Source organism: Pelophylax lessonae (assembly GCF_965119305.1).
Source record: "Pelophylax lessonae genome assembly, chromosome: 6".
Taxonomy (NCBI): Eukaryota; Metazoa; Chordata; class Amphibia; order Anura; family Ranidae; genus Pelophylax; species Pelophylax lessonae.
In genome coordinates, this window is record NC_138773.1 from 30,194,174 (window position 1) to 30,266,262 (window position 72,089).

Consider the following 72,089-nt stretch of genomic DNA (forward strand, 5'->3'; position numbering starts at 1 on the left):
TTAATGATTGTGCCCCCAACCCTCAGACACACACACACATTAGAACCTGGTCACAGCAATATCATTCTGCCAGCTGCGTATGCTGGGAGCATTGCAACACTTTCAAATCATATTAATCTGCAATCGTTAAACCTGATCCCTGGTTTCATGGTTTCATCAAAGTAACTAAAATGCTATTATTTCTTTAAAATCTTTGCAGGCACCTACGTGTCATGCATTAGGGTAAAATAAAAAACCTTCTGTGCTGCACATGTCCCCCCTCTACCCCCCCCCCCCTCCTTATACTTACCTAAACCTGATCCCAATCCAGCGATGTGCACAGGAGCAGCTGCTCTCTAGCTTTGTCTCTCCTCACTGCACAGATTGATAGCAGTGGGAATTTAGGAACCATTGGCTCCCGCTGCTGTTAATCAAATTCTGTGAGGAGTGATCAGGGGCGGGACCAATCCACCTCTCTGTGTCAATGGACGCAGACAAAGCAGCTCGGGAGCGAGCCTGCATGAGTGCCCCCACAGGAAGCCACTTCCTATGGGGGCATTCACTGAAGAGAAAGAGCAACAATCGTTAAACATGAGCCCAGGTTTTTTCATTAAAGTAAATCAAATTTTAGTCTATATACTGTATTTTATTATTATTTTAAAACCAATGCAGGCACAGCTGTCATAGTGTAGATCATTTACTATGAAAAAAAGTGCTTTTTCTGTACCTATTCAACCGGTATCTCTCTTTCCAGAAAATCCCTTCCAATAAAAATGGCACGAGAATTCAGCACCTTTCTCTAAAAGCTAGTTTAATTTTAGGGCTTACATATTAATTGTGTATAGTTACATACAAGTGAGTGCATACTACCTTGCCCCCCCCCCCCCCCCCCCAAAAAAAAAAAAAATACAGTCCCCTTGTGCTGATGTGATTAGGGAAGATAATTTGGGGTCTTTTAATATTTACCCTCTAAAATTTAATTAAAGGTTCACCTATTTTTAGAGTCAACTAAAAAGGTGGGTGCTGTATGAATCTCTTGGGTGGGTAAGTAAATACCCATATACACTTTTGAGAACACAAGAGATGTAGACTATACAATGTAGCATTACATTAGTGGCTTGTTTGGATGTGCAGCTAGGGGGCAGTAAAATCAGGTGGTCAAGCCGTGGTTTTACCACTCAACCTCCCCAATCATCCATCAACACAAGGTCATGCAGTCATTCGGGGCTATACACATGTCACACCCGCAATGCATGGCAATAATAAAATCCCTGTTGCATTATGCCCTATGGTGCTGTGGTTCAGCCTGTTTAGGGTTAAAACAGGCAGTGTAGAAGCAACGTATTACCTTCAAGCTGCTTGTCAATCACATGCTTAAATTCGGTCAACCATGGACCATTTTTCGCATGAGCGGCAAGGGTTGCTGCGTGTATGAATGAGCCCTGATACCCTTACTTTATGGACGGTGCCAACATCCCTTAAAGCTGAGAGTTTTTTGGGGGCACATACAGTATATATACTGTTTTACCAATGTCATCAGTGAAGGTTGTGATAAGAATGGTCAAGGTCAATGCTTATATGCACAGAGGTGTATGCCTGTTAACAGTAAGAATGTTGGGTTCAGCAGCCCAAGTCAGTGCTGTATTTAGGCCTAGGCCAACAAGGCCAAGGCCTAGGGCGGCACTTTGCAGGGGGGCAGCAAAAAAGCTGCCCCCCCTTCCACCTGAGACTATATTGGCCACTGGTTGCTAGAGCCGCCTCTCTCACCCCCCCTCTCTCTCTCTCTCTCTCTCTCTCACTCACCCCCCCTCCCTCTCTCTCCCTTTCTCTCTCGCCTCTCTCTTTCTCTCTCAGCCCCCTCTCTTATCCCCCCTCTCTCTCTTATCTCCCCTCTCTCTCTCTCATCCCCCTCTCTTATCCCCCCTTCTCTCTCTTATCTCCCCTCTCTCTCTCTAATCCCCCTTTCTCATCCCCTCTCTCTCTTTCTCTCTTATCCCCCTCTCTCTCGAATACAAACGTTTTATTGAGCTTTGTAAACAGAAAAAAGCCAACAAACAACAAAACCAAAGTACAACATATCGGAGCTGTGCAAATACATGTCATCACGAACAAGTGTCTTACATATCACATAGTAATAAAAGGGGGGGGGAAAAAAAAAAAAAATAATATAACATATAAAGATATGTAAAGTGGCGGTAAGTTACGCTTTATAAACAGTGACGTAGACATGTGTTCGCAGAAAACATAGAAGATGGAAGGACAAGCTATAGTCTCTATTAATGGTATGGGCATAGAGAACATTTTTGCACTGAACACTTCATAGTATATCAGATACCAAAGTCCAACCATACCGATTTCCATGTATGCATACTTCAGAAAAAAGAACAATAATAACAGCAACAAAATGTTCCTGACATAAAAAAAGAGCATTGATAGGGGTATGGCCCCCACGTAGACCACTGGGCGCTGATTCAAGGCAATCCTATAAGGTCTATAACACATCAGACTGTGGACCAGTTCTCCCATTTTTTATGGAATATATGCATAGTGTCGTATAAGGTGTGGTGAACCCTCTCCATGCTCCTAATCGCCTCCATTCTTGATAATACCTGAGTCCAAGGGACCGTCTCCGACCGCCAGTTAAGGGCCACCGCCCACAGCACCGAGCAACATAGTGTATGGGCCAATCTTTGGGTTGGTGCCGGGGCACTAGGAATTTTAGCAAACAAAAGTCCCATCTGAGGGGTAATGGATATTCTAGAGTTCAACATTTGTGAGATTACTTCTGATACCCTATTCCACACAGCCGTCAATCTACCGCACTCCCAAAAGGTGTGAAGTATGGTGCCTGGGGCACCACAGCCTCGAAAGCAACGGTCGGAGACCCCCTGGTAAAATCTATGGACTCTGTCTGGAGTAAAATACCACCTAGTGTGGAGCTTTACTACTGTGTCCTTTACTGACATAGACTTAGTGCATTTATGCATATTCTGTAACATGGAGGACCATGATTCAACTGATAGTTCCACCCCGAGATCAGCCTCCCACGCCAGCATGGCCCGAGATTTGACCGGGAGGTGAAGTCCATTAAGGTGACTGTATAATCTCGAGACCACTCCTCTATCTCTAGATGAGGTACGGCTGATAAGTTCAAATAAAGAGGATTCAAGGTTGCCCGTCAGAAGGCCCTGAGAGCCATAAAAGTCTCTAATTTGAAGGAATCTATGGGATTCAGAATCTGGAATTTGATAATTGTTTTTAAGGCCTTCAAATGAATAGAAGGAGTTGTCTCGGAACAGGGCGTGGAAGGTGACCAAGGAGTGTTGCACCCACCAGCTATAGTCATCAGGAGACCCGAATGCTGGTGTAAAACTTTTATTACCCATAAAGGACATTAATGGAGGTCTAGAGGAGCGTAGCTGGTACCTGTCATGACAGGTAGACCAAAGTTTTAGGGTATGCCACACTATGCCATTAAGCTGCTTGACGTCCCTAGGATGCGACACGGAGGACCAAAGCAGACCCTGAAGGTTGAAGGGGCAAACAGATTCATTTTCGAACCTCAGCCAAGGTGGCTGTGGGGCACCTGCATGCCATTGTGCGGTCTGTGCCGGTCTAGCCGATAGGTAATAGTGCCACAGGCTAGGGACCCCCAGCCCTCCCTGAGAGAGAGGCCTATACACTGTGGGTTTCCCACACCTGGGCCTCCTACCTTTCCATATGAACCTGTTCACTTCCCTTTGTATGTCTTCCACATCCCCTCTCCGGAGCGCTATCGGCAGGGCACGGAAGAGATATAACAATTTCGGCAATATAGACATTTTAATTGCTACTATCCTGCCCATAAACGGGATCGGGAAAGAATGCCAGAGGGACAACCACTGTCTTACTTTAGTGAAAGCCTGAGGGTAGTTATTGCTATAAATGGCTGATAGGGATGGAGCCAATCGCACTCCAAGATACTGTAGGGACTGTCTTGAGACTGGGAAACCAAATCTGGCAGTTACAGCATCTATCATTTCCTGAGGTAAGTTCACTGATAGGGCTGAACACTTAGAGAGGTTGACGCTTAATCCTGAGATTCCCTCAAATTCCCTCAGTACCTGTACCAGTCTAGGGAGGGAGTCCAGAGGATCCGGTAGGAAAACCAGTACATCGTCAGCGTACAAGCTAATTTTATGTTCCTCTAGGCCCTTCTTATATCCCTTTATCGCTGCATCCTCACAGATAGCCCTGGCCAGGGGCTCTATGGCCAGTGCAAAAATTAGTGGTGATAGGGGGCATCCCTGCCTGGTGCCCCTACCCAGTGTGAAGAGGTCCGAGGAGCAGCCTGGCAGCTTTATTCTAGTCTGAGGATCCCTGTATAACGCCCTAAAGCCATGCAAAAAAGCCCCACGGAAACCAAACTTCGCCAGAATGACATCTAGATAGGGCCAAAGCACACTATCAAATGCTTTATTGATATCAAGTCCCAATATCAAGGCCTTACATTGGAATAGATCTGCATCCTGAATGATATTAGAGGCTAATCGGATATTATCCGTTATTTGTCTGGAGGGAATAAAACCAGTCTGTTCTGGAGCAACCAGAGATGAAATAATGGGGGCTAAGCGAGCCGCCAACAGTCTTCCAAAGATCTTGAGATCATTATTAAGGACAGAGATCGGCCTATAATTTTGGGGGAAAGAGTGATCCTTATTGGGTTTGGGAATTAAAGTCATGTTGGCATGCAGCATATCTGGGGGAAGAGAGTTGCCCTGTAGAATAAAATTAAAAACCTGTGCCAATTTAGGGGATAAAAAGTCTACAAATTTCTTATAATATGTAGACGTAAAGCCATCAGGGCCTGGGGCTTTGGAAGTTTTAAGGGACTTGATCACGGTCGCAACTTCTGCTTCTGTGCATGGGGCATTCAAACTACCAAGCTGCTCCTCAGTTAGGACAGGTAACTTCAGGCTGTTTAACCATGAGTAAGATATATCCGGATTGTTGATCCCTGGGGGAGAGAGCAACTTCTTATAAAATCGTGAGAAGACATCAAGTACCTCCTTAGGATGTGAGACCAAGTTGTCTCCTTCATCCCTTACCTTATATACATGTGCCGGCTGGAGAGACTGGTGGAGCTTCCTGGTGAACATGGCCGAGGCAGTATTACTGTGCAGAAGGAACCTAGCTTTTGCCCACTTAAGAGATTTTTCCGTGGCCGAGGACAATATGGAGTCTAGAGCAACCCTCTTCTGTGAAATTTGGTGTAGTACATCTGGTGAGTGATTCTGGCTATGCGTATGATATAATTTATGCAGGTCAGATGTCAGCGAGCGGATATATGCCAGTCGTTTGCGTTTGGCTTGAGTAGCTAGTTCTTTTAATTTACCTCTCATCACTGCCTTATGGGCAGCCCAGAGCATAGGGGGTGATACTTCACCATTATCATTAAGGTCGAAGTACTCACTCAGATGGTCAGCTACTGTGGTGAATGTCTCTAAATTAGAGAAGACAGAGTCGTTCATTCTCCAGTTCGACGCAGAATACGGAAGGCCAACATGATCCGTATTAAAGGATACTACATGATGGTCAGACCATGGACATACATGAATATCTGCCGATGAAGAATTTGCCAATAAAACTGGTGTACTAAATATATAGTCTAACCTAGCATAACTATCATGCGGGTGCGAGTAATGGGTATATTCTCTCACACCAACATTCAATGCCCTCCATGTATCTAATAATTGACAGTTGGTTAATGATTTATGTAAAGTTCGTGGAAAGGCGTTGGCCGTGCTCACCGATCGGCTCTTGTCAAGCATGGGGTGTGCCACCAGATTGAAATCACCTCCAACCAGGACATGTGCAGAGGAATATCGTTCCAGGATCTGGAAAAAATGTTGAAAAAAAGAACCCTGTGAGACATTTGGGGCATAAAGATTTGCAATTGTTATAGATTTACCCTGAATAGTACCCTGTACTATAATGAACCTGCTATCTGGGTCTCTATATACCTTTTGCACATCAAAGAACAGATGACCACGTACCAGAATCATAACACCTCTTGTCTTTGAGGTATATGTGGTGAAATAGACTTGTTTATAAGCCTTATCGAAGAATTTGGGGTGGTTTTGGGTAGCAAAATGAGTCTCCTGTAGCATAATAATATCTGCGCCTAAATGCTTATAAAAGCGGAATGCTTTACGTCTCTTTTGAGGGGAATTAAAACCCCTCACATTATGTGAGATTACCCGCAGCCCCATATCTGGGTATACAAGTGGGGTCTATAACCCTCTTGTCCACAAGGCACTAACATATCCAGCGAGTCATAATAAGGCACTTGATAATTCTTATAAGTAAGGCGTGTATCAACCAGGGGTTTCTGTGGCAACTCCCTGTTTGCGCCCAGTGGTCTACGCATAGTCAGGAACATAGCAAACAAAAATGAGAAACTTATTTTCATATAAAAAACAATGAACAACAAAAAATAAAAATTAACAAAACTTAGGGTTCTTGTCATTGGGGAACTTCGGGGGACAGAACCCCGGTTCCAAGAGAAGAATAACCAAGGACTAAATCGTCCTACACTCTTTGGAATAGGTATCAAACCTACAGCATCAAGCAGTGTACCTTAGCTTTTCCTGCTGCAAATATCGTGCAGGGAATCCTCGGCAACTACAGCAAGTGCTGAAGAGTGGGGGGAGTAAGAGAGTGAGCACCTAGAGCCTTCAGTGTGGCCCCAAGAAATTGCAAGGGGAGAAAAAGAAAAATAACCAACATGAAAAAGGTCCAGCAGTAACTAAAAATAAAAAAAAAAAACTGTCAGTGGTGGAAAAGACCAACATCCCCTTAAGGGCGCAAAAATATGACCAAAAAAAAATAGGAAAAGAAGTCGCTGAGCCTCACAGAGACCCACATCCTCTCCCCATGCCCGATGATATAGGACTCAAATACTCATATCTTAGTAGGATAGAGAATATGGCATGGGAGGGGTGGGGGCCAATCAGTCTGGGTAAGTTCCACTCCTGGAAATTTCCTCGTTAGGGATGGTCAAGGAACACGATCCCTAGACCGGGATCCTCCATTATTTGCTCTCTGTGGTGATGGTGTCGCCCAAATGGCAGATGGGTGTGGGGTAGACGGGAGTCTTGGATTATTTTGGGGTGCCAAGAGACCCAGTTTAACCAGGAGCTCCTTACCCTCCATGACATTAAATACAGTATAAGTGGAGCCATTGTGGGGTACTGTGAGTTTAAATGGGAATCCCCATCGATATCTGATCCTGGCCGACTGGAGTACTGATGTGACCTCCTTCATCCTTCTTCTTTTATCTAGTGTCGTTGGGGAGATGTCTGGATAGATTTGAATGGTAACCCCCTCTAGTTGAATATGTTGTGTGGTACGTGCAGCTCTGAGGATATCCTCCTTCACAACATAGTCCTTGAAGCACATTATTATATCCCGAGGGGGTTTATCTGGGGTAGGTTTAGGCCTGAGGGCTCTGTGGAGCCTGTCGCAAGCAAAGGCCGAAGCAGGGTGTTCAGGGAGGAGGGAGCCAAAAAGCTTCTTCATTGCAGCCGCAAGGTCTGTGGTGGTCTCCGGCACCCCCCGCACCCGGAGGTTATTTCTACGATTGCGGTTGTCCAGATCTTCCAGGTGTGATTAAAGCTGGACAACCGTATCAGAGAGAGTCTCATGATCCTTCCTTAGGTCTGTGTGCGCCAGGGCTAGCTCATCATGCCTGGTCTCCAACATGTCCATCCTGCCTCCCAAAGCCGCTATCTCCGCGGTGAGGGTGTTCGTGGACTTGTGGAGTTCGGCCTGAAATTTTTGAGCAATGCGATCATACATGATGGCAAGACTGTCCTCCAGATCCGCTTTCGTGAGTTGTGGAGTGTACTCACTGCGATCCACGGAGACAGGAGCAGGGGCGGCCTGGTTTGTAGTCTCCGCCGGAGCCTGCGGGCTGCGGGCGCCATCTTGGGACATGGTCTTCTCCCTGACTCGGAGAAGATAGGTCGTCAGGGACCGCTGGACGGGCTTCTTCTTGCGTCTCTTGGGGGTAGGCATACACTAGAAGTCCCACGGGGGTGATCGGGTAGGAAAGGAATAGAATCTTCCAGCAGGAAAGCCCCGGGGAGTGATAAAAGGCTCAATCTAGCTCAGAGCGTCTCCTACATGCGACCGTCTGGATCCGCGGCTTGGACACGCCATCTCCCTCTCTCTCATCCCTCTCTCTCTCTCACCCCCCTCTCTCTCATCCCCCTCTCTCATCCCCCTCTCTCATCCTCCCTCTCTCTCTATTCCAGCCTCTCTCTCGCTCTCTCTCTCTCTCTCTCATCCCCCTCTTTCTCATCCCCACACTCTCTCCCCCTCTTTCTCTCAGCCCCCTCTCTCTTTCACCCCCCTCTCTCTCTCTCTCTCTCATTCCCCCCTCTCTCTCTCACCCCCGTCTCTCTTTCATCCCCCCTCTCTCTCTCCCTCACCCCCTCTCACCCCCCCTCTTGTGAGATCTCAGGGGTTCATGCTGGGACTTGTAGTCCTTCAATTTTGGAGGGAGTCACATCTGTTAAACAAGTAGTGGGGCAAATTTACATGAGGGGGGCGCCCAATTTTAGTCTTGCCTAGGGCAGCACAAAACCAAAATACACCACTGGCCCAAGTAATACTCTTCATAACACTCATACATACCAAGTGAAGAGCATAGATATAGTTTAATATAACATCTCTCCATGACTAAGCTCCACGTGCAGAGCAAAATGCATTGGGAGCATGGCCTGGTTGGAGCCTGGGCTGAGGCTGTTACATACTTAAACACAGGGTCTTCCAGAGATGTGCTGCTTACAGGACTTCCCCATTTTCCGATATTGACATTTGGAGCTGGGACAAGCCCTGTCCTTGTCTGCACTTCCTAGCAGTTTGTTATAGAAGTGGACCAGTAGGTCCAATTTTGGTATTGGTTCATAGTCTCCTTTTACTGTTTAAAGGTCTGGGCCACTTTATAGACAGACACTGCTTGGATCTGATCAAAGAAATACTTATGGTGGATCCAGTGTTGGATGATCTTCTGGATGACAAGCTGCTGACTCAAGATCAATACAATAAAATAATGAAAATGACATCAGCTCGAACAAAGATGGTGGAATTGTCAAAAATTATTAACATGTGGAAACCCAAACCAAAGGACAAAGTCTATCTTGCTCTGAGACAACACAACTACCATTACATAAGACAGCTGGAAATTTTGGAGGGAAAACCAGCAGCCAGTCTCTTCAGTAAGTACTAAACTGTTAACGTGTAAATGTCAGCTCTTCAGTTCACTTCATTAGTGAATCATCCGTGTCTACAGTGCCAAACTCCAACTGGAGCAGAACCACAGAGGTACAGAGGCTACACTGCTGATGCCCCAAGAGGGTCTACCGGCAGTTACAGCCAACCAGCAGAAATGTATGGGAAATTTTTGGCATATTTGGATTTCACATTAGGCTGATGATAGGCGGAGTGGATATTTTGAACATGGGACATGTCTCCCTGCTATATTCTGCTATTTTGGTAAAGTTTTACAACCACAACCCTCTCTGCTGTTCTAGATGGGAAGCAGACCTCAATAGACCCCTTTCCCTTGAAGACTGGGACAAGATCTGGCAGGCAAAAGCTCTCAAAACTTACAGGCCTTAGACAATTCTTACAAAGTGCTGTCACACTGGTACTATACACCATCAAGAATTGTGAGATGTATACCATTGTATCTAGCTACATGTTTCAGATGCTCAGATTTGGGAATATGTTGTTGCATATATGGTAGACATGCCCCAAGATATGATGTTTATGGATATAGGTCTCTACTATGAGCAAAATAATTTAGCTGAGTTATCCTCTTTAAGGACAAATGAGAAGCCCTTCTACACAAACCTTAAAATGTTCTTTGTTGTGAACACACTCATATACTCCCATATATTCACAACTAGGGATGGGCTAAACGTTTGAGTTGAACATAAGTTCAACTCGAACATCAGCCGTTGTGTATTCGCCAAACACATGAACAAATGGGGCACTCAGCGGGAAGTTCGCCTGCCGATGAGTGCCCCATAATGCACTGCGCTGTGGCAGTGCATTGATTGCTGATGATTGGCCAAAGCATGCACCTGACATGTATGCTTTGACCAATCACATCACAATGTCCTGTCAGGGCCATGATTGGTCCATGGCAGGGTGCCTTTAGCCAATCATGGGTCAGGGGCTAAGTCCATGTCCCACACTATATAAGGCTGCTTACACGGCAGCCGTTTATATTGTGTGATAATAGCGGTTAGGCAGGTAGTTAGTGGACAGTGAGTTGAGTTAGTTTAGTGTAGTCAGTGTAGTGTACAGGTATACCCCACTTTTATAATGTATGGATATGTTGTAGTCCTGGGTCCCCTCTCAGTGTTCCCCAAGTTTTGAGTCCTTGTCACTTATAGTTTGTGACTAGTGCCATGCCAAGCTGACCAGGATTTCCCATAGATGTCAATGTTAAAGACAGGGAGCAATGCCATGTCAAGCTGTCCAAAATTTCCCATAGATGGCAATGTTAAAGACGGGGAGCATTGCCATGCCAAGCTGACCAATATTTCCCATAGACGCCAATGTTAACCTCTTCGAGCCTGAGCCTTTTTCTGACATTTGTTGCTTACAAGTTAAAATAATTTTTTTTTGCTAGAAAATTACTTAGAACCCTCAAACATTATATAACTTTTTTTTTAGCAGGGACCCTAAAGAATAAAATAGCGATTGTTGCAATATTTTATTTCACACGATATTTGCACAGTTTTTTGTATAATGTGAAAGATGATGTTACACCGAGTAAATAGATACCTAACACGTCGTGCTTTAAAATTGCGCACACTTGTGGAATGGTGACAACCTTCGGTACTTAAAAATCTCCATAGGCGACGCTTTAAAAAATTTTAACGGTTACCAGTTTACAGTTACAGAGGAGTTCTTGTGCTAGAATTATTGGTCTCGCTCTGACGATCGTGGCGATACCTCACACGTGTGGTTTGAACAGTGTTTACCTATGCAGGCGCAACTTGGGTATGTATTCGCTTCTGCGCGCGAGCATGGAGAGACGGGCGCTTTACCCTTTTATTTTTTCTTAACTATTATATATATTTTTTTTTTACACTATTCTTTTAAAAAATTATTTTTGATCACTTTTATTGCTGTCACAATAAAGTAAAACATCCCTTGTGACAGTAATAGGCAGTGACAGGTAGTCTTTATGGAGGTATCTGGGGTGTTTGTCTTTGGGTGTTTTGAATGCTTTCATTTTTTTTTTTTAAATCTGGTGCCTTTTTCCGGCTTTTTACATGGGAGAACCGATCAGAGCCGAATTTGGCTTTGTTCGGGACTCCAACCAGCCGGTAAACGTTCCCGGCTGGTGGCTTGGGTCTCCCGGTGGAATGGGAGACCCGAGCGAGTCGTGGAAGGCGGCGGGAAGGGGGATGTCTCCTCCCACTCCTTGTAATGACAGCATAGTGACTCCTCAGCCGCATTGGTTGTCATTACAAGAAAGCCGACCGTCGGCTCTAAACAACGGTACTGGGGTAATGCCTCTAGCTGCAGGCATTGCCCCGGTACAACCCCTTAAAAAAAATGGCATGGGGTCCCCCCCAAAATCTATACCAGGCCCTTTGGGTCTCTTACAGGTTTCAGGGAAACTCCATGCCGAAATTGAAAAAAAAATGGCGTGGGGTCCCCCCAAAATTTATACCAGACCCTTATCTAAGCATGCAGCCTGGCAGGCCAGGAAAGGGGGGGGGGATGAGTGAGCGCCCCCCGTCCTGAACCATCCCAGGCCACTTGCCCTCAACATGGGGAGGGTGCTTTGGGCTGCCCCCTAAAGTACCTTGTCCCCTTGTTGATGGGGACAAGGGCCTCTTCCCGACAACCCTGGGCTGTGGTTGTGGGGCTTTGCGGGTGGGGGCTTATCAGAATCTGGAAGATCCCCCAGATCCCGGCCCCCCATGTGAATGGGTATCGGGTACATTGTACACCTACCCATTCACCAAAAAAGTGTACAAAAAAAAATAAACACAAAAGACAGTTTTTGACAAGTCCTTTATTCAAAAATAAAAATAAAAAAATAGTGTCCCCCGATGTAATTCCATCGTCAATCATGATGCCCACCGCACCTGAAAAATAGAAAAAAGTTAGAAAAATTAGAAGGCGCTTTGCCTCTTCTGTGTGCCACTCTTCTTGAGCTTTGACAGTTCTTTTATAGGTAAGGGGCAGGGCCACCCAGTTACATCACCCGGTGGCACTGCCCCCTTCTGACGTCACTTGACGTCAGGCGCGGGCGGTGCCTTAACTGGGTGGCCCCCTGCCTATATCAAGTGCGTCATTCGGCGGGTAACCTCAGAAAAGGCAAAGCGTCTTTGAACTTTTTTCTATTTTTCGGGTGCGGTGGGCATCATGATTGACAATGGATTTACATCGGGGGGCACTATATTTTTATTTTAGAATAAAGGACTTGTCAAAAACTGTCTTTTGTGTTTATTTTTTTACACTTTTTTGGTGAATAGGTAGTTGTACGATGTACCCAATACCCATTCACATGGGGGGGTCGGGATCTGGGGGGGATCTGGGGGCCCCCTTGTTAAGGGGGGTTTCCAGATGCCGATAAGCCCCCCACCCTGCAGACCTCCACAACCACAGCCCAGGGTTGTCAGGAAGAGGCCCTTGTCCCCATGGGGATAAGGTGATTTGGGGTGGGGGGTTTCAGAGCCCCCCTGCCCCAAAGCAACCACCCCCCATGTTGCATGTGGCCTGGTATGGTTCAGGAGGGGGGTTCGCTCGTCCCCCCCTTTCCTGCCCTGCCAGGCTGCGTGCTCAGATAAGGGTCTGGTGTGGATTTTGGGGGGCCCCACGCCTTTTTTTTTATATTTGGCATAGGGTTCCCCTTAAAATCTATACCAGACCCATAGGGCCTGGTATGGACTGGGGGGGAGGGGGGCCCTACGCCGGTTTTTTTTTTTTTTTTTCATTTTTTTTTATCTGTATTGCCGGGAGCCGACAATACATTACAAGTTTAAATGACATTTGTTTACTTTAGAAATCTCAGTATTGCTGCAGCAGGCTCCATACATCGTACAGATGTGCCACTTTACAGGCAGACTAAGGGGATCCCCAGGCATGATATTTAAAGGAATTTTTCATTTTTATTGTTTTACTTTAAGCATCATTAAACTCACTGCTCCTGTAAAAACAATTGCTTTAAAAAAAATTTTTGTATTGATACATGTCCCCCAGGGCAGTAACCGGGTCCCCATACACTTTTTTATGGCAATAACTTGCTTATAAGCCTTTAAAATTAAGACTTTTGATTTTTCATGTTTGTGTCCCATAGACTTTAATATAGTTTGCACGTTCCCTGTTCGAGATGTACTGGTATGAACCGAACAGGGGGGTGTTCAGCCCATCACTATTCACAACTTACAAACTATCACCCCTGGGATATGGAAAAAATCTTCATCTCTCAACTTAATCAAAGGTAACCTTGCTAAAAGGTTACTAATAAATCTTGAGTAAAAGAAGTTCCCTGATGTTTTTGGATAGCTGATGTCCAATTACTGTATATCATTTACTAGCAGCATTAGTAAGTTTGTTCTTCTTTGCTATTTCAGCTAGAGAGCATTTTGTTGTCCACCATTGGTCCAACCTGACAAGAAGACTAAGTACATTGGATCCAGTTCTGGATGATCTCAAGGCACAAAATGTTATCACTCGAGAACAATTTGTCAATTTGCAGGCCCAGGAAACGTTCGAAGAAAAAATGGCTGATTTTTACATTGTTGTCAATTCTTGGCCAGATGCTCTTAAAGACAAGTTATATTTATCGCTAAGAAAACACAACTACTCCATTATGAAGGAACTGGAAAATAATGACAAGCAAGGGAGCAGAGATTTAAGTGGTAAGTATTTTTTTTTTCTTCCCAATCATCACTGTTCACCTCTAAACCATCTGTCAAGGATTTCGTTCCAAAATCTGTACGACTCTGAATACGGATATCTGCATGCTATGCCAAGGACTCTAATACTGTATCACCCATCCCCATACCCCAACATTTTTTAGAATAATATCACCCCATTCATCCACCAATATTCTGTGCTCCTAAATCAGCCAACTCTTACATTGTTGCCCTACTATCACAGCACCTTCCACCCAACATCTTGTGCCATAATATCAACCTGTCTCTCCATCCCCACATTCTGTGCCCTTATATCATCATACCCTCATATGATTCCACTGCTCTTCCCCAACATTTTGTCTTCTTCTATCACAGTACCCTGCACCCTTACATTTTGTGCCGTATTTTCACCCCATCTCTCCACCCCAACATTTTTTGGTATTCTGATTTTTTTTTTTTTTACTTAGGCTACTTTTGACAAAAAAATGTAATCAAGGAAACTTATTGACACTAAAAAATGCCATCCAATGTCCACATCCACATCAAATAATGTGACCAAGCTATCCCTTAGGAGCAGACCATTCAATTGTACAGATGAGCATACAGTATGGCCAGTGGTGTATTTTGGTTTTGTGCTGCCCTAGGCAAGACTAAATTTGGGTGCCCCCCCCATGTAAATTTGCCTCACTCCTTTTTTAACGGATGTGACTCCCTGAAGGAGAGAGAGGGGGATGAGAAAGAGAGAGGGGGGGTGAGAGAGAGAGAGAGAGGGGGATGAGAGAGGGGGATGAGAGAGGGGGATGAGAGAGAGGGGGATGAGAGAGAGGGGGGATGAGAGAGAGAGAGAGGAGGGGATGAGAGAGAGGGGGATGAGAGAGAGAGGGGGGTGAGAGAGAGAGGGGGGTGAGAGAGAGAGGGAGGGTGAGAGAGGAGGCTCTAGCAATCAGTCGCCAATAGTCTCAGGTGGAAGGAGGGGGGTGGCTTTTTTGCTGCCCCCCTGCAAAGTGCTGGCCTAGGCCTGGGCCTTGTTGGCCTAGGCCAAAATACAGCACTGAATATGGCCAAGTATTGCAGAACTAAGCAGTTGGCACTTGTGGAGACTCCAGGGTCTTATGAATGTCCTTCACAGTATCCCAGTATCCTTCATAGATGTGGTGAGGGTGAAATCTGATTTAATCAAACAAAAAATGATGGCCATGGAGAGGGGAATGGGGGTAAGGATGGGGAGAGAGATAGGGTACCCTTCTGCTGCACCTGGAGGAGCTATTCCAAAACTCAATTAGTAAGGTAACTACAACCATCTATGCATTGCGAAAACCAGGAGCTTCCAAACTTGATACACTGAGCAGACAATTCTACATATCTCAATCACAAGGTAAGCATATCCCCTGAGGACCTGCAAGCACACAAAACAAGTCGGATGGAGCCTTACATACTGACGTCACAGTATCCGGGTCCGACGGCCATGTTAGTAAGTCCGGCCACGTTTGTTTGTATATTCCTCATGGATTTTATGTTGGTTTTTATAGATGGTCTTGGATGTTAACTAAATACTACACCATATATCATACTTTGGGCTACGTATCATGAGCATTTCTCATACAGGATGCCTTATGTTACCTATAATGAAAAGAAGACTCTGCGAGGCTGGAATGTTATAATAGGCTAATATCCTTTAGCTTTCTGGTGAGTGCATTGTGGTGGAGGATTTGCACAAGTGGATGCACCACATCATTTTTGCTGCACTGGGAAGCACTACTATTGAGACTTTTTATATCTCTGGATGGTGGGTGGGTGTTTTTGTTGGATAACAAAAAGGACACAATAACATACTTTATTTTCAAAAGTATTATTTACTTAGAACTGTTACACACATTGGCATGTGATGTATTTGATGCATATATGATTTGCAAAAAAATTTTCTTTGTTTAAACTCATGAAATTAACACATTGCCACATATATTCATTTATAATTTTTTGCGTGGCACAAGTAACGGTGGCTTCCTTCTGTAAAGTTGTGCTGCAGCCATTTTTGGGCATTTGGTATATTGCACTTTTATTTGCTAGGTGAGCGCGAGAGTGTTTTTGCATTTATTGATTTTTTTTGTAATCTGTTTTTTTTTTAGGATATTTCGAAACTCCTAAGACGGCATCCCGCTCTCAGGCAGAAGGCAAAGATAAAGAGTGGTAAGACCATACATTGGGAAAAGTTAGAAAAACAAGGGAAAGAGAAGGAAGGTCACATGGTTTCCTGACCCCTTTCTCCAGCATTCAGTGCAGTAAGGCAGTGGTCCTCAACTCCGGTCCTCAGGGCCCACTAACAGGCCAAATTTTAAGTATTACCTTGGAGAGATGCAGACTAGAGTACTGCAATCACTGAAACAAACAAAGATAAAATTCCCAGTTCAATTTGCCAACCAGTCTGCTTACCAACCAAATTGGCCTGTCTAACAGTTTGCGTCAATACAGGGGTTTAGTTAGCACACATTTGCAAACGCATGTGAAAGCTGCAGGTCCACGTCAAGGCTCCCTGTTACCTGCAGTCCTAACTCTAATGAATTTTAAAGAGTCTCCACAGTGGGAGCACATGCAAGCTAATGGATAGATAGGGGGCAGGTGAGCCTGGAGGTGGCCCATCCCTCCTGAAAGGTAATTGGGGGCATAATGGGAGCCCAGCTGATAGTATTACAGCAAAGGCACCCAGTATGTCCACGTTTGCAAATGTGTGCTAACTAAACCCCTGTATTGACGCAAACTGTTAGACAGGCCAATTTGGTTGGTAAGCAGACTGGTTGGCAAATTGAACTGGGAATTTTATCTTTGTTTGTTTCATGTGCGTTGCCCTTCCATGTGTTCTTTGCTATGAAGGCCAGTTATAGGTGGGGGCAGAGGCCATTTTCTTTACTGCAATCACTGAGCAGCAAATGATATCACCTGGGATGTATATCAGTTATCTTGCAAACCTGGCCTGTTAGTGGGCCCTGAGGGCCGGAGTTGAGGACCACTGCAGTAAAGAACTCAGAAATGAAAAGATTTGTCCAGCCAATCAACACTCAAGTCATTTCAGCCAAGAACATTACTAAAAGTGGTTGAAAACCTGTAAATATACCCAGTGGAGTGACTGGCCTCAGGTGACACACAGACATGAAACAAATCCTCCGATATATGTTGTAACTGTTTATCTACAGTCTTCTCTTCTCTACATCCATTCAAAGTCAAGAACTTATAAAGCTTGTCTGAGAATTCAGAAAAAAAGGGGACGGAGAGCTGAAATTACACACTGCAGAGCTTAGTGAGGAGAGCCCTTAGAGCTGATTGGAGGATAGGGAGACAACCCTCTTCACACAGCTCCCTCCCCTGTCATCTTTTTTCTTTTGGTTTCATAAAAAGTTGTCAGAACTTGGGACTCATGTTAATAGCAGAGGAAGGCGGCAGTAGACAGAAATAGCACTTAGTGCTCTGGATTGAGACAATTACACACTACAGAGGGATATTCTTTGTTCATATTTCAAGTTTGAGATTTACAAGCACTTTAAATCAGAACTAGGAGGGGAGTAATCTGGCACAAATTAAGGAAAACATATATAGCCCTGAAGGCAGTGGGAATAGCACATGTTCACACGTGCTACGGTCACCGCCTTCAGTTTCCTGTGCCTCCCCATGTTTTTCAGAAGGTTCTAGGAAGTGCTGGAAGCCACCAGCACCACCGACTGCTTCATTCCACTGCGGGATCCAGCATGCCTTAACTGCCCAGCTGCAGAAGTGTCAGCTTGCTATGATGAGCGTTTTAACCACTTAAGCCCTGGAGGATTTGGCTGCTCAAAGACCAGGGGGTATTTTGCGATTCGGCACTGCGTGATTTTAACGGACAATTGCGCAGTTGTGCAACGATGTACCCAAATGAAATTGACGTCCTTTTTTCCCCCACAAACAGACCTTTCTTTTGGTGGTATTTGATCACCTGTGCGATTTTTACTTTTTGCGCTATAAACAAAAAAAGAGCGTAAATTTTGAAAAAATAACAATATTTTTCAAATTTTTTTATATGAAATTCCCCCCCAAAAAATGTAAAAATCTAAATTTTTTAACATTTTAGGCCAATTTGTTTTCTGCTACATATGTTAGGTAAAAAAATCACAATAAGCATAATTTGATTGGTTTGCGCAAAAGTTATTGCGTTTACTAACTAAGGGAAAGATTTCTGTCATTTTTGTTGTTGCGACATTGTGGTGGACAGATCGGACCCTTGACTGACATTTTTGACACTTTTGGGGGTACCAGTGACATTACTACAGTAATCATTGCTATACATATGCACTGTTACTGTAAAAATGACACTGGCAGGGAAGGGGTTAACTTTATTAGAGATGCAGTGACTATGTGTGTCCCTAGGGGCGTGCTTCTAACTGTGCAGGGATGTGGCTGTGTGTGTAACATCACAGATCATCGGTCCTACATAGCAGGACTGTATGATCTGTGCTTTTACACAGGGGAGAATGACAGGCGGCTTTGTTTACATTAGCCGCCTGCCTTTCTCCCTTCACAGCGGACGATCGCGAGTGACCGGCGGACATCGGGTCTGCTGGTCACACGCACTGAGGTGTCCGTGAATGAGCCGATTATAGGGTCTACTTCATAAAGAGAGCGTTACAGGAATTTGAAAAGGGAATTGAACACTTGAGGCCAAAGTAGCAGAGTTGGAATAATTCTCCCATTCAGCTGCACTACTTCTGCCTAAAGTTTAAAATTCTCATTACAATTCCCTGCAATTCTAAAGTGTCAGCTTGTCGGAAAGGTGCTCTGCCTCCCCCTGCTGGCGGATTTCGGAAAGTGCACCATGCTGACACCCTGCCTCCGGTGACACGTTAAATTTGTGACAGGCGGGAAGAGTGAGCGGGCAACGAGAGAGAGACAACCTGCTGCCAGAGCTACAACACCTAGCTGGGGTGAGAGCGACACTGTGTGGAACAAAATAAAAAAAAAATATTTTTAATGATTTACATTGTCCCTGATTAACAGGGACAATGTAAATTACCCGGGACAGGCTCCTATTTGCCGGGATTGTCCCGGGAAAAACGGGACAGTTGGCAGGTATGCCCTCCCGTTGTTCAGGAACTACAATTCTGATTATGCCCAGTCATGTCTGTGAATGTCAGAGTTTTACAATGCCTCATGGGATGTGTAGTTCCGCAACAGCTGGAGGGCCGTAGTTTGGAGACCCCTGACAGCCCTTCCTCCCTAGCCTGACTGGCCCGCCTTTTTTACTCATTGGATTTCAGTTCTTTCAATCATGGAGGCCCAGCATCACATGGGGGGATTATCTAGTGAAGTTGGCATGTAGCAGGGTGCTGATGTGTGGCAGCTGCCACTGTCAAACTGAGCTGCTCAAACAGGTGGCCGCATTGAGAGTCCACAGATAGCTCCCACATCCTGAGTAGGGTCATCATCCCAGCCAGGCAAAAACAATGGACTGGAAATCATAGATGGATTTTGAATGATAAAAAGTGGATCTTTACAAAAAAGAAATACATTTTTTTCTACAGCTTACCTGTAAAATCCATTTCTTGGAGTACATCACGTGACACAGAGCCATATTCATTACATATGGGTTAAACGCTACTTTCAGGTGAATGGACACTGGCAACCAATCAGACAGGAAGTGCCACTATATGACCCATCCTATTCAGGAAGTACTTCAGTTTTGTAGCAAGCAATAAATACCCCATACAAGAGGGGAGGGACCTCAGTGTCCCGTGATGTACTCCAAGATATAGGTATTACAGGTAAGCTGTAGAAAAAAATCCATATTTCTCTATCGTTTATTGATGGACGCAGTCTTCTGATCTTCATATCAGTAGGGTTATGCTGCCCCCTACAGGAGTAGGACACTAGGCAGAAAAAAGTTCTGGCTACGCCTATGGGCAGTCCCCGGAGGGTACACCCTCTCTCTTCCTACTATAGGATGTCAGTTTTTTTCTGCCTAGTCAGGAGTAAGGACCTAGTTCCTTGCTGGGATCTCTGGTCCTGGCAACGTTTTTTCTATGTAGTTTTTTTCTAGTTAGCTTTTTCTCCATATTTTTTTCCTGTGAGGTCTACAAGCAACTATGCTGGATCTGGGCAACTGGCTGGATATATAGATCCAGTGGTCACCCCAGCTGGGCAACGAGCAGACCTTAGATCCTCTCTGGGTTGGCCGTGACATAATCCCACTTGACAGGGTCCCCTTCAGCCCCATTCCTGGCCTATCCCCAGATCCCGCCTTGAAACAAAGTGCAGGTTTGTCAAGCTATAATTTATCATGCCACGCCAGTACAATCACCACACATATTGCCATCCATAGTAAATATGTGCAGTCAGTGTGCAGTGCAATGCAGCATAAGGCTCCTTTCACACGCTGAGTCCGTTGGACGGAGTCCGTTTTTCTCAGCGGGGGATCGAGCCGCCAATCCCCCGCTGAGCAGCAGGAGGACAGCTGTGTCTCCACGCTGTGTGCGGAGACACAGCTGACAGTTCCCCATGCATCTCTATGGGGGAAATCGGATGTCAACGGACCGTCAGTCCGTTCTCACCCGATCCCATCCCATCCCATCCGCTGGACGGATGGAAAATAGGGTTTCCATCCGTCCAGATTTGACGGATCGGATCGGGTCGGATGTCAGCGGACATGTCTCCGCTGACATCCGATGCCCCATAGAAATGCATGGGGGGACCGTTCAGATCCGCCAAAAAAACGGACAGGCGGATCTGAACGGTCCGCCTGTGTGAAAGGGGCCTAAAACTCACAACCGACGGTCAGCTACCCCTGCCCGCCTCACAGCCACTCGCTCTCTGTCTCAGGCCTAATTCAGAGCTGAGCAGAGGAAGATCACTCTGCCAGGGAAGGAAATAGGTAGCCTCAGCAGCAGGCGGCCGGGACTTGAAGTTGTGCCACAATGCAGATCGGGCCAGGATACACATGCACCTGAAAAAAAAGTCCCTCGGCTCACACCAGCACAGAGTTCAGAGAGGGGTCCAAAAAAATAACAATTGCACCCCTTCTATTAAGAGCAGCAGAGCGGGGGCAATGGCATCACTAGGGTTGGTGTCATCTCGTGTCACATCCCAAATCCCCTCCCCCCTGGCTCTCTCCTGCCACAGAGACTGCAGACATGCTACAGGAGACAGTCAGAGACTGCAGACATGCTACAGGAGACAGTCAGAGACTGCAGACATGATACAGGAGACAGTCAGAGACTGCAGACATGCTACAGGAGACAGTCTGAGACTGCAGACATGCTACAGGAGACAGTCAGAGACTGCAGACATGCTACAGGAGACAGTCAGAGACCTCAGGCATCGTACAGGAGACAGTCAGAGACCTCAGGCATTATGCAGGAGACAGTCAGAGACTGCAGGCATCATACAGTAGACAGTCAGAGACCTCAGGCATCATACAGGAGACAGTCAGAGACCTCAGGCATCATACAGGAGACAGTCAGAGACCTCAGGCATCATACAGGAGACAGTCAGAGACCTCAGGCATCGTACAGGAGACAGTCAGAGACCTCAGGCATCATACAGGAGAGACTGCAGGCATCATACAGTAGACAGTCAGAGACCTCAGGCATCGTACAGGAGAGACTGCAGACATCATACAGGAGACAGTCAGAGACCTCAGGCATCGTACAGGAGACAGTCAGAGACCTCAGGCATCATTCGGGAGACAGTCAGAGACCTCAGGCATCGTACAGGAGACAGTCAGAGACCTCAGGCATCGTACAGGAGACAGTCAGAGACCTCAGGCATCATGCAGGAGAAAGTCAGAGACTGCAGGCATCATACAGTAGACAGTCAGAGACCTCAGGCATCATACAGGAGACAGTCAGAGACCTCAGGCATCATACAGTAGAGACTGCAGACATCATACAGGAGACAGTCAGAGACCTCAGGCATCATACAGTAGAGACTGCAGACATCATACAGGAGACAGTCAGAGACCTCAGGCATCATACAGGAGAGACTGCAGACATCATGCAGGAGACAGTCAGAGACTGCAGACAAGTACTGAGGATGGTGGGTTTGCAGTCAGTGTAAATAGGTCTGGGGAAGCCTGTCCTCCCTCTATCTAGAATAGACCTGTGTTACCCCTCCCCCCCTCTGTGTGCAGCAATGGCAGGAGCTCCGCTCACTTACATTAGCAGTGTCCCAGTCTAGATGGCCGGTCTCCTCACACTCCCAGCCCTTCCATTGTCAGAGGGAAGCACAGCACTCAAGGTGGAGGTGGAGCAGCACAGGAGGAGAAAGTTGCATCTTCCTCATGCAGAGGCCTCCACGCACCTGATTGGTTGCTCCCAAGCACACACACATACCTGCCAACTGTCCCGTTTTTCCCGGGACAATCCCGGCAAATAGGAGCCTGTCCCGGGTATTTTACAGTGTCCCTGTTAATCAGGGACAATGTAAATCTATGTAAATTTAAAAACAATGTAAATTTGTGCCACACAGTGTCGCTCTCACCCCAGCTAGGAGTTGTAGTTCTGGCAGCAGGTTGTCTCTCTCTCTGTGCCCACTCACTCTTCCCGCCTGTCGCAAATTTAACGTGTCACCGAAGGCAGGGTGTCAGCATGGTGCACTTTCAAAAATCCGCCAGCAGGGGGAGGCAGAGCACCTTCCGACAAGCTGGAGGCCTCACACTCCATTAATTACTACTATTAATAATGTTTTTTTATAGATATAATTTTTACACCTGTTAATTGATACATATATATAGTTTTCTAGCTCTAGATAAATGTGTGTACATAGTACATATCCGTGTATGTGTATGTGTGTGCATATATATATATATATATATATATATTGCTCAAAAAAATGAAAACAGACCTCAATCCTCAATGGGAAAAATCTGATGCTGGATATCTATACTGGTATGGACTTGGTATGTGTTAGGATAATATGGACTGGGTAATGTGTTAGGATCTATACTGGTATGGACTATACTGGTATGGACTCTGTAATGTGTTAGGATGGTATGGACTGGGTAATGTGTTAGGATCTATACTGGTATGGACTGGGTAATGTGTTAGGATCTATACTGGTATGGACTGGGTAATGTGTTAGGATCTATACTGGTATGGACTGGGTAATGTGTTAGGATCTATACTGGTATGGACTGGGGAATGTGTTAGGATCTATACCGGTATGGACTGGGTAATGTGTGAGGATCTATACTGGTATGGACGGGGGAATGTGTTAGGATCTATACTGGTATGGACTGGGTAATGTGTTAGGATCTATACTGGTATGGACTGGGGAATATGTTAGGATCTATACTGGTATGGACTGGGTAATGTGTTAGGATCTATACTGGTATGGACTGGGTAATGTGTTAGTATCTATACTGGTATGGACTGGGTAATGTGTTAGGATCTGTACTGGTATGGACTGGGTAATGTGTTAGGAAGGAAAGGATGCTACATTGTTTTATGTAAATGAAAATTATCACCCTACAGAGGGCTGAATTCAAAGACAGGTGAATAAAGCGTGAAATGTGCTCAGGTGTGACCATACAAAAAATGGAATATGTAAATCTAAATAAAGTATTAGGTGTAAATAAGTACGATAAAACCTAATTATACCAGATAGTATAATCATACTTATTTACACCTTGCACTTTATTTATATTTCCATATTACATTTTTTCTATGGTCACACCTGAGCACATTTCAGACTTTAGAAATGTAGGGAATTGTGATGAGAATTTTAAACTTTAGGCAGAAGTAGTGCAGCTGAATGGGAGAATTATTCCAACTCTGCTACTTTGGCCTTAAGTTTTCAATTTCCTGTAATTCTCTCTTTATGAAGTAGACCCTATAATCTGATAAGTAGGCGGAGATTAATTATGCAGAGTGGGCGGAGCTTCGGGGAAGTGGGTGTGGTAAGTAATTGATAGCTGTGCTGCAAAGTGTCCCTGGAAATTTTTTTCAAATGTTGGCAACTATGCACACAAGCCATCCAGAGCGGCAAAGGTTTTTTCCTTTCCCGCGTTTTTTGACAACATGCTCAAAAAGGAATGGGAGTGCCCAAAGCGTTCCCCTGGGGTGCCTAAGTGGATTGCTAGACGTTATCCCTTTGAGGAGTCCCATATAAAGAAGTGGATTGTGCCACCTACGGTGGACCCTCCGGTCTCAAGACTGAATAAAGCTACCATGATCCCAGTGGAGGATTCCAGTTCTTTAAGGATCCGGCAGATAGAAAGGCAGAGTCTGTAGCCCGCAATATGTACTCCCCTGGCGGGTCTGCACTCAGACCAGTGTTTACAGTTGCCCTGGTCTCGCAAACATTAACTGAATGGGCTAAGGTACTACGCCGTGACCTGGAGGGGAAACATCTTCCTCCTGCCTTTGAGGAGCTGTTGGACCAGCTGGTGCAGGGGCTGCAATTTGTTTGCGATGCCGCGCTGGATACCGCTCCAATATTGGGCCGACTGTCGGTTTCGGCACTGGTCCTCCGCTGTGTACTTTGCCATGCCTGTACCATCACCTGTGCCATCACCTGTGCCATGCCTATACCATCACCTGTGCCATGCCTGTACCATGACCTCAAAGTCACGCAATTTTTTACAGCGTTTTTTTGATGCAAAGCAATACCTATTACATTTTTCTTTTTGCGCCCCCCAAAAAAATTTTGAGCACCAGCCGCCACTGTTCATACATCTCTTAGGGAAGTAATTTGTATCCAAAGTGGACCATTTCAGTGAGAGATTGAATCAGCAATCTCTGGAATTGAGAGGCTCACTCCTCAGATCCAGACTCCCCAGAAGTGGAAACCTCAGCTTGACCTTCTATAGGGTCATTTACAGCTACTTCCTTCACATCCTCAACTAATTAAGGGGGTGGCTCAGGTGAGGGGGATCAATCACATTTCCTCCTTCCTTGCGATGCTGCAATCATGCTAGCAATCTTACCCTCAAGGCCGGCTAACACCGATGCCAAATCGTCCTTAGTAACGTTGGTTGTGACAGAAGCACTAGGAGTAGCTACTATGCCTGACTACCATAATGTCTCAGATTGGCTAGTCACCTCTTGACCTTCAGGGGGAAATAGATACAGAGGAAGCACGACTAAGACCTTCAAGGCCTGACGGTGGCACCACAGTGCCCCTTCCAGCTGTTACCCCCCCCCCACCCCTTTTTGGGAGGACATTGCTCTTAGGCAAGACAAACTTGAGGTACTAACTTTGGTGTACTCAAGGCTTGTGCCAAGCTATACAGCTTATCACACACAGCACTGATTATGCCAAAGATACAGAACCTGTCCGTGCCACTAAACATATACCCACAGTGACTTATGCAACTCAGCTGCTGCTGCTCCATGTCCCTTCAGCCTTTTGACATAGGCTTGCGCAATGGAAACGCTTCCTTAAGAATCTTGCCATTTGCGGTTGTACTGCGCATGTGCGGCGTGTTACGTGGCATCTACGCGCACACCAATCGCGTCATGACACGCTCCTCTGCTCCAAGCATACGCTTGTGTTTAAATGGTGAGTATTCGTGAATGCGCCAACGAACCTTTGCCACAGACACGCCACTGAAGGCGTTGCTTGGTCCGGAGCTTCCGAGGAGACGGATGTGCGGGCGATTTTGCGCCAAGGCGAAAATTAAACGCCAAACAACATCGGGTGAGAGCAGCATAAGCAAACAAGCACGCTTTGCCACAGCTGACACCTTTCAGGTGATCAGCACAGGGTGAAAAACATTATGTTTAAACAAGCAGGGTGTGCTTTAACATAGCTGATACACCTACTGTTTTTCACAAGGAGCAAAGAAAATGTTTAAACAAACAAGGTGTGCTTTGACACAACTATTGTCTTTTGTAGAGACTACCTATTGTCTTTTGTAGAGACTAGCATGGCACTCGGTATCTGTTATCTTAAAAAAGAACAGTGCATAAAAATATTTTTACAAATATTTTTAAAGTGGACTTACCAGTCCCGCCGCAGGATTCTCTCTTGTAACAAGAATCCAATCTTCACCCATCACGGTGAGTTTCTGTCACTTGCCAACTTTTAAGGACTGGTTCCCCTTGTTTTAGAGGGTCCACTCCCTTGGACCTGTAGAGCACCCTGCTAGAGCGCCTTTGGGATTGGTTTACCAAGGGTCCGGATCCCAGGGTCCAGTGCCTAAAAAGGACACCATTACAGGCAAAACCTCGTATCTGCTTTCCCGAGGCTCAGGTACCATCTTTTTTTTCAAATATAATCTTTATTAATTCCCTGAGTGGGAAGAACCATAACTTCACAATGACGGTTAGTACACTTCGAGTGTTTCAAACATGAAACCCATAGTACTGTACAGTATATACGGTAGGGATGGCCCTGCGGTTCGCCCAACGATCAGGTCGTGGCAAATTTTGCTTGGTCGCTACCATCCAATTTTGCGAACACATGGCGTTGTTCGCAGGGGCCATATTAGTTTACATTGGGGAGAACTTTGACCCATGACACAGCCGTCAGGTGGAACGGGACAGCCAATTGAAACATTTCAGCACATGGACATGCCCCCTACCTTATAAATTGACCAGAGCTGGCAGCCATTTCACATTCTGCTTTTTGTCAGCGTAGGGAGAGGTTGGCTGTGTGCACCAGGGACAGATTGCCAGACGCAAATAGCTTTGTTAAGATCCACAAAAGTCCTTTTGAGGGCTGGTATTTGGTATAGGTCTACTACACTTTCTTTTCAGTTTAGGGACAGGTATGCTGTGTTCATCAGGGACAGATCGGTAGTGACACAAATCGCTCTGTTAATGTCCACAAAAGTCATTTTAAGGGCTGCTATATATTTGGTATAAGTGTGCAGTTTTTCAGTTTAGGGACAGGTATCCAGTGTGCTCCAGGGACAGATCAGCAGTGACACAAATCGCTCTGTTAATGTCCACAAAAGTAATTTCAAGGGCTGCTATTTATTTGGTACAGGTGTACAGTGCACTATATAGGACTGTAATCCACGGTATAATATACTTTGTTATATAGAAAGCATATTTGTCACGGAACCATGAACCAAACGTACAACAACAGATAAGTGAAAATAAGAAGGCTTTATTGAAAATCAAGCTGTAAAGCAAAAGTCCAAACAGATGGCGAAACCGAAGCAGAGTCCTTGCGAAGCCAGAGGTCAGGAACCAGGAGGGTAGTCAGACGAAGCCGGGATCAGGAACCAGCAGGGTAGTCAGACGAAGCCAGGATCAGGAACCAGCAGGGTAGTCAGACGAAGCCAGGATCAGGAACCAGCAGGGTAGTCAGACGAAGCCAGGATCAGGAACCAGAAGCAGCAGCAGTCTTAGAAGCATGTGAACACAGGAGAACCAAGCAAGGAACTGAAGCCACAGACCTCCTATATATATGAGCTAGGCATCCAGCTCCTCCCAGTGGGAAGGAGGAGCCGCAGAGTGGGAGGCTACAAGAAACCCAGAAACCAAGATGGCCGCCAGCACATGTCAAACGAAGGAGAACAGCAAGAAGGTAAGACCATGACAATATTATAGTGGATTTCTATTGTGCACTGTGCAGCATTGTGACTGGTGTGGTGACTGAGCGTTGCTGCTGCAATACTACAAACAGTGACAAAAGCACTTTTAATGTATTATAACTGGTGTAATAGACCAGTGGCCCCCCAATACCACAGATTGAAGCGGGGTGTTATCTGAGTATACATTTATAAGTGTATTTGTGTATTTGTGTCCTCCAACAATATTGCCTCTTTTGCTGCGTTAAGTCTGATACACACAGTGCTGCGTTAAGTCTGATACACACAGTGCCAAACTCACTGGCCAATTTTTTGTACAACTGGTGTGATAGACCAGTGGCCCCTCAATACCACATATTGAAGTGGGGTGTTATCTGAGTATACTTTCATAAGTGTATTTGTGTCCTGCAACAATATTGCCTCTTTTGCTGCGTTAACTCTGATACACACAGTGCCAAACTCACTGGCCAATTTTTTGAACAACTGGTGTGATAAACCAGTGGCCCCCCAATACCACATATTGATGTGGGGTGTCATCTGAGTATACTTTCATAAGTGTTTTTGTGTCCTGCAACAATATTGCCTCTTTTGCTGTGTTAACTCTGATACACACAGTGCCAAACTCACTGGCCAATTTTTTGAACAACTGGTGTGATAAACCAGTGGCTCCCCAATACCAAATATTGATGTGGGGTGTCATCTGAGTATACTTTCATAAGTGTTTTTTGTGTCCTGCAACAATATTGCCTCTTTTGCTGTGTTAACTCTGATACACACAGTGCCAAACTAACTGGCCAATTTTTTGTACAACTGGTGTGATAGACCAGTGCCCCCCCAATACCACATATTGAAGTGGGGTGTTATCTGAGTATACTTTCATAAGCGTATTTGTGTCCTGCAACAATATTGACCCTTTTGCTGTGTTAACTCTGATACACACAGTGCCAAACTCCCTGGCCAATTTTTTTGAACAACTGGTGTGATAGACCAGTGGCCCCCCAATACCACATATTGAAGTGGGGTGTTATCTGAGTATACTTTTACAAGTGTATTTGTGTCCTGCAACAATATTGCTTCTTTTGCTGTGTTAACTCTGCTACACACAGTGACGACAGTTACTGGCCAATTATTTGTAGAACTGGTGTGATAAAACTGTGGCCCCCCAATATCACATATTGAAGTGGGGTGTTATTTAACAGTATACTTTTCTAAGATTGTATTTTAGTCCTGCAAAAATTTGGCCTCTTTTGCTGTGTTAACTGTGCTACACACAGTGACAACAGTTACTGGCCAATTATTTGTAGAACTGGTGTGATAAACCTGTGGCCCCCCAATACCACCGATTGAAGCGGGGTGTTATATACCTTTTTCCAGATATACTGCGATTCTCTAGAGACTTTTGTCACAGGGTAATTTCAAAACATTAAATATGTAAGGATACAGCGTTATATAAAATTCTACTCCAGTTGTGACGCAAAAGCGTATGACCCCACGCGTATAGGGGGCGGGGACTCCGACGGACGAGCAGCGGCCAAACAGCGCGGCTCCTCCCGGCTCCATACAGCTTCTGTGTATACTGCCTGCGCTGGCCCGCACAAGCCTCATTGTGCTATTGAATGTGAGTGCAACAAATTGATGATTTTTGTTGTATCATTTCTAGCACATTGTCACTTTATTGAATATTTTAGAATTTTATATAGCGTTGTATCCTTACATATTTATTGTCTATTATACTTTTTAAGTGAGAAAGTTTTTTGATATAGCTGCTGTATATTGCACATTTGCACAGTTGTTTGCTTTTTGCACATTTTATTTATTTAGAATTGTGCTGTAGCACTAAGACACTTTATATTGATTAATTGCGCTTATTAATTTTCTTTGCACTAATTTAAAAACATGTCAGGCAGAGGAAAAGGCAAACACTTACGCAGGGGTGGTAGGGGTAGGGCAGGAGTAGTAGGCTGGAGCCAAGTGTGAAGTTTCAGAAGGTGCATTCGATTACGTCAAAGGACGCACCAGACTTGGTTGAGAGGCTCACTCAGCCTTCCTCTTCTGCACCCTCCTCATCCTCTCTATCTGCACCCTCTTCACTCTCTGCTGTGTGTACCCCCAAAGACACCACCACAAACAACACCACCACCACCACATAACCTCCGCTGGAATTATTTTCCGATCCATCACATGACATTTGCGATGCGCAGCCATTGTTGTCATCGGATCAAGAAGAGGAGGTAGCAACAGCCGCCACTCAGCAGTCTAATGACAGTACCCAGATCAGCCCAAGGAGGTTGGTCCCCGCTGTTGCTGCCTACTCCGAGATCTCGAATGTTAGTGGTGGGGAAGGTGACGTGAATGATGACGTGTCTATGGACGTCACGTGGGTGGCAACAAGAGAGGAAGAGGAGGGGAGTTCAGAGGGAGAGACAGACCGACAGATAGGGAGGAGAGGCAGGCAGAATTTGCATTGCACAAGAGGTACAAAGCAGACTGTAAATGTATCAAAAGCGAGCCATCAACCATGTACAGTCACATCTGGCGCTCCCAGGACACCAGCACATGGCTCCGCAGTGTGGGCTTTTTTCAATGTGTCCATTGCTGACAACAGTGTTGCCATCTGCAGCCTTTGCAGTCAACGCATAAGTCGCGGTAAGCCCAACACTCACCTAGGTACGACCGCCTTAAGAAGGCACCTGAACTCCCATCACCGAGCCCAGTGGGAGCAACACCGTCAGAACCCACAAAGCCACACTCCAGGCTCTCACCATCCAGCCTCTTCTCCTTCTCCTCTCTCCTCACAATTGTCCACCACTCCACCTTCCATGATGCCGTTGTCACGTTGTTCTGGAAAAAGGCAGGCTTCTGTGGCCCAAATGTTGGAGCAGAAAAAAGTGATGACGCCGGATAACCCTCTTGCCCAACATTTGACTGCTTGCTTGTCGGAACTAATAGCCCGCCAACTACTGCCATATAAACTGGTGGACTCGGAGGCCTTTCGGAAATTTGTGGTCATTGGAACACCACAATGGAAGGTCCCAGGCAGGAAATATTTCTCGCAGAAGGGCATTCCAGAGCTGTATGGCCATGTTCAGCAGCAAGTGAATATACAGTACCTCTGGCACACAGTGTTGGTGCCAAGATACATCTGACCAAATACACATGGTCTAGCAAACAGGGGCAGGGAAGGTATATCACTTTTACTGTCCACTGGGTGAACCTTCTGACGGCCATCAAGCATGTAACCCGTGGCACCCGTGTAGATTTGGTTGTACCGCCACGGATTGCATGCAGGCCTGCCTCTTTTTCTCCTCCTCCTCCTCCTCACCCTCCATCCTCCCTCTCCTCCTGGGCTGACTCCTCCTTTTCCGCTGCTACTGTCTCTTCCGCTGCGCCGCCCCAGATCCCCAGAACCTATTCCACATGCCAGGTGAGACGTTGCCATGCTGTGCTGCGTCTGTTGTGCCTGGAAGCCAATAGCCACACTGGTCCTGCACTCCTTTCAGCTTTGCGTTCACAGGCAGATCAGTGGCTGACACCGCTCAATTTGTCAGTTGGTAAAGTGGTGTGCGACAACGGTGCCAATCTGCTGAGCGTGCTGAAACAGTGCAAAATAACACACATGCCATACATGGCACATGTCCTGAACTTGGTCGTGCAGCGATTCATTGCCAAATACCCTGGGGTCCAGGATGTCTTGCGGCAGGCCAGGAAAATCTCGGGCCATTTCAGAAGATCTTACACAGCCATGGCTCGCCTTGCTAACATTCAGCGGCGACACAACCTGCCCGTCAGGCATCTTATTTGTGACTGTCCGACACGATGGAACTCAACGTTGCATATGCTTGATAGGCTGCTCCAGCAGAAACGTGCAGTTAACGACTACCTGTATGAACTCTGCGGCAGGACAGGTTCTGGGGAGCTTGGGTTTTTTTCACCTCGCCAGTGGCTGCTCATTGGCGACGCATGCAGACATCTGCGGCCATTCGATGAGATCACCAAACTGGTCAGTCACGGCCAGGGCGCCATCAGTGACATCGTACCTTACGCCTTTTTTCTGGAGCGTGCATTGCGTCGTGTCATTGATCAAGCTGTCGAGGAGCAGGAAGATGAGGAAGTCGCAATGTTGGATGAATTCCCAGTGGGTGCTACTCCATTTGAGACAAGTCAACAACAGGAGTCTGAAGAGGAGTCAGAGGAGGATGGTGTCGGGGGGATGAGGAGGAGCAAGAAGAGCATGCTTTAAACCTTTCTGGGATCCCTGGTGATATCCATGGATGGGGGGAGGAGAACGAGGACGACATTATCCTGCATGATGAGCTGGAAGCAGGCCACTACACCGCTTTCAGTTTAGTGCGAATGGGGGCCATCATGCTCCAATGTTTTAAGGGGGACCCCCGTATAAAAAGCATAAAGGCCAAGGACCAGTACTGGGTGGCAACGTACTTAGACCCCCGGTACAAACAAAAGATGGCGGAAATGTTACCACAATCACAGAGAGCAGTCAGAATGCAGCACTTCCAGGCCTTGCTGCGGGAAATGCTGCATTCTGCTTTTGCGTGCGCTGGCAGAGGAATTTCCAGTCACAGAGAGACAGTTGCGGGTAGCAATCCAACAGCGCCTGCAAGAAGAGGGCGATTTGAAGATGTCTTGGTCCCTTCAGATATGAGATCCTTCTTTCAGCCGACCCATCGACAGCTGCACTCCGGATCCAGCATCAGGGAACGCCTAGACAGACAGATTTCCCACTACATCGGGTTGACGGCCGATTGGACGCTCTGAGGAGTGATGAACCCCTGGACTACTGGGTGGGCAGGCTTGACCTCTGGCCAGAGCTTGCACAATTTGCAATGGAACTGTTGGCTTGCCCCCCATCCAGTGTCCTGTCCGAAAGGACGTTCAGCCCAGCAGGGGGGATCGTGACCAATAAGCGCACTCGCCTAGCTCATGACAGTGTAGACTACCTCACATTTATAAAAATGAATGAGGCATGGATCTCTGAGGAATTCAACACATGTGACCAGTTGACCATGTTTCATTGAAATTCCTCATGACAGGCCACAAATATCCGGCAGACCGCCATCCACCCAAAACAATTCCTGGTCCTTGTCTTCGCTAAATACAGTGGCATAAAAGGCATTTCATGTCCATGGAATGCCAAATTTCTCCTTTCATCCTTCCAGGACGGCCTACATTTGAGAGATTGTGGCTCCGCCTCACAGGAAACACAACTAATTTGCAGCTGTTTAAAAGGGTCCCACCCATCCTTAGCTACAGTTCAGTTGTGTTTCCAACCTCACATCGGAACATTTGTTTTTTTTTTACTAACCTGAGGCAAATAGCTGGCCAAGAAGGTACCCCTGGAAGGCAGCTTCGGTCGGCCTAATAGCAGGTTCCTCCCTAGCTGTGTCCTTGGAATAAGGAGCTTTCAGGTCGCCAAACATACCAGGTAGTGCGGTTTGCCTTATGGTGAAGGTCCCTCATACCTGAAGTCCTGCTTATCTCTGCAGGAAGTCTCTTCCATTCGCTTCATTGGGCGGTAAGGATTTTCGAATTTCCCACCAGCGGTGAGCCCCAAGCCTCTCTATGGAGACCGGAAGTTCCGGCGGAAGGGGCGAAGCGGCTGATTCCCGGAAGAGACCCAGCGTGGAGGAGACGCTGGGTCCATGTGAGTTCAGTACAGCCATGGCTGACTCTCCGACTCCGAGAGGGCGGAAGCCCCAGAAAGAGACACGAGCGGCCGCAATCCTTACAGAGGAGAAGGCGGCAACGCAGGTGGCGACAGGAACGGGTAAGTGATGCCGATGGCGGGCCGACTGCTGTCTATTGAGTGACAGGTATGCCGTGCCATTTTTTCCTGCATGTTAGCCGTAGCGGTGGACAAGAAGGCTATTAGTCGCTTCATGGTGTCCTTTCTTTCTTGTCTTCATGTGTTTACACAGGTACGCCACCGGCACAGGAAGCCCCTGCCAGACCCCTATCCTCAGCTAGAAAAATGTGGGGAATGCGGGGTTAAATTGTCTAAATCTTACCCAAAGCCCTTATGCCATACTTGTATTAATAAGTTAGCAGGGCAGGATCTAATGAAAGATTTTCTTAAATCTGTGCAAGAGGAAATGGCAGCTACTATTCAGTCATTCAAGGCTACAGCAGCTATCCCTCAAATCCCAGCAGAGGAAGTATCAAAAGATAATGTTTCCTACCAAGACAGTGGGTGGTCAAAAGGACCCCCATTCCCCTGGGCAGATTCTCTATCCATTCCCTCAACTCAAGTTAGGGAACAGGAGGATCCAGGGGAAGGCAGTAGTTACATAAAAGACCCTTCCAGCTCAGATAAGGGCTCAGAAAGTAACAGTGAAGGGGAAAAAGACAAAAATCTTTTTTCCTTGGAATATATGCAGGGTCTTCTTAAAGTGATACATGACACTGAAGGAATCCCTACCCCAACAAAGGAGTCTTCCTGCAAAGACAAGGTGTACAAAGGCTTGGGAAAAGCCCAGTACAGAACCATTCCCATTCACCAGTCATTAAAAGACATAATACACCAAGAATGGAAATTGCCTACACATGCCTTATCCAGACCAAAAAACTGGAAAAGAAGGTTTCCCTTTGAGCCTCAAGAATTGGAAGTATTCACAAAAAATCCTAAACTTGATGCTCCCCTGGCACAACTATCAAAAGGAACAGACTTATCCTTTGAAAATGCCGGGCATATTACAGATCCTATGGATCGCAGGATTGAATCCGTACTGAGTAAAGCCTGGCATTCTAATGCATATAATACAACTATAGCCTTAGCTGATACCTGTATGGCCAGGAATACAGACTTTTGGCTCAAGGAACTATCAAAACATGTCCGCGCTATGGCAGGATCACAAGACCTGATAGATTCCCTTGCCGTGATTGGTAAAGCAGCATCCTACCTAGCAGACGCAGCTGTGGAGTCATTAGTAGCATCTGCTAAAACAGCAGCATTAGTAAATTCTGCTAGAAGGGCGCTTTGGGTCAAAGCATGGGAAGGTGATATAACCTCCAAGGTAAGACTCTGTGCCTTACCCTTTGAAGGTTCATTACTGTTCGGTTCAGGACTAGATGATACCTTGTCCAGATCTGCAGAAAAAGGGAAACAATTTCCCACTAAGAAAAAGGACAAATCAGGAACATATTCCTTTCGGAACTTCCAAGGCAAGAATCAAAAGAGGCCATTTAAGGCCAGGAAAGGTGGTCCTGAAAAAGGAAAACAAGGGGACAAATTGTTGTTCCTTAAACCAGGACCTAAGTCCAAAGAATCTAACTGACGCCAGCGTCAGAGTAGGGAGCAGACTGACCCATTTTGCTTCCCAATGGGTAAACATCTCTGCCAGTCCCTACATTCTTCATCGGGAAGGGTACCGATTGGAGCTTGTCTCACAGCCGGTACCGGATATAATAGTGACCTATCTCTCAAAAATAGAACAAAAGTTCTCCAGGGAGGACATTTATACGGTCAGATTAAATCTGTACCGAAATGTCTTTATGGCAACGTTGAATTTAAGAGATGCTTACCTACACGTTCCAATTTATTGAGAACATCAAGCATTTCTCAGATTCACCATAGTAAAGGGTACTGCACATCGGCAGTTCAGAGCTTTCCCTTTTTGCTTGGCAGCAAATCCAGGGATCTTTACAGAAATCTTGGCCAAGGTAGTAGGCCACCTGCACCTACAAGGCCTAAAGCTGATCCCGTATCTGGGCGATATGTTGGTCTGTGTAAAATCTGTAGAACAGGTTGTGGCAGACACCCAAAAGGTGATGTCAGTTCTGCAAGAGCTAGGATGGCTATGGAAATTGCATCCCAACGGCTCCAGGAGACAGATCATGCAGATTCTAGGGCTAATTCCAGCTGTAGATTGGGCCCAACTACATTCAAGAGACCTCCAATGCTTTCACCTAGCCTCTTGGAACAAGAGACTGGACTCCATAAACAAAAAAATTACTTTTTCCCTACAAGTAATCAGTCACCATCACATCAAACAGGCAGAATGGGAACTGAACCCCACAATTTTCCAACGCCTGGTCCAAAAATCTGGTCAACCGGAAGTGGACATGTTTTCCACTCAGCAGAACCGAAAAATAGAACAGTTCTTTTCTCTGACAAAACAGAAGGATATGCTGGGCTTGGATGCCCTAGCACAACCTTAGCCCTTCAGGCTAGCCTATGCCTTTCCCCCACAGAATCTAATACCAAGAGTTCTGCAGAAACTCAGCGGATGGACGCAACCACGCCTCATCCTAGTCACACCTGGGTGGACAAAAAGAACGTGGTTTGCAACCCTGGTGTCCCTGTCAGTGACAGCACCTTGGAAACTACCAGAAATTCCAGACCTGTTACTACAAGGACCTCTGATTCACCCCAGACCGCAGTTTTTTCAATTAGCAGCCTGGGTAGTGAACGCCAAATATTAAAAGAAAAAGGATGCTCAGACAAAGTCATTGAGACCCTCCTTTCAAGTAGAAAGCCAGTAACTAGAAAAATGTATTCCAAAATCTGGAAGACATTTTGTGCTTGGCAGAGTCAGAAGAAGGATTCCTCTGCCTCAACCCCAAGGATCCTGGATTTTTTACAGGATGGGGTAGATAAGGGGGTGGCGGTGAACACCCTTAAAGTACAAATAGCGGCACTTTCTGTTTTTTTTTAGACAAAAGGTTGGCCCAAGAACCTTTAATTAAGAGATTTCTGTTAGCCCGGAGAAGGGTATCTCCAATTAACAGAACTAATGTTCCAGCCTGGAACTTAACGCTAGTACTAGAGACATTATCTAGTGAAGCATTTGAACCTTTAAACGAAATTAGTTTAAACATTTTGTCTATTAAGTTAACTTTTCTGTTAGCAATCACCACAGCCAGGAGAGTGGGAGATTTGCAAAGCTTATCCATAAAAGAACCCTTTATGAGAATTCTCCAAGACAGGGTGATTCTTAAACCAGATCCACTGTACCTACCCAAGGTAGTGTCATCTTTTCCTAGGAATCAAGAGATGGTTCTCCCATCATTCTGTGAGAAACCTAAATGTGCAAAAGAACAAAAATTCCATTGCTTAGATGTAAGAAGATGTCTTCTAGCATATCTAGAAAGAACCAAGGGCTTTAGAAGATCTAGCCACCTGTTGGTTCTTCATTCTGGACCAAGGAAGGGTTTACAAGCATCAAAACCCTCAATTTCTAGGGGGATTAAACAAGCCATTAGTTTGTCATATAAGGTGTCAGGTACCCCCACACCAACAAGTCTAAAGGCACATTCCACAAGGGGCATGGCAACTTCCTGGGCCGAAAAAGCCGGAGCATCCTGGGCACAGATCCGCCATGCTGCCACCTGGTCCAGCCAAGATACCTTCCTAAAGCACTATCGTGTGGAAGTACTGTCGCAACAAGACCTTGCCTTTGGCAGAAAGGTTTTACAGGCAGTGGTCCCGCCCTAAGGTAGGCCAGTATGGATTCCTTTATCATCCTCTCAAATGTAGGCCGTCCTGGAAGGATGAAAGGAGAAAACTTACCGTTAGTGTACCGGTAACGGCCTTTCTCTTAATCCTTCCAGGACGGCCGGCCTACTTCCCGCCCAAGCTGGTGGTGAGTCTAAAGAATATGTATATATATATATGTATATGTATATTTGTGTAGCTGTTTGAATAACTATATTCCTTAAGGTTCGGTTGGAAACTACTTTTCTATTACTGAAGCTAAGGATGGGTGGGACCCTTTTAAACAGCTGCAAATTAGTTGTGTTTCCTGTGAGGCGGAGCCACAATCTCTCAAATGTAGGCCGTCCTGGAAGGATTAAGAGAAAGGCCGTTACCGGTACACTAACGGTAAGTTTTTTTGGGGCCTTTCAGGGCCGACAATTACTTTTTCTGTGAATGCCTAATGTACCTCCAGCCACCAAATACTACATTCTTTGCTGTCAGGTAAACCCATTTGGTCTAATGTTTGGGGCCTATACTGGCGATACTTCTGTATCCTGTAAATGCCTAATGTACCTCCAGCCACCAAATACTACGTTCTTAGATGTCAGGTAAACCCATGTGGTCTAATTTTTGGGGAAAATACTGGCCGACACTTACTTCTTTATCCTGTGAATGCCTAATGTACCTCCAGTCACCAAATACTATGTTCTTAGCTGTCAGGTAAACCCACATGGTCTAATTTGTGGGGCCTATACTGGCCGACACTTACTTCTGTATCCTGTGAATGCCTAATGTACCTCCAGCCACCAAATACTACGTTCTTAGCTGTCAGGTAAACCCATGTGGTCTAATTATTGGGGCCTATACTGGTCGACACTTACTTCTGTATCCTGTGAATGCCTAATGTACCTCCAGCCAACAAATACTATGTTCTTAGCTGTCAGGTAAACCCATGTGGTCTAATTTTTTGGGGCCTATACTGGCCGACACTTACTTCTTTATCCTGTGAATGCCTAATGTACCTCCAGCCACCAAATACTACGTTCTTAGCTGTCAGGTAAACCCATGTGGTCTAAATATTGGGGCCTATACTGGCCGACACTTACTTCTTTATCCTGTGAATGCTAATGTACCTCCAGCCACCAAATACTACGTTCTTAGCTGTCAGGTAAACCCATGTGGGCTAATTTTTGGGGCCTATTCTGGCCGACACTTACTTCTTTATCCTGTGAATGCCTAATGTACCTCAAGCCACCAAATACTAGGATCTTTGCTGTCAGGTAAACCCATGTGGTCTAATTTTTGGGGCCTATACTGGCCGACACTTACTTCTGTATCCTGTGAATGCCTAATGTACCTCCAGCCACCAAATACTACATTCTTAGCTGTCAGGTAAACCCATGTGGTCTAATTTTTGGGGCCTATACTGGCCGACACTTACTTCTGTATCCTGTGAATGCCTAATGTACCTCCAGCCACCAAATACTACGTTCTTAGCTGTCAGGTAAACCCATGTGGTCTAATTTTTGGGGAAAATACTGGCCGACACTTACTTCTTTATCCTGTGAATGCCTAATGTACCTCCAGCCACCAAATACTACGTTCTTAGCTGTCAGGTAAACCCACGTGGTCTAATTTGTGGGGCCTATACCGCCGACACTTACTTCTGTATCCTGTGAATGTCTAATGTACCTCCAGCCACCAAATACTACATTCTTAGCTGTCAGGTAAACCCATGTGGGCTAATTTTTGGGGCCTTTCATGGCCGACACTTACTTCTGTATCCTGTGAATGCCTAATGTACCTTCAGCCACAGAATACAATGTTCTTAGCTGTCAGGTAAGCACATGTGGGCTAATTTTTGGGGCCTGAAATGGCCGACACTTACTTCTTTATCCTGTGAATGCCTAATTTTTCAGACTGGAATTGAAAATCAATGGGTCTGTACAGGTTCCGCCAAATTGTGGAATGTATGCGGACCCATTTTACAGATGTGTGAATGGACCCTATATGTATTTGACATGTATTAACCAGCTGCTGTCAGTTCTGGCTGATTTATGAAAAAAAAAACATTTTTTTTGCTGTAAAAAGGGCAACTTTTCCAATTGCAATACTTCTGTTATGACATTGTCCATGTGCTGGGACTATTTGTGCACAGCTAGTAAGTCTTTTGTGCCTGCAAATATGACCTAAAGGTTTTTAAAGTTCGCCTCCCATTAAAGTCAATGGGGCCCGCCGCAAACCCGTGGTTCGCGGACTTTTAAAAAAATTTGCTGCTGGCGTTCGTGAAACCGCCCAGCCTATGTTCGTACATCACTAATATACGGTAGTACAACAGACACCTGAAATAAGTGGTAAGTAAAGGTATAACAAAACAACTCAAAACTGTCAGTGTGTTTCATTTGTGATATTGCTGCAAGAAAGTGCAATCATTAAGGTTTGGAACCAGACACTCCTTAATTTTTTCAGATTTCCAAACACAAAAGTGAGAGGCAAAAAGAGAGAAAGAGGGAGAAAAAGGAGAAGGGGGAGGAAAAAAAAGGGGGGAACGCGATTCCCTCCCTTCCCTTAGAGAAGAAAAGGGGGGAGGGGGGAGTTAAGGGGGTGTGGCGGGGTAGCAGGTGGATCAGATTATTTGACCGGGCTACCTAATGGGTATTAGTCACGTCTATGCTGAGTCATGAGTGTTAAGTCTTCCATTTTATTGATTTCTTCCACTCTATGAAGGCAATTGGCGATAGTCGGAGAAGTTGTTTTTTCCAATGGAGGGGGATGCAGGATTTAGCTGCGTTTGACAGGTCGTGCACAATAGAATTTTTATATAGTTTCACCGGAACATAAGAGGAGTGTAGGAGAAAGAAGGTAGGATCATCAGGAATCTTAAGATCTGCAAATTTTTCGGTAATCCTTCTGACCTCGCTCCAAAAATGTGTCAGCTTGGAACCTGACCAAAAAATATGGAGAAGTGTTCTACCTTCCTCCTGGCATCTCCAACAATGGTCAGGTGTGGTAGGATGGTATTTGTGTAAAAGTTGAGAGGTAAGATACCATCTTGTCAAAATTTTAAAGTTAGTTTCTTGGGTCTTAGTGCAAACGGATGATGAGAGGGAGAGTCTGATAATTTTCAGTCGTTGGGCTATCGTAAATGTACTCCTCTTCCTCTTCCCATTTGTTAAGCCACGGAAGATGTGGCAACTCGAAGGGAGTGTTCAAGAGACTGTATGTTTTAGAATGGACTTGTTGGATGGTTCCAGTGCCCATGCATAGTTCTTAAAAAGGTGTCACCATAGTACTGGGGGTCCAGGATGGTGGCAAGAAAATTATGTAATTGAAGTGCCTTCCAGAAAGGAAGCCCAAACAGACCCTCTTTGTTTGTTAGAGATGTTATGGATGGCAAGCCTTCATCCGTTAGAAAGTGGGAAGCTTGAGTATGTCCCGAAAGATATAGGGTCTTAAATTCTGGGGCATGAAGGCCCGGGGTAAATCGCAGATTTATGAGAGAGTCTCGGGTAGAGAGAGCAGTCTGTATGCAGGCATGTGAGCTTATTTTTAGAGTGGTGCCTATTACTGGGTGAGACATTATTCCCCGTGGTAAACTATAATAGCACCATAAAGCGCTCTTCAACTAAATGTCCGCTTGGGCTTGCTGCCACTGTGCCCAAAGTTTAGATTTGTGATTGCGACACCAGTCAATGAACCTACTAAGATGGGAAGCCTGGTAATATTTTTGAACATAGGGAAGTGCCAGTCCTCCAGAAAGGGAATGTGTCTGTTTAAAGAACTGAGAGGGAATTTTTTATAGGTAAGGCTTGAAAAAGGTATAGGTATTTTGGAAGGATGCACATTTTTAGTAGATTACACCTGCCAAACCAGGAATGCAGGCCTTTGTGCCAGGTTTCAAGGAATGTGCGGGTTTCGGACAATAGAGTTGGGAAGTTGAGAGTGTTGAGAGCGTACGTGCGGGAAAGATCAGAGGGAATGTGGGTACCCAAATATTTTAAAGCCACGTCTTTCCATTTGAATTTAAAGCTTAATTTCAAGGTTGATAAGAGGGCCGATGGTATTCCGACCCCCATAGCCTCCAATTTACCAAAATGTATTTTCAAGTTGAAGAGTACACCGTAAATCTCGAAGGTTAGGAAGCGAAACTGTGGGGTTTGTTAATGAAAAGAGTACGTTATCCGCATACGCTGATATTTTTGTACTGTCTATCACATGTCTCGTTCCATTGGTAATAGCGAAAGGGTCAGAGAGAAGACCATTGGCTTTGACATGGGCCATCGGGTGGGAGTAAATTGAGGCGATCCACTGTAACATGGTTCTTCCTAAGCCTATGTGTCTGAGTACCGCGAACATGAATTTCCAATTTACTCGATCGACCACTTTCTTGGCGTTCCCGGAAATACACAGGGCACTTTAGACGTGTTGGCAATATGGAGCAAGTTAAGTACTTTGTATTATCTCTAGCTTCTCTAGTCAGGATAAATCCAACCAACTTGGTCTAGATGGACCATGGAAGGTAGATGTTGTGCTAAACGAGTAGCTAAAATCTTGGTGAATAACTTAAGGTCAATATTGAGAAGGGAGATGGTTCTATGGCTACCGCAAGAGGAAGGATCTTTCCCTTCTTTGGGGATGATGGTGGCATGGGCTTTTAGAGTTTTCCTAGTGAAGACCCCGTTGGCTCCCACTGCATTAAAGAATTTTACTAGTTGTGGACCTAAAGTCAGAAAGAGAGCCTTATAATATTGAAGGGTGAAGCCGTCTGGGCCCGGGGCCTTACCCGGTTTCATCTGATTGAGCGCCAGTTGGAGTTCTGCTAATGTGATGGGGGCGTCTAGCTCTGTCAGAATATCGGAGGGGAGGGTAGGTAAATGGGATGAGGCAATGTATTCATCTATGTGATCCTAGGAAGGAGAGTGATCTGGAAGGTTATATAAAGAAGAGTAAAAGTCTCTGAACAACTGTACAATTTGTTTGGGTAGTGTCATCCTTTGGTTTATTGATGTCAGGATCTGGGGGATATACGATGTTTGTTTAAGTTCTCTGATTGCTCTAGCTAAAACTTTGCCACATTTATTCCTTGACTCATAACGCACCCTACGGCATTTTTGTATAGTAGTAGGTCTGTAATTTGTTTACGGGGGGAAGAGAGTTCTGATTCTAGTAGAGGAGTGGGGGCATGTTTGTTTCGGGATTGTTTTCTATGGAGGTCGTCAAGGAGCGACGTAAGCCGCCGCTCACGTTCTTTTTTAATCCTCGCACCACGTTTGATAAGAATACCCCTGAGGACCGTTTTGTGTGCTTTCCAAAGGATTCCTGGGTCACACTCTGGCTGGTCATTTATTTGAAAGTAAGCGTGAAGTTCCTGAGAAACCTCCTGAAGAACTTCCAAGATCTGAAGAAGTCTTTCGTTTAGCCTCCAGAAGCAAGCCCCGGGAGCGTGAACTTCTGAGAGGGAGTAGGACAAAAATATGGGGGCATGATCGGACCAAGTTATGTCTCCAATAGAGATGTCTTGTACCGCATAGAGTTGTCTATGTAGGATGAGAAAAAAGTCTATTCTGGAGTTGACTTTGTGAGGGGGGAGTAGAAGGTGTAGTCTCTCTCTCCCGAGTGCTGCAGCTGCTAAACTTCGACAAGTTGGGCTTTATGGAGCGTCTGTGCTATCTGTTTGTTTGAGCCAGGAGGAACAGAGGACGTCCCTGAAGAAGTGTCGGTTGAGGGAATCAGGGGGACGTAGGTACCATCTTTTTAGTCTTGGACTTTTTTGATGGATCTGATTGCTATCTTTCAGCGATCTTTGAGCGAGGTATGTAGTAGTGATCGACCGGTATCGATTTTTTCATTGGCGATACCGATTTTTTGGTCATCGCGTATCGGTATCGAACGATATGGGCCGATATTTTCGTACATTTAAAAAACATTTTTTTTTTTTTTTACTTGACAGGTACTCTTGTGGAGGGATCTCCACAACCCCCCCCCCCCTCCCCCCTCCCAGTCTGCACTAAAAAGCATTCAAAACGCCAAGTTTGGCTGTTTTGAATGATGTAATTTTTTTGAATCTGGAGCCAGTAACCGGAAGTGATGTCATGACATCACTTCCGGGTTTTTGCATGGAGACCCGATCAGAGCCGAATGCGGCTTTGATTGGGTCTTCAGCGGCTGTGCAAGCTGGTTGCCCGGAGACCTGGGCGAGCCAGGGAAGGTGGCGGGAGGGGGAGACGTCCCCTCCCACTCCTTGTAGTGACAGCCGAGCGGCTTCTCAGCCGCATCGGTTGTCATTACAAGACAGCCAACCGTCGGCTATGGACGCCGGTACTGGGGTGATGCCTCTAGCTGCAGGCATCACTCCGGTACAAGCACTTTCAGAAATATTGGCAATATCGGTAACCTCTGGGGCCGATTCCGATATATCGGGGAAAGTGCATATCGGCCCTCGATATATCGCCTTTGCCGATAATCTGTCGATCCCTAGTATGTAGCATAATATTCTTTCTTCTTCTTTAGAAAAGACATAAAAAATGTGGAGAGTCTCTCCACCGTGACCATCACCTTTAAGACACTGGTGAAAAAACTTGAAGTACTTCCTGTAGGAGAGGTTATATTACATAGTTACATAGTAGGTGAGGTTGAATAAAGACAATAGTCTATCCAGTTCAACCTGTGTAGGTGTGTGTGGCTGTAATCATCTCACATACCCCTGAATGTTCTGATCCTTGAGATGTAAGTCTAAGAGCCTTTTGAAAGCCACCATACTACCCGCAGAAACCACCTCTTGTGGTAGAGAATTCCACAATCTTGTAGCCCCAACAGTAAAGAACCCCCCACGTTGCCTGAGGTTAAAACGCTTCTCCTCTAATCGCATTGTATGCCCTCGAGTCCTCATGCAATCCCTTTGAATGAACAGCTTTTTTTCTAAGCTGGGATCCCCATTAAGATATTTATAAATTGCTATCATGTCCCCCCTCAGACGTCTCTTCTCCAGGGAGAATAAATCGAGCGATTGTAGACGCTCTTCATAGTCAAGGTCCTCCAATCCCCTAATTAGTTTAGTTGCCCTTCTCTGGACTCTCTCCAGCTCCAACACATCCCTCCTGAGGACTGGCGACCAGAACTGGACAGAATACTCCAGATGCGGTCGGACCAGAGTTTTATAAAGTGGAAGGATTATAGTCTTATCTCTGGAATACATCCCTTTCTTTATGCATGCTAATATTCTGCTGGCTTTGGTAGCTGCCGCTTGACATTGCATGCTGTTGCCTAATCTATCATCAACCAAGACTCCCAGATCCTTCTCCATTTTTGATTCCCCCAAGGGTTCCCCTCCTAACGTGTATTGTGTTTTTATGTTTTTAGTCCCCAAGTGCAAAACCTTACACTTCTCCACGTTAAACCTCATTTGCCATGTCGTTGCCCACTCCATTATTTTGTCCAGGTCATTCTGTAGGATATCTGCTTCATGCTGTGCAGTTATTGACCTGGCCAATTTTGTGTCATCTGCAAAAACTGATATTGAACTACTGATCCCGTGCAACCAAACAGAAACTTTGTTTCTGTTTGGTTGCCAGTGTCCATTCACCCGAAGGTGGCATATAACTAACGTGTAATGAATATGGCTCTGTGTCCTGTGATGTACTATAAAGAAATTCTCTATTATGACACGTCAGAAGCGCACTCATGTAGAATTCTAGTTCCTGAAGGTCCACTTTAAATTATAATTAGAAAATGTCTTCTATTACATGCTCGTGTTTATTTTTCCCCACACAAGATTAGTTTTGCTAGACTCTAAATTCATTTGTACTTTTTTCTTTATTCCTAGGGTGTCTGCGAGACTTGCAGTAACCTGCTCAATCTGCATGGACGTCTTCACCGATCCTGTAACACTGGCATGTGGTCACAGCTTCTGCATGGGATGCATCACAAGGACTTGGAAGGAGCAGTTTGATGGAGAATCTTCCTGTCCTCAATGTAGATGTAGATTCAAGAAAAAACCCGATCTGAAAAGGAGCCTAACTCTTACTCATATAGTGGAGTGTTATCAGTCAAGTCAACCTGACTGTGGAGCCACTAGTCATGGCTGTACGTACTGCACCCACGACACAGTTCCTCCGGTCAGAGCATGCCTCACATGTGAATCTTTTTTATGTAATGACCACTTGAATGTGCACTGCAGAGCACAGGTCTTAGTGGAACCTACGGCTTCTTTGGAAAACAGAAAATGTTCCATCCACCACAAAATTCTTGAGTATTACTGCAATGAAGATTCAAGGTGCCTCTGTGCATCCTGCTGCATCATTGGAAAACACAGAGGCCATTGTGTGGAACCGTTAACAGAAGCTGCTATGAAAAAGAAAGAAAAACTAAGGGACTTTCAGGAAAAACTAGTCTTGCAGTTGTCAGTTCTCCATGCCAACGTCCAGGATTTGAAGGACTGTAGAAGGGAGTTGGAAGAGTTTTGTGAAATTGAACTGTACCTCTATCCAACTGGTAACCAAAACAGAGCTTTTCAGCATGGTCCTCCCAATTGTGGCTCCACTCTTCAGAAACTGGACTTACAGTGTATATCTAGGCTGGTCCAACAGCTGGAAATGGGGTTTAATGAGATAACCAAGAAGGTTGAACATATAGAAAATGTGTGTTACATGACCGATACGTTGATGGTCATGCAGGAGTCAAAATCCAATAATGCTGACTTTTATAATTTTACCTTTTCCAATGGTATGATAGACCTTTTCCATCAACATTTTCGGATTATGCGAAACACTCCACTTTAACAAAAATATAACCTTACCCTTACTGCTAATTAGATAATTGAAAAAAATACATTTGTACATTTCAGTATGATTTTTTTTTTTCAATCTTTTAAACACTTTGCATTCATTTTTCACACGTTAAAATTCAGAATTTTTAAATAAAATACAAAATATGAGGTTGCATCGAGATATGGATACTAGGGATGGGCTGAATATTCGAGTCCAACGTAAATTCGGCTCGAACATTTGGTGTTCGTGTGTTCGCTGAACACACAAACAAATGTAGCGCTCGGTGGGAAGTTCACCCGCCAATGAGCGTTTCATAATTGCAGTGCATTAAGTGCTTGTAATTGACCAAAGCATGCGCCTGACCTGTATGCTTTGGCCAATCACAGCACACTGTCCTGTCAGAGCCACGATTGGCCAAAGGCATGGTGCCTTTAGACAAGTAGTGTAATGCTGTGCTGTGCTGATTCATCTTGTATGACACAGTGTACTGCAGTGCAGTGTAGTGTAGGGCTGATTTTTGTATAAAACAGTGTAGTGCAGTCAGTGTAGTGCTGTGCTGTGATTCTTGTGTAACACAGTGTACTGGGGCCACTGAAGTGTTGGTGTATACAACACGTCTGTGTCACCCCACTGATCCCATTTTTTTTTCATTGATATTTATTTTTTATTTCTTTTAAATTTTTCAGCAGCAGCATTAGGTTCTGTTGCTGCAATATTAGCACTCCCCCTTCTGTTGTTGCAGGTGCTATTGGTTAGGGATGATCAAACTTTTGAAAAGTTCGGTTGGACCAGAACACCCGAATTTTCCGAAAGTTTGGTATGGATTCCCGGACCACATTGAAATCAATGGGACCCGAACTTCGGGAATCAAAAAACACTATTTTGAAGCCCTAAAGCCTAATAAATGCCCCTAAAAAGTGCCTAGGGTTCTGGGTCATGCCCCAGGGACTATGAATCAGGCAAAAAAAAGTTCTTAAAAATTGTCGTTTTTGATAGAGAGCCAATTTTACGCCTTCTTCAACACCAGCTCTTTGGGCTTACGGTGGGGAGGCTCCCCCAACACCAAAAATACAATGTTTGCGCACCTGTTCCACAGGTGCACACCTTCATAATTTTTTGGCCTTCTGCAACACCAGCTCTTTGGGCTTACGGTGGGGAGGCTCCGCCAACACCAAAAATACCATGTTTGCGCACCTGTTCCACAGGTGCACACCTTCATAATTTTTACGCCTTCTTCAACACCAGCTCTTTGGGCTTACGGTGGGGAGGCTCCGCCAACACCAAAAATACCATGTTTGCGCACCTGTTCCACAGGTGCACACCTTCATAATTTTTACGCCTTCTTCAAAACCAGCTCTTTGGGCTTACGGTGGGGAGGCTCCGCCAACACCCAAAACACAATGTTTGCTCACCTGATCCACAGGTACACATCTTCTTAATTCTTTCGCCTACGGGAGACAACAGGTGCGGCCTTAGATGGAGTGGGCCGTCTGCTCTCCCCTCTTGCTTGCTCTGCCTCCTCCTCAACCTCAGACCCAACATCAGACTCCATAAAGGACTGAGCATCAGACGTGGGCCGGTAGACAACAGGTGCGGCCTTAGATGGAGTGGGCTGTCTGCTCTCCCCTCTTGCTTGCTCTGCCTCCTCCTCAACCTCAGACCCAACATCAGACTCCATAAAGGACTGAGCATCAGGCTGGAGTAGATGGCCGACACTGTGGTCAAACAGCTCAGCTGACTCCTCTGCCATGTCTGAAGTTGGGTCTAAGGGAGAACTTGAGGTGGACATGGACTCATCTTTATTTGCTCTGCCAACTGCAGAAGACTGACCACTTTTCTCTGCCTGGGTCACTGTAGTTGCTGATGACGACGATGATGAAGGTTTGGTAATATACTTCACAACCTCCTGTACGTACTGTGGACGTATAGCTTGGCCACTGCGGGAGAACAATCGCAATGGTGGCCTGGCTGAGGACTGACCACCACGTCCACCCTTGCCTCTAGACACCCTAGAAGCTGTGCCCCTTTTTTCCGCAGCAGGGCCACGTATGCCTTTCCTTGGTCTACCTGACATAGTTGTCACTGAGGCTTTGGCAACTCTGCACGGTGAATTTCACCTGCAAAACGCACAATGCTATGCGAGCCAAAGTTGTCACTAAATACAGTAGATGTGTGTGACGCAGAGTACCAAAGCCTTTTGCACAGGCGTTAACTTGTCACTGAGGCTTTGGCAACTCTGCGTGGTGAAATTCACCTGCAAAACGCACACTGCTATGCGACCCAAAGTTGTCACTAAATACATCAGATGTGTGTGACGCAGAGTAGCAAAGCCTTTTGCACAGGCGTTAACTTGTCACTGAGGCTTTGGCAACTCTGTGCTGTGAAATTCACCTGCAAAACGCACACTGCTATGCGACCCAAAGTTGTCGCTAAATACAGCAGATGTGTGTTTCGCTGCAATGTATTTTGCACAATAGCTGACTAGCAAGCATGTATACCTGCTGTAGATATATCAGCAGTGCAACGTGCTCACTAGACGGAACCCTGACACTTAAAAGTATCCCTACAAGAACTAGATTATTGAATCTAACTATAGTGGTATATAGTACCCTAACTACACTGCATATCCCTTTCCTCACACTAAAAGAACAGCTCCATACAGCAGAAGATATATTCTAACTGACACTGTCCCTTTAATTTTTTTTTTTTCTGACTCAAACAGCACAATCACTGTATTTCTAACTACACTGACAATCTGTCTGTAAGCTGACTGCTCTTCTGCTGATATGGAGCTTTACAAGCAATCGGCTATGCAGCAAACGTTGTGTAACAAAGCAGGAGTAACACAAATGCTTCCACTCTCTTCCACAGCCTCTGTATTACAGTGCCAGAGGTTAGGCGGGGCTATGTTATATACTGTGGGCCGTATTCACTCCTGATTGGCCTCTGGTCCCCGTAGTCACTCCAATCTCGTTCCTAGCAGACTCCTGCCCCCTCATTGGCTTTTACTGACGTTTCTGGGCCAATCACGGGCTTTTAAAGCCCACTTCCTGTCCCATTGCATTTTGGGCGGTTCTGGTGACCGAATTCCGAACTTTTACCGCAAAACGTTCGGAATTCGGCCGAATTTCGAACACCCAATGTTCGGGTCGAACCGATGGTCGACCCGAACCGTTCGATCATCCCTACTATTGGTTCTGCATCAGAAGTAGTTTTTTTTTTGTGGAGCAGCAGCACTAATTTTATTTATGGCATAATTGCTGTCCTCCCTTTTGCGTTGCAAGTGCTATTCCTTCTGCGTCAGCAGTGGATTTTTTTTTTCTGTGGCGCAGCAGCACTAATTGTATTTAGGGCATAATTGCTGTCCCACCTTTCATGTCACAGGTGCTATTCCTTCTGCGTCAGCAGTTTTTTTTTGTGGCGCAGCAGCACTAATTGTATTTAGTGCATAATTGCTATCCGCCTTTTTGTGTCACAGGTGCTATTCCTTCTGTGTCAGCAGTGGATTTTTTTTTTGTGGCGCAGCAGCGCTAATTGTATTTAGGGCATAATTGCTGCCCCCCCCCCTTTTGTGTCACAGGTGCTATTCCTTCTGTGTCAGCAGTGGGGTTTTTTTTGTGGTGCAACAGCACTAATTTTATTTAGAGGATAATTGCAGTCCTCCCTTTTGTGTCGCAGGTGCTATTCCTTCTGCATTAGCAGGAGTTTTCTTTTTTTATAGGATAATCTATTTAAGTCCTTCTATTTCCTTCTATCACTTTCACATACGATGTTGAATCAGATTATATACCAACAAATGTGAAATAAAAAATCTAGATCAGGGTTTCTCAACCAGGGTTCCTCCAGAGGTTCCTTGAGCAATTTCTGCCTCTCAGATAAGTTCCCACTGACACCATTAATCTTTTTTGCAATCTGTTAGAGGGTAATCCTTCCCAATGGTCACAAGTGTAGGGAGCATTCTTCCCACTGACCATCATACTAATGTATCCTGAGACTAAACAGGGGTTCCCTGACACCAGGAAGTTATTTCAAGGGTTCCTCTGGGATGAAAAATCCTGATCTAGACAGGTGACTTCCAGTACTGGGAACCTTCTCATTCTCTAAATACTTATTGCCGGACTATGCTGCTGATCCATTGGCCTAAAGCTGAACTTGGGCCACAAAAAATGCCATTAGGCATGTAGCACCCCCCAAGGTAGCTTTCTACGATGATAAGGATTCTTTTATTCTGTAGTCAGTGGAGGAGTTTGTGATTGCTTTGGGTTGTTCTGGATTTCACTGGCTGCAGGTTTGTTTCCCTGTGTAGGATTCTAGAATGTAGTGGGCTGGATCCAGCGGCTGGAGTCACTGGAAATATTTGTGAACCTGACAGGCAGACTGCTGCCTGTCAGGTGGATACATTGGGGCTGCGCCGCCTGATTACCTCCACACACCCCAGATACCTGTGCCACCCCGCCCACGCCCTGCCATGCCATGACGTGCTTTCACATCTTCAGGCCTGAGAGCTACATAGCAGGTGCTGGCAGCGGAAGGGGGAGAAGAGTGGACACACGCTCTCCTCCCCTTCTTGTAGTGACCTGAAAAGCGACATCTATGACATCACTTCCAGGTCAGCCTCTACATGCCCCCAGCTTAGCCGGGCAGCAATGTCTTGCAATGCAGAGCAGTGTGATGCAGTGGAGCCCAGAGGAGCAAGGCAGCGTCTTTTAGAGCCTGCATGTCTCATCAAAGAGAACCTGTTGCCTAAAAAAGGGATGAAAAAAAAAAAAGTAAACAAATTCTTTCCGCAAATAATGAAGTTATACCTAAGCCCATAAACCCCCCCCCCCCCCCCCAAAAAAAAAATTGAAGCCCCAACCCCCAAATATATCCATGTACAAAAGGTAAACACATGCTTCGGGGCGCCTACGCATGAAAATGCTGATTGGGATGCATGTTCAATATCGCCACGCACGCTGGAGCCAGAGCAAAAATGCTAACACGAGACTTCCTCTAACACTGACGTTTGTCACCATTTCACAGGAAGCACACAAATTTAAGGTTTGATATGTTAGGTATTTATTTGCTCGGTGCAACCTCATCTTTTATATTTTACCAAAAATCTGGGTAGTTTATTGTATTTGTTTGCCCTAAAATTCCCTTTTAGTGCGTTTTTTACAGAAATGTTGCAGTAATAACGTGTGACATAAAACACTGGAACTACCACTATTTTATTCTCTAGGGTATCTCCTTTTAGAAAATATATCAAAGAAAAAAGGTATAGTCAAGCGCCTTGGATGTCAAAATTGGGTGAATGGAAAGACTCTGTACTAAATGGTGAGGGAAAAAACAAAATGCTGCTGGTCAACTGTAGATGTACTACATATGTATATGGCCTAAAACTAGCGCAAATTCTTATATAACCCAAACCTGGCTGGGATGGACTGCTAATATCCTTTAAACCACCATATGAAAAATAAAAAAATATTTCCAAAAGTGCTAGTGCAAAATTGTAGATATCGCATCCACAATCAAAATATATATTGTGCTATTGTAAAATATATATATACTAGACATTAAGCCCGTTAAATTAACGGGCGCTAGAACATATGTGGTCAAACAGTTGTAAAAACAGACTTGTTTGCGCATAGCGTCCCTGTTGCCCTAGCAACATCGGGGACACTCGCAGAGCTGACCGAGCGGCTCTCACGTGCGAGCGCGCACCCGCCACGTGCCCGCGCACACCCGCCGCTTCAACATTTTCGCCCGGCCGCCCGAAGTCTCTGCACTCCAAGTCCCAATGGCTGTCCGTGGGGCACATGCGCAGTAGCGCAATCTTACGGACACAGGGACTGGACGCAGAGACACTTGTACTTTATATAGTAAGATATGTGTAAACGGAGGGTATATGTAATGCATACTTCTTATCAGATTAAAGGGTCATCATATGGTAAAAACACATGTTTAGGTACACTTACATCTGGGACAATGATTAAGTGGGTCCAACCATTTATGCATAAAATTGTGCCGATGATGGTCAAATTGGCGTTAGGTCAAAAATTGACCAAATATGTCCAAGCAGAGAAAGGCTAAAGCAGAGAATAAGGTAAATCAAAACATACCAAAGTGTAGATAAATAGGCATATCATCAAGTAATAATGATCATCGGTTGGATGCAGCTCCCATAAATAGTAAAACAACCTACCAGGATTACAGCCATATATACATGTGCAGCAAGTGCTGTCTAGGTAACACTGAAGCCAAGCAGGGCTTCAGCAGTTATATGGACCACCAAGGATCGAGAAGGAGCCAATCAGTGTTCAAAAGGGAACACCTTATAGTAGCAGCCAATGGCGATGAGGCTGGGAGGAGGGCTGAGAGACACCCCCCTGGGCCGAGGGCTCGACACGCGGCCACAACAGAAGGAGTGATGTTGTGTCACGTCGTCCATCCACTGGCGCATGACATTACTGTGGGCGGTATTGAAGGGGGCGGATACCTGAGGCGGCTGCATTTTCGCCCGGCCGCCCGAAGTCTCTGCGCTCGAAGTCCCAACAATATATGCATATTGTAAACATATCCCAGCTGTCTGACACAGCTGAGAAAAGTGCAAAAATAATGTATTATAGAATTAGCCTGTATGCTGGAAATTATGTGCAAAGTGCAAATATGTGAAAATATGTATATTATATATATATATGTGTGTGTGTGTGTGTGTGTGTGTGTGTGTGTGTGTGTGTGTGTGTGTGTGTGTGTGTGTGTGTGTGTGTGTGTGTGTGTGTATAAATAGAAGACTATTTATAAAGACATCATATAGCTACCTATCACAACCGTATAAAGTGCAAAAAAAGATATATTGTGAAAATGTCCCACACGCTGGAAATTTTGTGCAAAATGCAAGTAAATAAATAGATGATATTTTATATATTTATATGAAAACTGCCAACTACCTGATAGTGTGTAAAGTGCAATCCCACTATTCAGATACTGAAGTGCTAAGATATGTGAAAAAAAAGAGGAAAAAATGTGCTATGTATAAAAAATATTATAAAGTGCTAATGTGACCATCATGTAGAATATATCCTAAATATTATGGCAAGTCAAAGAGATTTTAACAAACATCAACCCCAAAAACAACACCTGAGATTAAGCTGAATAAATTATTATCAAATAATATTCAGTCCATATGATGCATAATAATTCCTCCCAGGTGATAGTGCAAAACGTACAGCAGCAGTTCCAATAGAGAAAATATTGTGCTTTCAGTGTCCATGCGTGGAGATCCCACCATTCATGCAGAACCTTTTCCCCTAAATGGACTCACCAGAACACCAGCTGGTGAAACCAGCACTCTCGCTTTCAAAAATCAATCTCCAACTTGAAGGTGTAATTCAATACCCCTGCTCAATCCTACCAATGGTCCCGTTCATTCAAGAAGATAACCCCACAGATGAGAAGATTATATTGAGGGGAAGGAGAGAGACAAAACCCACATAGCGTAACTCCGTATGAGAATAATTTATTAAAATAAAACTGGTTGCACTCACATAAATAGTGTCTAACCGAAACTAGGATATCTGGCATATACACAGTGCAGCAAACCTCCCGCTGTCTCCAACCTAGATGCTAGCGTGCCTGTACTGATTGCGGTGTTTCTCCTTCAGTGTCCTAAGCCATGCCCTACTAGTTTCGTCGCTATGACGTCTTGCCGGAGCGGCGAGGCACTGAAGGACACCGCACTATCTTACGCTTCCCCTATCATGGAATGACCCCTCCCTACATTGCCTCGCTCAATCAGCATATGCAACATAATATACAAGCAATTGGATACTCTCACAATCGGCTTTGTAAAAATAATGAATGAAATCCTAATTGAATTTAATAATATGTAAACCTGCTGCATGCCTTAGAACAACCATGTATCCCAAAGCAGGCAGCAGTGATACTGGCATGAAACTAAAATAAAACAAACTGATATGCCGCATGTCTTAAAGGCATAGACACATCTAAAAGAATCCAGTTATCACAAATTAGAAATTGCAAGAAACATAATCTAATATGGCACTTTTCCACTGCAAGTACCGGCTAGGCTCTACTTGGCCCTGCTTGGCCCGGTTTGCTTTTCCACTGCGGTACCGCATGGTATAGTGTCGGAACGGTTCGGTACGGTACGGTATAGGTTTGCTTTTCCACTAAAGTAGTACTAAAGTTAAGTGGGTGGGATAACAACGGGGTGGGTGTGATTCTCTGACCAATCAGTGGCTAGTAGTGACTGCATGCAAAGGATTGTGGGATATGGTACCAGTTTGGTACCTGTTGGAACCACAATCGAGTAGGTACTGTTTTTTCAAAGCCGTACCGTACCGTTCGGTTCCATGCAGTGGAAAAGCGCCGCCGTACCGTACCGTACCGAACCATTCCGACACTATACCATGTGGTACCACAGTGGAAAAGCACAAAAGCGTGCCGAGCCGGTACGGTTCTATGCGGTGGAAAAGCGCTATTATGGACACTTAACATGTAAATCTGTATACAAATATATTAATTGGGCATAAAGATGTTTAAACTTGTCCCCTCATGAAGAAAAACTGCATATAAAGAACCAATGCCTATCGGCCTTAAAGGTCATAAAGGATAGTGTATAAAACCAAAAGTGACAATATAAGAATATGTGCACCAGACATATATATATATATGTACCTCCTTACTCAAATATGTGCGCATAAAAATGATGGTGTAAAATCTTAGTTATACATAAAAATAAATATTCATTACATATCTTATGAAAAAAGTGTGTAAGATCCTATATTTAAAAAAATTCCTTCTAAAATATTCTCAAAAAGATTCTTTCCATATATATATATATATATATATATATATATATATATATATATATATATATATATAAATATACATACAGTGCCTTGCGAAAGTATTCAGCCCCCTTGAACTTTGCGACCTTTTGACACATTTCAGGCTTCAAACATAAAGATATAAAACTGTAATTTTTTGTGAAGAATCAACAACAAGTGGGACACAATCATGAAGTGGAACGAAATTTATTGGATATTTCAAACTTTGTTAACAAAAAACTGAAAAATTGGGCGTGCAAAATTATTCAGCCCCTTTACTTTCAGTGCAGCAAACTCTCTCCAGAAGTTCAGTGAGGATATCTGAATGATCCAATGTTGACCTAAATGACTAATGATGATAAATAGAATCCACCTGTGTGTAATCAAGTCTCTGTATAAATGCACCTGCACTGTGATAGTCTCAGAGGTCCGTTTAAAGTGCAGAGAGCATCATGAAGAACAAGGAACACACCAGGCAGGTCCGAGATACTGTTGTGGAGAAGTTTAAAGCCGGATTTGGATACAAAAAGATTTCCCAAGCTTTAAACATCCCAAGGAGCATTGTGCAAGCGATAATATTGAAATGGAAGGAGTATCCGACCACTGCAAATCTACGAAGACCTGGCCGTCCCTCTAAACTTTCAGCTCATACAAGGAGAAGACTGATCAGAGATGCAGCCAAGAGGCCCATGATCACTCTGGATGAACTGCAGAAATCTACAGCTGAGGTGGGAGACTCTGTCCATAGGACAACAATCAGTCGTATACTGCACAAATCTGGCCTTTATGGAAGAGTGGCAAGAAGAAAGCCATTTCTTAAAGATATCCATAAAAAGTGCCACAAGCCATCTGGGAGACACACCAAACATGTGGAAGAAGGTGCTCTGGTCAGATGAAACCAAAATTGAACTTTTTGGCAACAATGCAAAACGCTATGTTTGGCGTAAAAGCAACACAGCTCATCATCCTATGGACAGAGTCTCCCACCTCAGCTGTAGATCTCTGCAGTTCATCCAGAGTGATCATGGGCCTCTTGGCTGCATCTCTGATCAGTCTTCTCCTTGTATAAGCTGAAAGTTTAGAGGGACGGCCAGGTCTTCGTACATTTGCAGTGGTCTGATACTCCTTCCATTTCAATATTATCGCTTGCACAGTGCTCCTTGGGATGTTTAAAGCTTGGGAAATCTTTTTGTATCCAAATCCGGCTTTAAATTTCTCCACAACAGTATCTCGGACCTGCCTGGTGTGTTCCTTGTTCTTCATGATGCTCTCTGCGCTTTAAACGGACCTCTGAGACTATCACAGTGCAGGTGCATTTATACAGAGACTTGATTACACACAGATGGATTCTATTTATCATCATTAGTCAGTTAGGTGAACATTGGATCATTCAGAGATCCTCACTGAACTTCTGGAGAGAGTTTGCTGCACTGAAAGTAAAGGGGCTGAATAATTTTGCACGCCCAATTTTTCAGTTTTTTATTTGTTAACAAAGTTTGAAATATCCAATAAATTTCGTTCCACTTCATGATTGTGTCCCACTTGTTGATTCTTCACAAAAAATTACAGTTTTATATCTTTATGTTTGAAGCCTGAAATGTGGTAAAAGGTCACATAAATATTGGGACATCGACACAATTCTAATCTTTTTGCTCTATACACCACCACAATGGATTTGAAATGAAACAAACAAGATGTGCTTTAACTGCAGACTTGCAGCTTTAATTTGAGGGTATTTACATCCAAATCAGGTGAAAGGTGTAGGAATTATGGATAGCCTTGCGGTGTGCCTGGCGGTCGGTTCGCGGCGAACTTTGCTTGTTCGTAGCCCGCTGATTTTGGGAACACATGGCGTTGTTCGCGGCGGCCATATTAGTTTACATTGGAGAGAACTTTGAACCATGACACAGCCATCAGGTGGAACGGGACAGCCAATTGAAACATTGCAGCACATGGACATACCCCCTACCCTATAAATAGACCTGAGCTGGTGGCCATTTCACATTCTGCTTTATGTCAGTGTAGGGAGAGGTCTGCTGTGTGCACCAGGGACAGATAGTCAGTGACACAAATTGCTCTGTTAAGGTCCACAAAAGTCATTTTAAGGACTGGTATTTGTTATAGGTGTGCAGTGCACTATATAGGGGTGTAATCCATGTATAATATACTTTGTAATATAGAAAGCATATTATAGTGGATTTGTATTGAGCACTGTGCAGCATTGTGACTGGTGTGTTGAGCGTTTCTGCAGCAATACTACAAACAGTGACAAAAGCACTTTTAAAGTTTTATAACTGGTGTGATAGACCAGTGCCCCCCCAATACCACATATTGAAGTGGGGTGTTATCTTCAATAAGTGTATTTGTGTCCTGCAACAATATTGCCTCTTTTGCGGCATTAACTCTGCTACAAACAGTGCCAAACTCACTGGACACTTTTTTGTACAACTGGTGTGATAAACCAGTGGCCCCCCAATACCACATATTGAAGTGGGGTGTTATTTAACAGTATATTTTTCTATGAGTGTATTTTAGTCATGCAAAAATGTGGCCTCTTTTGCTGCGTTAACTGTGCTACCCAAAGTGACAACAGTTACTGGCCAATTATTTGTAGAACTGGTGTGATAAACCTGTGGCCCCCCAATACCACAGATTGAAGCGGGGTGTTATATAACTTTTTCCACTTATACTTATACCGCTAGATATTTTTCCACTTATATTCTCTAGAGACTTTTGTCACAGGGTAATTAAAAAAATGACAGGCAGAGGAAGAGGCAGGGGTGGTAGGGGTAGGGCAGGAGCAGTAGGCTGGAGCCAAAGTGTGAAGTTTTAGAAGGTGCGTTCGATTACGTCAAAGGACACACCAGACTTGGTTGAGTGGCTCACTCAGCCTTCCTCTTCTGCACCCTCCTCATCCTCTCTATGTGCACCCTCTTCACTCTCTGCTGTGTGCACCCCCAAAGACACCACCACCACCATATACCCTCCGCTTGAGTCACTTGAATTATTTTCCGATCCATCACAAGACATTTGCGATGCGCAGCCATTGGTGGCATCGGATCAGGAAGAGGAGGTAGCAACAGCCGCCACTCAGCAGTCTGATGACAGTACCGAGATCAGCCCAAGGAGGTGGGTCACCGCTGTTGCTGCCTACTCCGAGATCTCGAATGTTAGTGGTGGGGAAGGTGACGTGGATGATGATATGTCTATGGACGTCACATGGGTGCCCACAAGAGAGGAAGAGGAGGGGAGTTCAGAGGGAGAGATGGACGAGCAGATAGGGAGGAGAAGCAGACGGAACTTGCATTGCACAGGAGGGACATAGCAGACTGCAAATGTCTCAAGAGCGAGCCATAAACCAAGTACGGTCACATCTGGCGCTCCCAGGACGCCGACACATGGCTCCGCAGTGTGGGCTTTTTTTAATGTGTCCTCTGCTGACAACAGTGTTGCCATCTGCAGCCTTTGCAGTCAACACATAAGTCGCGGTAAGCCCAACACTCACCTAGGGACGACCGCCTTAAGAAGGCAACTGAACTTCCATCACTGAGCCCAGAGGGAGCAACGCCGTCAGAACCCACAAAGCCACACTCCAGGCTCTCACCGTCCAGCCTCCTCTTCTCCTCTCTCCCCACAATTTTCCTCTACTCCACCTTCCATCATGCAGTCCTCACGTTGTTCTGGAAAAAGGCAGGCTTCCGTGGCCCAAATGTTGGAAAAAAATAATGACACCGGATAACCCTCTTGCCCAACGTTTGACTGCTGGCTTGTCGGAACTGATAGCCTGCCAACTACTGCCATATCAACTGGTGGACTCAGGGGCTTTTTGGAAATTTGTGGCCATTGGAACACCACAATGGAAGGTCCAGGAAGTAAATATTTCTCGCAGAAGGGCATTCCAGAGCTGTATGGCCATGTTCAGCGGCAAGTGAATGTATCTCTGGCACACAGTGTCGGTGCCAAGATACATCTGACCACAGACACATGGTCTAGCAAACACGGGCAGGGAAGGTATATCACTTTTACTGCCCACTGGGTAGTAAATACTACTCCATCCTCCCTCTCCTTCTCGGCTGATTCCTCCTTTTCCGCTGCTACCGTCTCTTCCACTACGCTGCCCAAGATCCCCAGAACCTATTCCACATGCCAGGTGAGACGTTGCCATGCTGTGCTGCGTCTGTTGTGCCTGGAAGCCAAGAGCCACACTGGTCCTGCACTCCTTTCAGCTTTGCGTTCACAGGCAGATCAGTGGCTGACACCGCTCAATTTGACAGTTGGTAAAGTGGTGTGCGACAACAGTGCCAATCTGCTGAGCGCGCTGAAACAGGGCAAAATAACACAAGTGCCATGCATGGCACACGTCCTGAACTTGGTCGTGCAGCGATTCGTTGCCAAATACCCTGAGGTCCAGGATGTCTTGCGGCAGGCCAGGAAAATCTCGGGCCATTTCAGAAGATCTTACACAGCCATGGCTCGCCTTGCTGACATTCAGCGGTGACACAACCTGCCCAATTATTTGTGACTGCCCGACACGATGGAACTCAACGTTGCCTATGCTTTATGGGCTGCTCTAGCAGAAACGTGCAGAAAACGACTACCTGTACGAACTCTGCGCCAGGACAGGTTCTGGGGAGCTTGGGTTATTTTCACCTCGCCAGTGGCTACTCATGCGCGACGCATGCAGACTTCTGCAGCCATTTGATGAGATCACCAAACTGGTCAGTCACGGCCAGGGCACCATCAGTGACATCGTACCTTACGCCTTCTTTCTGGAGCGTGCATTGCGTCGTGTCATTGATCAAGCCTTCGAGGAGCAGGAGCAGGAAGATGAGAAAGTCGCAATGTTGGATGAATTCCCAGGGGGTGCTACCCCATCTGAAGCAAGTCAACAACAGGAGTCTGAAGAGGAGTCAGAGGAGGATGGTGCCAAGGCGGATGAAGAGGAGCAAGAAGAGCATGCTTTGAACCTGTCTAGGATCCCTAGTGTTGTCTATGGATGAGGGGAGGAGAACGAGGACGAGATTATCCTGGATGATGAGCTGGAGCCAGGCCACTACACCGCGTCCAGTTTAGTGCGAATGGGGGCCTTCATGCTCCAGTGTTTTAAGGGGGACCCCCGTATAAAAAGCATAAAGGGCAAGGACCAGTACTGGGTGGCAACATACTTAGACCCCCGGTACAAACAAAAAATGGCAGAAATGTTACCACCATCACAGAGAGCAGTCAGAATGCAGCACTTCCAGGCCTTGCTGAGAGAAATGCTGCATTTTGCTTTTGCGTGCGCTGGCAGAGGAATTTTCAGTCACAGAGAGACAGTTTCGGGTAGCAATCAAACAGCACCTACAAGAAGAGGGCGGTTTGAAGATGTGTTGGTCACTTCAGATATGAGATCCTTCTTTCAGCCGACCCATCGACAGCTGTACTCCAGATCCAGCATCAGGGAACGCCTAGACCGACAGGTGTCCGACTACATCGGGTTAACGGCCGATGTGGGCGCTCTGAGGAGTGATGAACCCCTGGACTACTGAGTGGGCAGGCTTGACCTCTGGCCAGAGCTTGCACAATTTGCAATGGAACTGTTGGCTTGCCCCCCTGTCCAGTGTCCTGCCGAAAGGACGTTCAGCACAGCAGGGGGGATTCTGGTCGATAAGCGCACTCGCCTAGCTCATGACAGTGTAGACTACCACACATTTATAAAAATGAATGAGGCACGGATCTCTGAGGAATTCAACACATGTGACGAGTAGACCATGTTTCATTTAAATTCCTCATGACAGTCCACAAATATCCGCCAGACCGCCATCCACCCACAACAATTCATGGTCCTTGTCTTCGGCAAATACAGCAGCATAAAAGGCATTTCATATCCATTGAATGCCTAATTTTTTGGGCCTTTTATGGCCGACACTTACTTCTGAATCCTGTCAATGCCTAATGTACCTTCAGCCACATAATACAACGTTCTTAGCTGTCAGGTAAACCCATGTGGGCTAATTTTTGGGGCCTTTAATGGCTGACACTTATTTATCCTGTGAATGCCTAATGTACCTTCAGCCACAGAATACAACATTCTTAGCTGTCAGGTAAACGCATGAGGGCTAATTTTTGGGGCCTGGAATGGCCGACGCTTACTTCTTTATCCTGTGAATGCCTAATTTTTCAGACTAGAATTGAAAATCAATGGGTCTGTAAACGTTCCGCCAAATTGTGGAATGGATGTGGACCCATTTTACAGATGTGTGAATGGACCCTATATGTATTTACCGGCTGCTGTCAGTTCTGGCTGATTTAGGGAAAAAAAAATGTTTTTTGCTGTAAAAAAAAAAAAGGGCAACTTTTCCAATTGCAATACTTCTGTTATGACATTGTCCATGTGGGCTAGTAAGTCTTTTGTGGCTGCAAATATGACCTAAAGGTTTTTAAAGTTCACCTCCCATTAAAGTCAATGGGGCCCGCCGCGAACTTGCGGTTCGTGGACATTTGAGAAAGTTTGTGGCTAACGTTCGTGAACCGCCCCAGCCGATGTTCGTCAATCTCTAGAAGGAATTACAACATTTTGTATGTTATGTATATGCCTCACACTTTTTAAGGGACCAAAAGTAATGGGACAATTGGCTTCTCAGCTGTTCCATGGCCAGGTGTGTGTTATTCCCTCATTATCCCATTTACAAGGAGCAGATATAAGGTCCAGAGTTCACTTCAAGTGTGCTATTTGCATTTGGAATCGGTTGCGGTCAACTCTCAATATGAGATCAAAAGAGCTGTCACTATCAGTGAAGCAAGCCATCATTAGGCTAAAAAAACAAAACAAACCCATCAGAGAGATAGCAAAAACATTAGGTGTGGCCAAATCAACTGTTTGGAACATCCTTAAAAAAGAAAGAACGCACCGCGGTGAGCTCAGCAACACCAAAAGACCCGGAAGACCACGGAAAACAACTGGGGTGGATGACTGAAGAAATATTTCCCTAGTGAAGAAAACACCCTTCACAACTGTTGGCCAGATCAAGAACACTCTCCAGGAGGTAGGTGTATGTGTGTCAAAGTCAACAATCAAGAGAAGACTTCACCAGAGTGAATACACAGGCTTCACCACAAGATGTAAACCATTGGTGAGCCTCAAAAACAGGCCAGATTAGAGTTAGTCAAACAACATCTAAAAAAGCCTTCACAGTTCTGGAACAACATCCTATGGACAGATGAGACCAAGATCAACCAGAGTGATGGGAAGAGAAGAGTATGGAGAAGGAAAGGAACTGCTCATGATCCAAAGCATACCACCTCATTAGTGAAGCATGGTAGTGTCATGGCGTGGGCATGTATGGCTGCCAATGAAACTGTTTCTCTTGTATTTATTGATGATGTGACTGCTGACAAATGCAGCGGGATGAATTCTGAAGTGTTTCGGGCAATATTATCTGCTCATATTCAGCCAAATGCTTCAGAACTCATTGGACGGCGCTTCACAGTGCAGATGGACAATGACCCGAAGCATACTGCGAAAGCAACCAAAGAGTCTTAAGGGAAAGAAGTGGAATGTTATACAATGGCCAAGTCAATCACCTGACCTGAATCCGATTGAGCATGCATTTCACTTGCTGAAGACAAAATTGAAGGGAAAACACCCCAAGAACAAGCAGGAACTGAAGACAGTTGCAGTAGAGGCCTGGCAGAGCATCCCCAGGGATGAAACCCAGCGTCTGGTGATGTCTATGCGTTCCAGACTTCAGACTAATTGATTGCAAAGGATTTGCAACCAAGTATTAAAAAGTGAAAATTTGATTTATTATTGTTAAACTGTATGTCTGGTGCACATATTCTTATAGTGTCACTTTTGGTTTTATAAACTATCCTTTATGACTTTTTAGGCCGATATGCATTGGTTCTTTATATGCAGTTTTTCTTCATGAGGGGACATGTTTAAACATCTTTATGCCCAATTAATATATTTGTATACAGATTTACATGTTAAGTGTCCATATTAGATTATGTTTCTTGCAATTTCTAATGTTGTGATGACTGGATTCTTTTAGATGTGTCTATGCCTTTAAGACATGCGGCATATCTATAAACACTAAAAATCCAGGATTCAACATATCTTATAGTAGATTAACTGCATTTGCGATCATATCAGACATCAGTTTGTTTTATTTTTGTTTCATGCCAGTATCGTGGCCGCCTGCTTTGGGATACATGGTTGTTCTAAGGCATGCAAGGCTTTTAGAATTAATCATTAAAAGACCAAGCTAAGGAATGTAGAGGCTAGGATTAAAGAATTAAACACATTATATCCATTAGCAAAAACGCAAGAATATATAGATGAATCCAAAGCAGTGCAAGAATATGTGACTAAAATTGATAAAGAGTCTAAACATAAGAAAGTTAAAAAACATCTAAGAGATGTAAACGATTATAAAAACAACAACATTTATAAATGGCAAGATTATCCCACCACTAATGGACTGGAATCACAAGAATCCACTCCAGAAAAGGTTCCTGCACGTAACGGTGCTCTCCCTGATTCTACTGGCATAAGCCAAACACTCAAAAAAAAAAAACCCACAAAAGAATATGCCTAAAGTACAATTTCACCCAACCATTACTATTACGAACAACCACCCACATATTCCCCATACAGAGGTCCTAGGGGTGCTTTAAACTACAGGGCCCCCCGCTGTCCGAGGAGAGGATGGTATCACAGAGGGGGCTACCAGGACCAATTTGTGAGAGGAGGGAACAGCTATGGGGCAATATCAGACGGAATATCATAGGGGAGCAGGATACTAGAGGAACAATAGAATGCAACCAGAGTACCAACAAGAGAGAGACAAAATGGAGGCACAAACACTCCAGAAGAGCGAAAGAAAAGAGAGGAAAGAGAGGAGGAAGGAGACAGAAAAAGAAAGACAATTAGGATCTGGTATTTTTAATTTAAGCAAAGTCGTTTAAACTGATCCTGAATTAAAAGTTTTAGATTTAGGACTGAATTTTATCCCTAATGTTAATATTAACAAATTTGATACATATATAGATGTATAAAAATTTGTGCGCAAACTGAATATTAAAAAATATGTTGAATTGAATAAAGAATTTTAATAACAACAATGTGAATACTACTTATAGACATAGTGGATTGGGGAATGCATCCGTGTTCAATCCTAAGAGCAAACAGAATACATTTTTAGATGTTTTTTAAAAAATGGTTGAACAAGATCTTTAAACAATTGACACTAGATGTTTTTTAAAAAATGGTTGAACAAGATCTTTAAACAATTGACACTAGATGTTTTTTAAAAAATGGTTGAACAAGATCTTTAAACAATTGACACTAGAGGCAAATATGGGTGATTTAAAGAGATTGAGAAAGGTATTAAAGAATTAGAAAAAAGGAAAGATATCATCATCCCCGCCGCTGACAAAGGAGGAGCTATAGTTATCTTGGACAAGCAAGATTACGAAGAAGAGATGGCCAGGTTGTTGTCCGTGAAGGATACCTACAAAAGATTGGCTGGAAATCTGACACAAATTAAAACGTGATCTTAAGAAGATTTTAAACAAAGGAAAGAAAATAGGAATATTTGACTGACAAAGAAGCAAAATACTTATTACCAAAAGCCCCTCGAGTACCCACTATCTATTACCTGCCCAAAATACACAAAAATTCTAGGAAACCTCCAGGCAGACCAATAGTTTGTGGGATCAATTCTATTTTTGCCCGGATTGGAGAATATATTGATCATTATTTACAAGACTATAGTCACACAAAATTGGTCCTATCTTAAAGACAGTGGAGAATTGATCAAGATATTAGAAGAACAAGAGTTCAATAAAGCTTGTTTATTAGCCACCGTAGAGGTCAATGCGCTATATACAAGCATAGATCAAGCAGACGCAATGAAAGCGGTGGAATGGGCCTCAACGAATAGATCTGATCTAAAGAAGAAACAAAGAGACTTCATTCTAGAATTACTTGAATTCGCCATGAAGAACAATTATTTCTGGTACGGGAAACAATACTATCAACAATGCAAGGGGGTGGCTATGGGAGTCAAATATGCCCCTAGTGTAGCCAATTTAGTAATGGCCAAATGGGAAGCAGAAGAAATACAAGGAAAATGGCCCGAAATGGTACTATACAAGCGATACATTGATGATATTGTGATTGTATGGGATGGTGCCCAAAGCGACCTGGATTACTTCCTTGATGAATTAAACGACAATAGATACATTTTAAGTTTTACGGGTGAATGCAATAAGGAAGAAATGCATTTCTTAGATTTGCATCTTTTTAAAACGGATGGCAGATTAGGAACAAGAAAGTTTTTTTAAAAATACAGATCAAAATAGCTATATACCCACCAGCAGTTGCCACCATGAAAACGGAAAATTTATATCAAATACTTACCGTAATTTTCCTTTCCTGATGGACTCCATGGCAGCCTACGTGTGGGTTAGTCCCGCCTCCTCCTACCTCATAGGACCCCACTCCCATAAATTTCACTCTGCCCTAGAGACCATGTTCCATAAAATAGCCTCCTCCGGCAGATGGGTGGGGACTCCGGCTGCCATGGAGTCCATCAGGAAAGGAAAATTACGGTAAGTATTTGATATAAATTTTCCGTTTTCCTGACAGACTCCATGGCAGCCTACGTGTGGGAAATAACTAGCCAAACACACCAGGGTGGGCAATCTGCTGTTCAAAAGAAATTTAATTTGCACCATCAACTGATAGTATCCGCAAACCAAAATCAACAGATGATAAAGAAGCTGGCTCGACACAATAATGAGCCATGAAAGTGTGAATTGAGGACCATGAGGCCGCCTTGCATACAACTTCAGGAGCCACATGATGGAACGCTGCCCAAGAAGTCGACATTCCTCTTGTAGAATGCGCTGTCACAGCCTCCGGGGGAGCCAACCCTTTAGCTCTATAGGCCCACTGAATGGACTGGACAATCCAAGATGCGATCGTTCTAGATGAAGCATGCAAGCCTTTATTCTTCCCATAGAACAGGACAAACAGATAATCCATATGGCGGAAATGAGATGTGGCTTCCAGATATAGCTTCAGAATTTGCCCTACATCCAGTGGATGAGTCGCAGAGTCAGAGGATTTGAATGTTGGCAAGACAATTTCCTGATTTTCATGAAAAATAGAGGATACTTTAGGATGAGAATCCAACATGGGAATCAGAACCACCCGATCCGGGAAAAACGTCAAAAAGGGTTCTTTGCTGAGACCCTTTTTGCTGAGGTGACTGCCACCAGGAACGCTACTATAAGAGACAATTCTTTGATGGAGAGTTGAACCAGGTTATCTCTTCTGAGGTCTGCAAAGAAATCCAGAACAAGCGGAAGATCCCACTTAGGGAATCTGGGCTTCCTTTGTGGTCTGAGCCTAGAAGCTCCTCTGAAAAATTGCCTCACTAGGGGATGCTTTGCCCAGGATGTTCCTGTGAAAGCCGAGATAGCTGACACTTGAACTCGAAGAGAGCTGACTGATAAAGGCAGATCCAGGCCAGATTGTAGAAAACTCAAAATATGTTGAACCTTTGGAGTGCCTTGCACATCCATATTTCCGGAGATATGAGACATGAACTTCTTCCATATCCTTACGTAGACTATTTGTTCCAGCTCTTCTCGCATTCAACAGTGTGGAGATAGCTCCGCTTGGACACCCTAATGCCTCCAGCCTTTCCCTTTCAAAAACCAGGCCATCAGGTGCAGATGGGCCAGGCAAGGGTGTAACACCGTTCCCTGAGACAGGAGATCCTGCCTGCAAGGTAGTGGAACTGGCTCGCGAAAGCTCAGCTGTAGCAGCATCGGAAACCAGGGCCTGTTCGGCCAATATGGGACTATCACAAGAGCCTCCACTTCTTCCGACCTGAGTCTCGTCAGGAATCGAAGGATGACTGGAACTGGTGGGAAGGCGTAAGCCTTGTGAAACCTCCACTGCTCTGTTAGGGCATCCACCCCGAAAGCTTGTGGACATTTGAATCTCGTGTAATACTTCTCCAACTTGAAGTTGCACGGGGAAGCGAACAGATCCACTTCCGGAAGGAACCCTAGGGATTTTAGCCACTGAAACACATCGGCATGAAGACTCCACTCGTTGTTGTCCATGGAGACTCGTGATAGAAAATCCGCCTGGATGTTCTGTGATCCTGGTAGATAAACCGCAGTGACGTTGGATAAGTGTTTCTGAGCCCAGACCATTATTGGCTCGACTTCTTTCAATAGAGAGTGACTGCGAGTTCCCCCTTGATGCTTTATATACAACACTGCCATCGTATTGTCCAGCCTCAGGAGGACAGATGTTCCTACTGTAAGGTGATGAAATGCTTGGAGAGCTTGAAATGCTGCCCAAAGCTCCAGGATGTTCAAGACTTCCCTGTGTAACCGAGGATTCCATTTGCCCTGGGCTATCTCTGATAGGCAATGAGCGCCCCAACCTGTGTTGCTTGCGTCCGTGGTTATCGTGACCCAGGAGATGGGAAGGATAGAATGGCAATTGAGTAGATTCCTCTTCTGCAACCACCACAGGAGACTGTCCCGCATTACTGGGGAAATCCAAATCAGATGATCCATGTCGCCTGGGCACCATTGGCAAAGAAAACCTGTTTGAAAAGGACGCATCCTCCATTGAGCCCATTTCACCATAGGTGTCGTGGCCACCATAGTACCTATTATTTTGAGGCACTGTGAGGCCCGGAGATGGGATGATGACATAGCCAGCTGTACTCTGTCTCTGATAATCGGATTTTCTCTAGAGGCAAGGAGATGGTGCCCTTGACTGTATTGAATTGAGCCCCGAGAAAGATAAGTGCCTGTGTGGGCTCCAGATGGCTCTTTTCCAGGTTTAGCAACCAGCCGAACTCGAGAAGAGTCGCAGTGACTAGATCTCTGTGAACCAGGAGTTGCTCTCGATCTTGCGACAGAAGTAGTAAGTCGACTAAATAATGGTGAAGACGAACTCCCTTGATTCTGATCAGGGCTACCACAGCCAATAAGAGTTTTGAAAATACTCGAGGAGATGTTGTGAGCCCGAATGGGAGACATGTAAACTGAAGATGGTGTTGATCCACAGCAAACCGCAGGTATTTCTGGAACTCTGTTGCTATAGGCACATGGAAATATGCATCCTTCCAAGTCTATTGACACAAGCCAATCTCCTGGTTGAACCGCCTGGCGGATTGTCAATAGTGTCTCCATTTTGAATTTTTCCTTTTTTATAAAGGAGTTTAGATGTGTGAGGTCTATGACCGGTCTCCAGGAGCCATTCTTCTTCATTACTAAGAAGAGTGGAGAATAGAGGCCTTGAAACCTGTCTTTGGCTGGTACTGGAACTACTGGGCCTTGAAGCAGCAGCGCATCTACGTATGCTGAAAGGATTTGCCTTTTTTCTTCCGACCGTGGAAGAGCTGTGGGAACGAACTTGAGGATAGGTGGACTGCAGAACGACCAAGTGTGGCCTGTGGAGATTGTCCTGATGACCCAAAAATCTCTTATTGAGGCTGCCCAGATGTGTCGAAACCGGAGAAGACGAGCACCGACCTGAACCGTCTGGACAGGCCCAACATCAAAAGGACTTAGCCGCTTCCCGGCTACTAGAAGAGGCTCCTTTGGAAGCCTTTTGGTTTGAAGATTGATTTTTCCTCCATGTTTTCCGGAATTCACGACCAGGTTTGTAACTTCGAGCATCCTTCGCTCTATCCGAAGATTGTCAGGACTGTGTCCTTCTCTGACCCAGCAGGCGACGATCCTGCGGGAGGAACCCCGACTTACCGCCCGTGGCCCGCAAAATAGCGCTCTCCAGCTTGTTCCCGAAGAAGGAAGACCCTTCGAATGGAATACGGCACCAAGCCTGCTTGGAGGAAGGATCAGCCAGCCAGGGGAGCAGCCATAGAGCCCGTTTAGCTGTCACTGAAGAGAGCATGACCCGGGCCACCAGACGAATAATATCTAGGGAAGCCTCCCCCAGAAAAGAAGCCGCCAGTCTGAGCTCATTCACTGAAGAAGCTCTGGCTACTTCTTCTGATACAGACCTTAGATCCGAATCCACCTCTAGTGTCAAGGCCTCCATGGCCTTGGATAAAGCCGCAATGGCTAGGGCTGGTTTACAAGCCATTCCAGCAGACACATAAATCTTCTTAAGGTCAGTGTCGATTTTGCTTTCCAGCCCATCTTTAAAAGACACTGTGTCTTCGAGTGGAAAAGTAACGTGCCTCGCTAATCTCATGAGGGCGGCGTCCACTAGGGGCGCTGACTCCAGGTGCTTCACATCCTCACTCTTGAATGGGTACATCCTGGAAACTTTGGATACCAGAGAATTTTTCCTCTCTGCACATGCCCACTCATCCGAGATGATTTCGCCAAGCTCACCTAAAAAGGGAAAATGATGGCGCTCTTTCTTTAGGTGTTTGAAGTACCTGCTTTGTTTAGATGGAGACTCTACTGGCTCCTCGCACTTTAGGGCTCCCTTAACTGCCTTAACCAGGGTAGGGACCAAGGCAAAATCAAAGCCTGTGCCAGGAGTATCCGATTCGTCCTCACTATCCGAGGAGTTGAAGCCGGAAATGCTCTGCTGAGAAGGGCCGGGAGTACTGAGACTATCCCTAACAGGGATGTCTGCCATACCAGCCGAGGGGCTACAGGTGCGGTCAACCTCCAGGTATTCTTGGACCACCCGTCTAACCAGGGATTCCACCTGCTGGTTATCATTCCCCCTTTCTCTAGAGGCATGGGCAAAACATGCATCACATAGTGATTTGCCATCAGAAACACGTGCTCCACAACCCCAGCAAGATCTTCTATCAGGGTGTCTTTGTGCTGATGCAAGCGTGGAGCCTTCCTTGTGATGTTTGGTAGAAGACTTGTGGCGACTAGTGCCAGGAGATGTGTGATGACGTTGTGACCTAGTAAGGTCCTTATCTTCGCGTGCTTTAGTTTGTTTATCAGACCTAGAAGGGCTAAGAGAAAAGGGAAAAAGTACCCCTACTGCCCTAAATCCGAACCGTACAGGGATAGGTAAAAATAATACCATTCTTACCTGTAGAGTAAGGGTTGGCCACTGGGGGGCGGTGAAGTATCCATACTGCTCTTAACAGGAAGACTAATAAACACAAGTATAAGAAAGTGCTGCATACACCACAGACTGCACACAGACATCCAGCAGGATTAAGTTTACCACTAGCAGAGAACGATCAAACACAGGGAAGCCGCCGCATATGCCCGCAGTACAATCCCAATGTGACCCACTGTGACAGCAGTTTAAATCTGCCGCCAGATGATGACGTCACCGCCCCCCCGTGACAGACAGCATCCGTGCGCATGTGTGAGCACGAACAGCCACTCCACTGCGCCGGCACCGCCCCCAGACACCCAGCGGTGACCCGGAAGCTGCGCTGGGACACAGGAAGAGCCAGGGGCCGCAAGATGAAACGCACCTGCGTTCCAAAACACAGCAAGACAAAATACATATACAAAAAATGGCTGCCATACGTTACCAAGCATGCTCCAAACCACGGTCTGACCTGGGACACGAAAACCTCCAGCGCATCGATTCGGGGTGTATTAATGGGCCTCCCGCTAGTAGCTAGGACGATTGGCCATATTCAGCTTGCCCGCCAGTGGCCAGGCTTTATGCTTCTCCAATGCATGGGATTGCACACCCGTGTCCTACCCCGCTAGTAGCTAGGGCGTACTGGACTCTTCAGGAATTCAGCCTGGAATCAATCGTGTAAATCACCAGGAAATAGACCGAAAATCTTCATGAGGTAAGACTTGATATCCATCTAACAGGAGGAGGACAAAAAAGGAACACGGTCTCTAGGGCAGAGTGAAATTTATGGGAGTGGGTTCCTATGACGTAGGAGGAGGCGGGACTAACCCACACGTAGGCTGCCATGGAGTCTGTCAGGAAAGGTGGATTTACAATACACCTAGTGGTCAATTCACACGCATCAGACACAATTGCTTATTTGACAGTGATTACCTAACACAGACGGATCTACTCATTGAAAGATTCCTTGAAAAGGGATATGATAAAGAATTTTTGAAAAAGAGAGGAATATGATCTTTTTAAATAGTAGAGAAGAAATGTTAAAAAGGAAAAGAACATAAGAACAATAAGGATATGAGCTGCAATTTTATCACTGACTATAATCAGCAATCTAAGAAAGTAGAAAATGTGATAAAAATATATTGGCCCATTTTGTTACAAGATCAAACTCTGAGAACCATCCTTCTTAAGAGACCAAGATTCATATACTGGAAAAATAAGTAAATTCGCAGAAAGATAGTCCATACAGTGTTGGATCCCCCCCTCCAAATCCATTCAGATGTTTCCGGATCTGAAGGGTTTTTGTCAGATGCAATAATTGCAAAGCCTGGCGAACGACAAAAAAAGACAAAAGAAAAATAAAGAAGTTTACTGCAATTAATACCAATAAAGAATGAGATAAATTCCTTAATTACATGTGATTCCACTCATGTTGTTTACGTGCTGGAATGTCCGTGCCAGTACATGAGTAGGACTACTAGGAAGTTGAAGGTTAGAATTGCAGAACATTGTAACATTAAAAATGGGTTTGACAAACATAGCGTTTGGAGACACTTTAAACTCAGACATAACAGAGACCCTAGTCTACTCTCTTTTTATGGTATAGGTAAAATAAAAGAGAATTGAAGGGAAATAGAAAAAACTAAAGAGGTATCACGCAAAGAGACAGAGTGGGTATATAGGATGGATACTTTACATCCACAAGGACTTAATATTGATAATGACTTAAATTGCTTCCTTACGAACTATTACATTTTGTAAACTGGAACGATCTGATATCAATAAGATTCCAGTCGGGGCTGATTGGCAGTTAACACAATGGGATCATATACCCGTATCAGTTCACAAACACTATGCATTGAATATTTATGTATTTACATTCTTCACATTCCATCTTTCTTTCTATGTAATACAAGACAGATATATATATATATATATATATATATATATATATATGGAAAGAATCTTTTTTAGAATGTTTTAGAAGGAATTTTTTTAAATATAGGATCTTACACACTTTTTTCATAAGATATGGAACGGATATTTATTTTTATATATAACTAAGATTTTACATCATAATTTTTATGCGCACATATTTGAGTGAGGAGGTACATATATATATATATATATATATATATATATATATATATATATATATATATACATGTCTGGTGCATATATTCTTATAATGTCACTTTTGGTTTTATACACTATCCTTTATGACTTTTAAGGCAGATAGGCATTGGTTCTTTATATGCAGTTTTTCTTCATGAGGGGACATGTTTAAGCATCTTTATGCCCTGTTGATATATTTGTATACAGATTTACATGTTAAGTGTCCATATTAGATTATGTTTCTTGCAATTTCTGATTTGTGATAACTGGATTCTTTTAGATGTGTATGTGCCTTTAAGACATGCGGAATATCTATAAATCACTAAAAATCCAGGATTCAACATATTTGTCTAATAGTAGATTCACTGCATTTGCAATCATATCAGACATCAGTTTGTTTTATTTTAGTTTCACGCCAGTATCACTGCTGCCTGCTTTTGGGATACATGGTTGCGGCAGGTTTACATATT

The 72,089-nt window shown here is 44.9% G+C and overlaps 1 protein-coding gene across 1 annotated transcript; it reads left to right on the top strand.

Moving 5' to 3' along the window:
- Nucleotides 1–8,931: 8,931 nt before the first annotated feature.
- LOC309557786 (uncharacterized protein) lies at nucleotides 8,932–45,760 on the top strand. The gene is made up of 4 exons (XM_082260550.1): nucleotides 8,932–9,242; nucleotides 13,632–13,919; nucleotides 16,043–16,103; nucleotides 44,670–45,760. The coding sequence occupies exons 1-4, from the start codon at nucleotides 9,008–9,010 to the stop codon at nucleotides 45,622–45,624; spliced, it is 1,539 nt and encodes a 512-aa protein (XP_082116676.1). The 5' UTR covers nucleotides 8,932–9,007; the 3' UTR covers nucleotides 45,625–45,760.
- Nucleotides 45,761–72,089: the final 26,329 nt, after the last annotated feature.

Bases quoted from the DNA above. Each gene is read 5' to 3' on its own strand.
- LOC309557786 (XM_082260550.1), top strand. From the start codon at position 9,008: ATGGTGGATCCAGTGTTGGATGATCTTCTGGATGACAAGCTGCTGACT. The intron at 13,920-16,042 runs GTAAGTATTTTT...TTTTTTTTTTAG, and splicing joins AGGGAGCAGAGATTTAAGTG to GATATTTCGAAACTCCTAAG. The intron at 16,104-44,669 runs GTAAGACCATAC...CTTTATTCCTAG, and splicing joins GAAGGCAAAGATAAAGAGTG to GGTGTCTGCGAGACTTGCAG.